Raw genomic sequence first — 72,089 nt, 5'->3', positions numbered from 1 at the left:
TCTGTTCCCCACTCTGTCTCTAGTGAATCCTCTCACCCCTCGCACCTCTGGCCTGTACCCCAGTTCTTGTATGCATAAATAAATAAATCTTTAAAAAAAAACAGAGAAAAATTCAAACTACTTGAAATCTCACTACACGGAGGGCATTAGTGTTAATATTTTGGTGGCTTCTCCTTCTAGCTTTTATGTTGAAATACAGGGTGTCCTAGTTGAACCCCAACTGAGTGCCTCTGAGTTTGACTGTTTGGAAATTGTTGGGCTGCTGACCCTTCCAGAAGTGAATGTGTGTCTGATAGGTTTTAGGGCACAGTTTTCTGCATGATGTGTTTGTAGAGAGAGGTGTTGGGTTTGATTGTTTCTGAGGACCTAGTGATAGTAGCAATGAGGACAAAGACAGTGGGGAGAACGGCATGAATCACTCTTCACCTGACCCTCGGGATGGGGAGAGAGGAATTGCAACAGCAGTCAAGTGACTTGCTTAATGGGTTTTTTGAGTTGAGAGACACAAAGAGAGTGAACCGGGCAGCAGCACGCAGGAGCTCAGGTCAGGCTCTCTTTTCTTGCCATGTTTCCTGGCACCACCATTGCTGTCTGAAGGTGGAGTCCAGCTTGGGTTTCTTGACATAGGGAAAAACTCACTTTAAGCACTCAGTAAAGTTCACGGAAATAAAATGGAATTGAACATGCTATGCACATCTTTGTATCTCATAGTACTTTATAATAATATGTGATCAATGAATGAGATGGAACAATGACTGGCACTGTGGAAAAGAGGGAAGAGCATGGACTCTCACGTTCAAAGTATGATCCAGCATGTAATGATTGCTTTTTTCTAGGGAAAATTAGTGAATGATTGTGTCTTTCTAGTAAGTGCATAAATCTACCATAAACCTTATATATGTATGGTAACCTTATTCCTATACCCATTTAGAAATACCATCTTTTCTTTTCTCCCTTGCTATAATTTTGTTATTAAATTATTAATTGAATTTATGTTATTAATAAAATCCCATAATACTCTGAAGATGCTTTGAGTTTGGGTGGCCAAGAGCATAGAGGTCATGAGACTGGAAATGGAGATGCCAAGAGTATAGGCTGGTTTTGGAGGAAGATGAAGACTTGTACCTGAATAAGGAACTAGGGTTGCCATAACAAAACTAGCTTCTTTCTTTTTTTTAATTAAAAAAAGCTTGATTTTTAAATTAAAATTATATTGCATTATACCATTATATAAGCTTAATATAACATCAATTAATATAAGATGTACATCATTAAAAATTGATTTGTGTCCATATTATACTATGTTCACCCCTAAAACTCCAATTTTATCCCTCACTACTAATTTACCAATCTTCTTCCACACTTTGTTTCTGCTAATCACATGTAGTTCAAAGTTTATTTTTGTTTTATTTAGCTCAACTCTGTTCATTTTCTGCATATACTACATAAAAGTGAAACCATATAGTATTTGTATTTTTCCCTCTGATTTAGTTCACTAAGCATAATAACCTCTAGGCCCATTCATGTAGTTGCAATGACAAGATTCATTTTTTTCTATTCCATTGTGGATACTTTATATTGCATCTTCTTTATCTAGTCATTAGTTGGCACTTAGGTTGCTTCCAGCTCCTGGCCATTGAAAATAATGTTGTGATACATCACCCAAAGCAGTGATAGTGAAGGCAAAGATATACAGCTGGGACTACATCAAATTAAAGAGCTTTTGCACAGCAAAAGAGACAATAACAAAAACAAAGAGAAACCCCACCAACTGGGAGAACATTTTTGCACCCAACACTAATGATAAAGGACTGATCACAAAAATCTGCAAAGAGCTGATGAGACTCAACAACAACAAAGAAAATAATCCAGTCAAAAAATGGGCAGAAGAGCTTAAAAGAAACTTCTCTGAAGAGGAAATGCAAATGGCCAACAGGCATATGAAAAAATGTTCAACATCACTTGTCATCAGGGAAATGCAAATCAAAACTACCATGAGATACCATCTTACACCAGTGAGAATGGCACATATTAAAAAAACTAGCAACAACAAATGTTGGCGAGGGGGTGGAGAAAAAGGAACTCTCCTGCACTGTTGGTGGGAGTGCAAACTGGTCCAACCACTGTGGAAAGCTGTATGGAGATTTCTGGACCTACTAAACATAGAGCTTCCATATGATCCAGCAATTCCACTCCTAGGTATTTACCCAAAGGACACAGAAACATCAATTCCAAAGAACACCTGCACCCCTATGTTTATAGCAGCACTGTTTACAATAGCTAAGCTTTGGAAACAGCCCAAATGCCCAAAAATAGATGACTGGATCAAGAAGATGTGGTACATATACACCATGGAATATTACTCAGCATTCAAAAAAGATAAACACATGCAATTTGCAGCAACATGGATGGCGCTGGAAGGGATCATGCTCAGCGAAATAAGCCAAAAAGAAAAAGAAAAATACCGGATGGTCTCACTCATAGCAGGAATCTAGAAAACTTAAATAAGGGACCAGGAAAATGAATAACTATAAGAAAGTGAAAATCAAAATCAACAAAAAACTATGAACCAGAGACACTTTTAGGGGGGCGGGGGTGGGAGGGGAGGGATTGGGGTCAGAATGGGGGGGCTGCAATTGTATGGGGAATATAACAATAAAATTTATTTAAAAAAAAAAATAATGTTGTGATAAATATGGGGTGCATGTGTCCCTTCAAATTAGTGTGTCTGTATTTACTTATCCTACCCAAAAAGTAGGACAAGTAGAGGCTATGGAATTTCTTTATTAATTTTTTTAAAATTCTTTTTAAAACTTTTTGAGAAATCCCCATATTGTTTGTCCATAATGGCTGCACCAATTTACATTCCTAACGACAGTGTACAAGGGTTCACTTCTGTTCACATCCTCCCTATCACTTGTTTTTTGGTCTTTTGGATAATAGCAGTTTTCACAGGTGTGAGGTGACATCTCTCGGTTATTTTGTAACAGGGTGGTCCCCAGGAAAGGGGGAAGTTCCAGATTCCCTGCCCCACCCAAAGGAGGGTGGAGCTAAAGAGAAGAAAAAATGCTGGAGAAGAGACTGAGGGAGGAAGGAAGAAGGATGGAGATACAGAAGGAGATCTGGAGGAGGCACGTGGAGCAGAGAGACACGTGAAGGAACTGCGCTTGCCTTTTGGTCGTGACACAGATGTGGGTGAGACCCGTGGGGAGGTATCAATGGCAGTTTTTGTCTTGATTTTGATTTTGCTCTTTTCCTTCCAGACTTGTCTGGTTGTTTCTGATCCTTTTCTGTGGGTCCCCACTGGAGGATGCTTTGGACCTGTGGCTGGCTTTGGGGCCTTGCTCTGGACCAATCCCATTTGGGTGGACTTTTACCCAAGAGGGGATGGGTAACTTTGGGTGCTTGATTTGGAAACTATATTCTTTGTCTTTCCTGTATTGTTTACTAATTGTATTAAAGTTCCTTTCCATTAAAGTCTTATATGTTTTGTGTTGATGTGGCAGATGGCAGAAACTATTTTTGAGCAGGCAGGTTTGGGGGCTCTGGGGTGCCCCTCTTCCTGCCCTGTAGCAATTTGATTTGCATTTCCCTAATAATCAGAGCTAATGAACAACTTTTCCTGTGCTTATTGGCTATCTGTATGTCTTCTTTGGAGAAGTGTATATTTAGACCATCTGCTCATTTTTTAATTGGGTTGTTTGTTTTGCTGTTGTTGAGTTTTATGTGTTTTTTGTATATTTTGGATATTAATCTGTCAGATATATGATGTGCAATTATCTTCTCCCATTCAGTAGGATGGCTTTTCATTTTGAAGCAAGTTTCTTTCACCATGCAGAAGTTTTTTACTTTGATGTAGTCCCATTTTTATTTTTGCTTTTGTTTTTCTTGCTGCTGATGTCGAGTTCCAAACATATCTCTAAAACTAGTGTAAAGGAGCATGTTGCTTGTGTTTCCTATGATTTTATGATGTCAGGTTTACATCCAAGTATTAAATCCATTTTGAGTTAATTTTTGTCTAGTTTCATTCTTTTGCTCTGGAGTACCTAGATTTCTCTATATCATTTGTTGAATAGTTTCCGGCTCCATTGTGTGCTCTTATCTCCACAAAGGACTGGCTTCCAACAAGAATAGTTTCCTGAACAATCCCATCCATGCTTTTATCTCCTCCACCCCAACCCGCACTTTTCATTAATCTCTTTTCTCTTTTGTGTTGCATGTTAGCTTAATTATTTGTTTGTGTTTTCTAAGTGTTCTATTAAGGGCATATATTCTTCAATCAGATAATAAGCTTTGTGCTTTTTCTTAATTTTTAACATCTTTTCTAGTCCCAAGTGGACATACTGGGCCCCTGTAAGGGACTCACTCATTGATTAAAAATGGGAAGTTGCCCCAATCACATTGGTTTATTGGCTAAACTTTCTTAGGGGATTATCGTAGTTAACATGAGCTATCAGCAGGTGGAAGAGACTCTATGCCCTCATGTTGGACAATATGCAGAAAGGTTGCAGCTGACAATAGTATCAAGAATAGTATAAACGAGTAACTATAGCCAAAGGAGCAAGGAGGGTTTGTTTAGTATAAAGAGGGGATGGGATAGAGAATTCTGCAACAAGAAGAGAGTTAAGATATGCTCCGGATAGGGACAGAGCATTTTTTCATTGTTACAAGTTGGAAGGTGAAATATATAGATACAGATGTATATAGGTTGGTGGATTTGTTGTGGGAGGCTGTGGAAGTTATTTTCCAATGACTTATCCAATCATTTATCACCCCCAATGAAATAAAAAAGAGGTTATGGATGAGGAAGTGTTGGAGTTTGAAGAAAAGATATGAATTAGATAATGGAAGGGAAGAGACATAGGAAATGTACGGGGTGGGAGGGTTGGACTAAAGGCTCACTTGTGGCTTGTGGTAATGAATTTAAGTGAGGTCATCTGCTTGGTAGTGTTTGTCCAGATCTGCCAGCTGTTCAGGAGTAGAAGAGCACAGGTGGAGAGTTGAATTTACCCAGCTTTGAGGTTTTGCCAGGCTACTACTTTGTAGGGTAAAGGGTGGGAAGACTGAAAATAAATACAAGAGAATAACTGCAATGGTAGGCAGAGGAATGTTTGTAAAGAGGAAAGAGAGCTTGTGGGTGGGGTTGGGATGATAGTGGCAACATAGTAGCGTCAAAGGTTTGTTCATCCCAGTGGAGTCAGAATTGTTGGAAAGTGCTAGTGGGTATAAAATGGAAAGGTGGCCAGTGGTGGCTAAGAAAGGAGGGTTTTTGAAACTGAGATTTTAGAGGTTACACAATAACTGATAATGACAAAATCTGGGATATGACATGGGAATCTGTGATGAAAGTCAGTTGGAGACAAGGATGATTAGATATGAGCTCAATGAATTTAGAGGTCAGAGAGTTGGAATGAGAGTGTCTACACAGATACTGAGATCATCATAAGGTAATGAAAACAGTGGCAGAGAGAAAGAGCATGAGTCAGGTGCTGACGTCTTCAGTGAATGAGGATTTTAGTCATTGTGAAGGGAAGCCACAGTCTGGTGGCATGCCTCTGATGCCCCTGTCTGGAGGAGGCAGTGAGGAGCAAGAAGCACCTGATGGCCTCTGCTCTCCCATAGTGCCCCTTGTCTCTTTTACCATCTCATTCTCTTCTCACATTTCTGCTTTCACATTTTGCTACTATGATTCAAGATATATGAATTCTTTGAAATTCAACTTCTGCTCTTTGGAGGAGTGAATGATTCATGTATACTCCTGGGGTGTCAGTCTGCTCACAACTTTCTGGTTGAGTGAGAAAGGTAGCTGGCTGAAAAGGTGCTTCTATATATTATCACACTTAGAGATGTAGAACAGATTAGATGGGACTGAGCCAACCCCAAGATGAAGAGGCTGGATTTTAACCCTATGTAAGGCGGGTCTTTAAAGAAAATCAAAAATGAGACTTGAGCAGAGATTGGAGCAGGAAGAGACTGAAGACAGGGAAGGCAGCAAAGAGACTTTGGCAATAGTTACAGAGCCTGAACTGGGGGAGTGGAGGTGTGGAAGAAAAAAAGGACAGAAGTTAGGAAAGAAGGAAGGAAGGGACAAATGCAAGGGGTATTTTTTTTTAAATAATAAATTTTATTTTTATATTCCCCATACAATTGCAACCCCCCCATTCTGACCCCAATCCCTCCCCTCCCATCCCCCATCCCCCAGAAAGTGTCTCTGGTTAATAGTTTTTTGTTGATTTTGATTTTCACTTTCTTATAGTTATTCATTTTCCTGGTCCCTTATTTAAGTTTTCTAGATTCCTGCTATGAGTGAGACCATCCGGTATTTTTCTTTTTCTTTCTGGCTTATTTCGCTGAGCATGATCCCTTCCAGCGCCATCCATGTTGCTGCAAATGGCATGTGTTTATCTTTTTTGAATGCTGAGTAATATTCCATGGTGTATATGTACCACATCTTCTTGATCCAGTCATCTATTTTTGGGCATTTGGGCTGTTTCCAAAGCTTAGCTATTGTAAATAGTGCTGCTATAAACATAGGGATGCAGGTGTTCTTTGGAATTGATGTTTCTGTGTCCTTTGGGTAAATACCTAGGAGTGGAATTGCTGGATCATATGGAAGCTCTATGTTTAGTAGGTCCAGAAATCTCCACACAGCTCTCCATAGTGGTTGGACCAGTTGCAAGGGGTATTTTGAAGAAAGAACCAATGTAATCTATGTGCTCATTGCATATAGGAGGCAAGGGAATGGAGAGGAATGAACTAGAACTACAAGGTTTTAAATCTGGAGATGAGAATACTGGCACATTGAGAGGGACAAAGAAATGAAATGAGCAGTAGGATTAGATTTGGAGGCAGGTAATTTTTAAAAAAAATTTTTTTTTTCATTCACAAAAGTGACATATAGTCATTATGGGCTTGTATTAGAAATTTTGAGGAAATAAAATGAAGAAAATAAAGATGATGAAAGGTAAAATTTTTGTATGTACTTTTCCAATTATGTGTGAATATATATATGTATTTAAAGCATAAATTGGATCATATTTTACCTAAAATTGCACAACCTGATTTTTTAGCACTTAATAATATGTTGTAAACCTCATTCTACCCATGGCATAGTCTACTCAATGCCTTTGTGAAAAGCCATACAGTAATCCACTGGGTGCATAGTTTATTATACCAGCCTTTTTTTTATTGCATCTTTTGCCATGTTGAGTTTTTTGGTAATAGCTATTCTTATAGCTAAGTAGTTGTTCACATTCGTGGTTCTTTTTCTGCTTTCATTTCATTTCATTCATTTATTCTCCAAACACATATTGAATGCTGAGCCTATGGTTTCAAAAGTGGATAAGATATAATGTTAGTCTTCATGGGCCATGCAATTTAGGGCAAGTAAACAGACAACTAAACTGGTTTAAATTTACAAGACAAATGTTAGCACTCAGTTCTCTGATTATCTAAAATATGACATTGTTTAAAGTTGAATTCAAATTTCAATACCTTCAAAAATTTATAAAATGTCATGAATAATTCTTTAGGTTAATTTTTTTTTTTTTAAAAGATTTATTTATTTATTTATTTATTTATTTATTTATTTATTTATACAAGCACTGGGTACAGTCAGAAGCGTGGGAGGGTGAGAGAATTCACCAGAGCCAGAGCGGGGAGCAGAGCAGGCAGAAGGACCGAAGTACACTGCTGAGGGGAGCAGGGGCGGCAGGAGAGGTCTGCGCGCCATGTGGGACCCTCCTCCGGTGGTCGGGGAGCAGCTGGGTATCGAACCGGCGCTGCAGAGGCTGCGGGCAGCTTCGCAACCCAGCGCTCAACCGCTGCGCCACCGGGGAGGCCCTCTTTAGGTTAATTTTTATGTGAATTGTGATTCAACATTTTAAAATTTTCAATCCCTATTGCCCAGTTGATCTTGACAAAGGCTAGTAATGGTTCAAGAGACACAGCCCCTCCCCGGGCCCTATTCTTCCCTCTTTCTCAGAGTAATAGATACCCTTAAGTTGTTTCTGGGCACCCTGTTTTCCAGTTGCACATTAATTTTCTAGCCTCCCTATGACTTTGTTCTGGCAAGTGGGTTGTGTGGGATAGAATTGAGCAACTTCTGGGTCCTTCCCTTAAAGACTAGTCCTCTGGATAGTCTCTTATTGACCCCCTTGGTGGTAGCTGAGAAATGGCTGTTACTGGAGTGACCTTGGAAGCACATACTGGGGGTGGCAGCACTGGCACAATAACTGCCTGAGTTGGGCTTCTTCTGGAATATCATGTGAGTTAGAAGTAAACTTCTGTATTATTTTAGCCCTAGTAATTTTGTCATAGCAGATTACCCTATACCCAGTTCTTAAAAGAGCGGTAATGACTCTCTCTTTTCCTAAACCTTTACCAGCGCTTTGCCAATGTAAGGCCAAATGTGTTCTTGCAATTGTGTTTCTGTAATGGCCAAAAATGTGTATGTTCTTTTATTTATATGTTTAATGCTTACGGAATTATTATTATTGTAATTATTATTTAGGATTATAACAAGTAGTTCCACATTTTGTGTCTGGTTTAACCTCATGCCCCTAATTTAACTCTGGAGTCAGCCTCACATTAATCTGTCAGGAAATCCATTGGCTCTGCTTTCCAGATAGATACAGAATCTGTCAACCTTTCACCACTTCCACTGCTGCCAGCAAGCAAAGTGATCCTTTAGAAACGACACGAGTTCCTGTCTCTTCTCTGCTCAAGCCCTCCAGCAGCTTCCCACAGCACTGAGACCCAGCATTCTTGGCACTCCCCATGGCCTGCTGGCTGGTCCTGAATGGTCCAGGCACCCTCCACACTGAGGCCTCTGTATCGGCGCTTCCCTTTGTGTCTTTTATTCTTTGTTCTTATACACTCGTGGCTCCCACCCTCTTTATTTTTATTTATTTATTTTATTTTATATAATTTTTTACATCATTTTTCATTTTTGCACAATGTATACATTTTCATCTTGGCTTTAGTATCCATACAATTCACACCCCCCTAATTTTGACCATAATACCTCCTACCCCCCCACCCCCCATAGCGAGTCTCTGGTTTATAGTTGCTTGTTGATTTTGATTTTTACTTTATTATAATTAGTCTTTTTCCTGGTCCCTTATTTAGGTTTTCAAAATTCCTGCTATGAGTGAGACCATCCAGTATTTTTCTTTTTCTTTCTGGCTTATTTCACTGAGCATGATCCCATCCAGCTCCATCCATGTTGCTGCAAATGGCATGTGTTTATCTTTTTTGATTGCTGAGTAATATTCCATTGTGTATATGCACCACATCTTCTTGATCCAGTCATCTATTTTTGGGCATTTGGGTTGTTTCCATAGCTTAGCTATTGTAAATAGTGCTGCTATAAACATAGGGGTGCAGGTGCCCTTTTGAATTAATGTTTCTGTGTCCTTAGGGTAAATACCTAGGAGTGGAATTGCTGGATCATATGGAAGCTCCATCTTTAGCAGGTTGAGGAATCTCCACACAGTTTCCATAGTGGTTGGACCATTTTGCACTCCCACCAGCAGTGCAGGAGAGTTCCTTTTTCTCTGCATCCTCACCAACATTTGTTGTTGCTAGTTTTTTTTATATGTGCAATTCTCACTGGTGTAAGTAGGTATCTCATTGTAGTTTTGATTTGCATTTTCCTGATTACAAGTGATGCTGAACATTTGTTCATATGCCTATTGGCCATTCGTATTTCCTCTTTGGAGAAATTTCTTTTTAGCTCTTCTGCCCATTTGTTGACTGGATTATTTACTTTGTTTTTGTTGAGACTGTTCAGCTCTTTGTAGATTTTTGTGAACACTGATGCAAAAATCCTCAATAAAATTTTGGCTATCAGAATCCAACAATGTATCCATAAGAAAATTCACCACAACCAAGTAGGACTTCTTCCAGGGAAACAAGGATGGTTCAACATCTCAAAATCAATCAATATAATCCAACACATCAATAAAAAGAAATAGAAAAACCATATGATAATTATCAATAGGTGCTGAGAAAGCTTTTGACAAAGTACAGCAACCATTTCCACAACTGCTTTTCAATATAATACTGGAATAATTAGGGAATAATTAGGTTTACATGAGGTCTTGAGGATCTTGTTCTCTCTCTCTCTCTCTCTCTCTCTCTCTCTCTCTCTCTCTCTCTCTATCTCTCTCTCTCTCCAGTGAGAAGTCAGTTATTGCAAGCCAGGAAGAGAGTCCTCACCTGCATCCACCCACACTAGTACACTGATCATGTACTTCCTCTGCAGAACTAAGAATATTCATCTCTGTGGTTTAAGCCACCAGTCTACAGTAGTTGGTTATTAGGCAGCCCAAGCTGACTAATGTACCAGATGGGGCCCAGTGTGGTCACAGAGTTCTTAAAAGGAAAATAGAGAGGCAAGTGAGTCAGTGTCAGAGAAGATGTGTTGGTTGAAGCAGGGGTTGGTGTGATGCGGGGCCATGAGCCACAGAAAAGGAGTAGCCTTTAAAAATGGAAAACAAGGGCCTCCCCGGTGGTGCAGCAGGTTGAGCGCAGTGCTGTGAAGCTGTCCACAGCCTCTGAAGCACGGGTTTGTTTCCCAGCCAGCCAGGGAGATACCCACATGGTGTGGCAGAACTCTCCTGACTCGCCTGCTGCTCCCCTTAGCAGTGTATTTTGTCAGTCTGCCTGTTCTGTTCCCCACTCTGTCTCTGGTGAACCCTCTCACCCTCCCATGCCTCTGGCCTGTACCCGGTTCTTGTATAATAATAAATAAATCTTTTTAAAAAATAATAAAAAAAAGTAAAAATAAAAATGGAAAACAAGAAAACAGATTTCCCCCTATAAGCCTCCAGAAAGAATACAACTCTGCCAACACTTTGATTTTTGAGCTACAAGAGAAACTTATGGTGTCATAAGCCACTAAATTTGGAGTAATTTGGAACAGCAGCAATAGGAAACACACACCTACTACCTGCCAGCTGGGCATGAACTTGTGCATTTGGCATAGAGCAGTGAGAGAAGTAGAGAATGACCCTACCCCGGTGTCATTTACATTTTATTGCAAAGAAGATCAAAAATAAGCAATAAGCATATAAAGTAAATTGTTTAGTACTTAGTGTGTTAGGAGGTGATATATGCTATAGGGAAATAGTCAGGAAAGAGGGAACAGGACAGCGGAGCATTGGGGACTGGTTGCAGCTGTAAACAGTGTTCAGGATGAGCTTCTTTGAGGAAGGGGCCTAAAGAGGGTGGGAGTGTAATGCTTCCATTCCCCCCCCCTTTTTTTTTCAGGAGAGCTTTGGCTATTCGGGTTTTGGTGGCTCCATATGAATTTCATCAATATTTGTTCTATTTCTTTGAAGAATGTCATTGAAATTTTGATTGGAATAGCATTGAATCTGTAAATTGCTTTTGGTGGGATGGCCATTTTGATAATGTTAATTCTTCCAATCCATGAGCAGGGGATGTCTTTCCATTTCTTTGTGTCTTCTTCTATTTCTTTTAACAGTGTTTTATAGTTTTCTTTGCATAGGTCCTTTATCTCTTTTGTTAGGTTTATTCCCAAGTATTTGATTTTTTTTGTTTCAATAATAAAAAAAGGATGGTTTTCTTGATTTTTTTTCTTCAGACTGATTGCGTATAGGAAGGCTACTGATTTTTGTGTGTTGATTTTGTATCCTGCTCTTTACTAAACTGCCAAAGGCCCCACCGCCAAAGGCGCCACTGCCAAATACTCTCACATTAGGAGTTAGGGCTTTAATGCATGAATGTTGAGGGGACATAATTCAGTTCCTAGGTCTGGACAATCCAAGATGATCCTCTGTTTTAAGAACCTTAATGACATCTGCCAAGCTCTTTTTGCCATTTAAGTTCCTTTGCCACATTCACAGATTTCAGGGATTAAACATGTGTAAAAAGTAGAAGGAACAGGCCCCAAAGGTAATCCTTCACACCAGTCCCCACCCAGACTTAATACCTAATCTCACTGTAGTTTCAACATATCCCAAAAGTGTAATCCTAAACCAATGAATATCAATTTCTTAATTAGCGCCAGGGAGCACTCTGCATCATAAGACACCTCCCCCCACCCCCACTTTTACTTGAGGGAAGATGGTTTACCTGAAAGAATCTTTTCTTTTGTTAATAAGACCCACCCTCTTTCTGTTTATAAATACCCTCCTTTTGTGTAACTACTTGCTGTATTTAGATAGGATGCTCCCTGAATCTTGAATCATTTAATTAAGCCTGTTAGGTCTCTACATTTGTGAATTTTGGTTTTTTAGTACTATAACAGTATATGATCAATCAACATTTATTAAATGAGTGAATAAATCCTTTGGCATATTAAACAAATCTCAAGTTTTTGCTCTGGTTGCTGTGCATTAATTCCTCTTCACAATTATCTCCTCTTCACACCTGGCATTCTAGTGGTAATTGTGCCCAGGATCTTAGTTGTGAAAGTCTCCTTCTCCCATGTCTTGTGATGCAGGTTGGTGCCCCAAACTATTGTCCTGTCTCCCTCCTTGGAGTTTCAGTTAGTTGGTTGTATGGTGTGAGCAGTAACAACTGCAATTTCATTCCCTATTTCTGCTTTTCTGGCCTCTCAAGGATCAAAATACCTGTAACCTGTACCATAATATTGACCTCACTGTATTTACAGATGGAGGACAAAAATAGAAAGACTGGAAAGGAGGTGCCCCAAGACTAGAACCTGACACACAAGGAGGTGGGCGTAGAGGGAAATAACATGACCATTAACAAAGCTGTAGAGGTGGTGACCCTTATCACAAGGCAAAAGACCCAAGCAGGATCAGATGCTGTAGGGAGTGGAGCACAGACCTGAGGGTAAAGATATAGAGATTGGGCCCACCCTGGAGTCTCTGGTCCCTTCCTGGTTCTGCATGGCTATTCGAAACCAGCAAGGAACAGAAGGCTCACAAGGAGTGGCCCCTCCCAAACAGAAGAGGACCGTATCAGTGCAGTCTCTGCACAGGCTAGGGCAGCACTCTGTCTGCCCACCTGTGCCTATGCAGGTGCTTTTTTTCACCAACTCTCTCCTGCAGGGCAGCAGCTCCCTTCCTGCCTGTGACCTGTACCTGCCGGGAATTCTCTTCACTGACCTCCCTCAGTGGAGGCTGTTCTGCTCAAGGCTGCCCGCCTGCAACCATTCAGGCCTCTTAGCAGCTCTTCCTGCCCGCTTGTGTCTACTCAAGTGTCCTTTATTCTTCTACCCTTTCCCTACAATAAACCTGTTCTTTAAATATAACTAACGTATCTGTCTCATGGAGAAACTCGCCTGGGAAACTTGTCGCACGTTGCTGAAAGGGAAGCTCTGGTGAAACCCGCACTCCAGACCCACAGACTCCAAAAACGACATCTACCATATAGTAACAGCATGACTAACTCATGCTGCCTGCAAGGATGCTGGGAAGATCCTTCCTTCCCAGTGAGGAGCAGGGCGGGGTGTCAGCATCCATGACCATAAATTGGCGGAAGGGAATTGGAGGAATTATTTCAGAATAATGACTGATCACATTAATGTTCAGTGGTAGTCACCACAACGTTAGGCAGTTTAAACTGCCATTCATTTACTGATACTTATTCCTTTCATAAATGTTTACTAAGCACTTTGCAAGGCATGAGGGGACCACCCTATGCCCTTGAGAAGTTTACCAAGTGTAAAATGTCACAGGAGCACATATGAGAGAGTGGCATGCGTTTCCTACAAAGCACAAGGAATGCTGCTTACAAGTAGAGGACAGAACTCACACCCTCAGGTAGAAGGTATAGCAAGGAAGGTTCTATGGAAGGAATAACATTTGATTTGTTCCAAGTGTCTAGCAGTTCTGCAGACTCTTTACTAGGCATTGATTCCTCATCACAGGAAATGTTTAGGTGGAAGACAGAGGGGAAATTAGAGAAGACTCCTATGTGGAAGGGGGGAATCTAGAAAATATGACCCCTAAGTTTATCTCCAAGTCTAATGTTTTTGATTAGGGTGGGACACCAGGCTGGATAAAGCCATGCAATTACTATATTGATCAGTGTCAACTACAAGTGACAGGACTCACTGATTGGCTTAAGCAGAAAAAGGGTTTGTTTACCAAAGGATATTAAGTCACACAGTGTTTGAGATACTATTCAAGCACAATGGAGGTGGAGCTTCCAAGAAGAGGAAACCATTCCCACTTTTGTTGCAGCCAAGTTCTGGGTGCCAGTGTAACAGTGTGATCTCCATAGAAAAGGGAGGTTCCAGGTTCCTGGCCCCACCCAGGGAAAGGTGGAGCTGAGCAGGGAGGGGAAGCCAGATAAGACTAGAAAAAGGAAGGAAGAAGCAAGAAACAGGAAGAAGACCTGGAGGACACACACAGAACAGAAGAGACATATAAAGAAGTCTTGGCCTTGGACTTGTAGCAGGGACTTGGGGAACAATGGAAGGAGGTACCTGAAAGAGACAGATGTGGCTGAGAAACCCATGGAGAGGTTGACAATGGCAGCTTTTACCTTGACTTGTATTTTGATTTTGCTTCTTTCATCCCAGACTTGCCCAGTCCTTTCTGTCCCTTTCCTGTGGTTCCCCATCAGAAGGTGCCTTAAATTGTGGAAAGCTTTTGGGCCTCAGTGGTTCTGCTTGGGCCAACTCTGTTTGTCTGGGCATTTACCCACAGGGGGATGGGTAATTCTGAGTGCTTCATGGGGAAACTATTTTAACTATATTCTTTCTCTTCTCTCCATTGCATACTACTTGTGCTAATGTTCCTTTCTATTGAAGGTCTTACATACTCAGTGTGTTTGTCTCTATGTGGCAGATGGCAGAACCTACTTAGAGCAGGCAGGTTTGGGGGGTTCTGGGATGCCTCTTACTCTGCCCTGTACCGCCAGCTTCCCAAGGAGGGACTAGATGCCTACTGGAAATGATTACTGAGACCTAGTTTTGCTCTCCCTTCCCAACTTCACTGCTCCTTCTCTGTGCCTTGCATCCACTTCATAGTCCTCTGTTCTCTCTTTTTTGATGATGCCATTCACAAGGATATGGGTTCCATGTTTGGAATTTCCCTTTATATTTTACTATATCTTTTCTCTGGAGGATAGAGTTGGAAAAGTAACGAGTGAGTTCAGCGGTTGTTTCCATTCCTACATCAATCTTTGTTGACTACTGCTCCCGTTGGCGCTACAAAACTGAGTTAATCCTAATGTGATTATTGGCCTATGTGTTTTCATTTTCTCTTCCTTTTCCTTCTTGTATTTTTCCTTCTCAGGGGGAGGAGATTACAAATAAAAAAAAAAAAAAAAGGAAGAAAACTTCCTCCTTCAATTCCATGCCTTAGAAGTAAGCATTTGGTGTATTTTCTACAAGTGATGTATTTTAAAAATCTAGATTCGTAACAGAATTTATGTAACTTTTCCCTGTTGGTCAAGGGCATTGGCAATTTCCCTGTTGTCTCCCACTACAACTGTGCTACACCGAGCATTTGTGCACGTCTCTATAATCTGTTGCTATTATTGCTGTAGGGTGGAGTCTTTGACATGGAATTTCTGGACTCTAATGCATGAGCATGTATATTTTTTGTAGATCATGACAAATTACCCTCCTCCAAAGTTGTAAGATTTACATTTTTGTCAGCAATATATAAATGTTAATTTCCCCCCATTTTTTGTTGAAAAATGCAATCTCTTTATCTTAAAATATGCTTTTGCTCTCTATTACTTTGGGCATTCTTATTTGCTTATATTCATTTTACATTTAAACTTTTTGCTTTTGTGATTTGCCTGTTCTTTTCCCTGGGTGATTTTCACATGGAATGAACTGTCATTTTTCAAAACATAGATTAACAGGAACTCTATAAATTATGCCTATTAACTCTTTGCAAATAATTTCTCTTAGATTTGACACTTGTTGCTATTAATAGTGGCATAATGACACAGCTACCTTGTTGGTTTTTCCCTCTGTAATACCTGGGTTTTGCTTTATGCTAGGGAAGACTTTTTGCACCACAGAATTATAAAAATATTTTTCTACATTTTTTAGTATTTTTCTTAAACTTTTCACTTGCTATTTAGTTCATTAGAGACATTTGGTTAGTTTGACGTGAATTTGTAATCTATTTTATTCAAAGTGAATGGTCTCTTTCCCCACATTTTACCTTGTTAAATTTACACACAGAGACATATACATGAGTCTGTGTATGTGTAGGTATGTTTCTCCACGTCTTGAACTGTTTTGTACATTCTCGTCTTGTACTTTTTTTGTAATATTCCTATTTCGGTGATACATTGCTTTGATTATATTAGTGTAAAATTTCCCCTTATTCTTCCTTCTGCAATTTTCTTCACTTTCTTTGCACATTTACATTTCTTTTATCCAAAATGTTGTTGATTATTTTTCATGCTCTTATTTGTTTTGTTCTCATGTTAATTCTTTGCATACTGTGTCAATTTAGGCATCTTGACTTTGAGATAGTATCTTGAAATTTCTGGATTGAAATGCTGGGCTGGCACTAAAAGTGTGAAGTAGAAGGGCAGGGATGAGGTCATGGCAGAGAGATTCAAAATTGTTCATCACTCTCACAATTCAAGCCAGGGAGTACATATGTCCACAGAATAAGGGTGTCAGGAGGACTAGAAAGCGGGGGATAGTTAACAAGAAGAGAGTCAAAAAAGAAAAAAATCCAAGAATTCACACGGTGGAAGGCAAGTCATTAAGATCAAACATCTGGAACCACATGAGAGGCTTTTGCTGAAAAATAAGATCTTCAGACATTTTGTTTAGAGAGATTAAAAAATGCAGTCAGTAGTACTGTGATGAAGAGTTATAGGCAATTCTGCTGTCATTTGACCAAGTGCTCAGACTGTACACCCAAATTTTGTTAGTCACACTAAGAGAGTGATCCATTTTATGTCATTTTTCTATGCTGGTGATACATTCCAACTAATTAATTCACTTTTTGCTTCCAACAATGCCCTTGATGACCCCGGAGACCAGTTTCAAACCCATGGACAGAGTGAGAGGGCAATCTGTGAGTGGGCCAACCTTTGCCAATTAGGCCATCCAAGCTCTGAACAGCTGACCTGTGTCCTAATCGGCCAAAGGCACGGTCTATATTCAAAGAAACAGCAAGTTCAGTTTCATATTATATGGAAAGTACGGTTGTTCTGTTATCTCAATGAGAAGTAGGTCACAAAATTGTGGATTTTAAACACAGACATATAGACAACCTGAAATACTGCATCAAGCATTAGAGTTAAATGTGCTTTATATAGATAGTTACTTAAAAACACAAGCTGTGTAGCTTCAATCCAGCTGTTTGACAATGTTTCAAGCTTTTGTTGACTATTCTGCAAGTTCACTGTAGTGCTTCTTGTCCCTTTTTTTTTCATACACACTCAGCTTGCTCATTCTCAGTAGTTGACTCTTTCTATTCTACTAAAAGATATAAATCATTAGTTTTAAATTTTATGTCATTTCCCTGACCACCCCCCCAATCAGTCTCTTATCTCAAAATATATTTGCCTGTACCTTCATCTCTGCTGCCCCTTCTCTCTGTAGCTCTACCTACCTTTTGTCTTTCTCATCTCAAGAAAATATAATCCTTCCTCACTTTGGGCCAAAATTTATTGATAATTGCTTTCTTTAATGTCCATACAAACTAAAATGTCAAGCAATGTTGAAAGGTTTTATTTAAAAATCTTCAGTAGATACCATCTTACACCAGCGAGAATGACACATATTAAAAATATTAGCTACAACAGGGCCTCCCTTGGTGGCGCAGTGGTTGAGCGCTGGGCTGCAAAGCTGCCTGCAGCTTCTGCAGCGCCGGTTTGATCCCCGGCCACCGGCAAGGGTCCCACATGGCACGCAGACCTCTCCTGCCATGCCCGCTGCTCCCCTCAGCAGTGTATTTCGTCAGTCTGCCAGTTCTGTTCTCTGCTCTGGCTCTGGTGAATTCCCTCCCCCGCTTCTGACTGTACCCAGTGCTTGTATAAATAAATAAATAAATCTTAAAAAAAAATACAAGCTACAACAAATGTTAGTGAGGATGTGGAGAAAAAGGAACTCTCCTGCACTGCTGGTGGGAGTTCAAAATGGTCCAACCATGGTCCACCTTGGAAAGCTGTGTGGAGATTCCTCAACCTGCTGAAGATGGAGCTTACATATGATCCAGCAATTCCACTCCTAGGTATTTATCCAAAGGACACAGAATCATTAGTTCAAAAGGGCACCTGCACCCCTATGTTTATAGCAGCACTATTTACAATAGCTAAGCTTTGGAAACAACCCAAATGCTCAGAAATAGTTGAGTGGATCAAGAAGATGTGGTACATATACACAGTGGGATATTACTCAGCAATCAAAAAGGTAAACTCATGCCATTTGCAGCAACATGGATGGAGCTAGAAGGGATCATGCTCAGCAAAATAAGCTAGAAAGAAAAGAAAAATACCAGATGATCTCACTCATAGCAGGAATTTAGAAAACCTAAATAAGGGACCAGGAAAAAGACTAATTATAGTAAAGTAAAAATGAAAATCAACAAGCAACTATAAATCAGAGATACACTATGGGGGGAGGCTAAATGAAAATGAAAAATGAATATGCAAAAATGAAAAATGATGTAAAAATATATATAAAATAAAAAAATAAGAGTCCTCACTAATCTTGTGTTTCCCCTTTCAACTCTCTATATAAGGTTTTGTTTTTCCATGGTATTTGACCTCCATTTTAAAAAATAATAGTCATATGCCACTTTCTCTTGAAATATTTATACCATTGCACAGTGGAGTTATAAGTCATTAAAATTCTCCCCTTGATGGCAGGTCTCGTTACGGAGATTAGAGAACTATGGTGTATTTTCACCTTTTCCTCCTAGATGTGTGAGGGGATTTTTCTCCCATCTCCACAGTGAAAATCTGGTAGGCCTCATGAAGGCAAAACTCACAAAAGTGTGGGGGTCTCCTGAATATGGGTATCCTCAGAAGTTTTTGTTTTTTACTTCTTTTATTGCACTGTGGGTCAAATTTTATTGAATACTTTTACCTGTAGGATAATTTCTTACTTTTAGGAGACGTTACCTATCAGACATCTGCCTAGAGGGACTGAGAGACAGGATCAGGCCACAGGTTCAAACTTGCATCAATAACTGCGTCTTTTGTAACAAATGGCTGAGTCAAAACTTCCCCTTACATCTTAAATTTCCAGGGAAGATCTGCCCTTTATCATTTGTACAGTGAAATCTAATGGAACAATCAACCAATTGGAAAGGGGAAGCCTGAGGAAGCATAAGAGTCAGTCCTGCCCACCATGTCATGCAAGGGGATAGTAGAGGGTGGGGTTGCCAGGTCATCCTCTTTCAGGAGTCCGGACAATCTGCAGCATCTGTCAATCTTGAGCCTGAAGATTGAAGTCCCTGCTCCCTATGCGAGTGATCAAGTCCAACAGTCCCTCTCACATTACAAGACCCAACTACTGTGATGTGGTCCTGCCTCCTGGTTGGGAACCACCCTCCAGCTGAATGCGGTTACGGCTGTGCACCTCCATACAGTAAAGGTCTATATCAGGGTGACTGAAGATAAGCTCTTCCTGGTCCTCATCCATGTAAAATATGAATGGAGAAAGCTACAGCTATGGTCCTCCATAGATTCTGACTGCAGGGAACTCCAAGTCCCACATCCTGAACAGTTACTTTCTGAGGAAGAGTAGGGACAAGTTGAAAGAACATGCAGAGGAAAGAGTTAAAGACTCTTCAGAGTTTTCATCTCTCAAACTTGTCCATGTTGAATGTCCAGTTGTCTAGTGCAGTTTATTTATTTTAAACATTTTATTTATGCACACAAGAGCAGGGGTACAGGCCAGAGGTGTGGGGTGGGGGGGGGGGTGAGAGGATTCACCAGAGACAGACCAGGGAGCAGAACAGGCAGACTGACTGAAATACACCGCTGAGGGAAGCAGCAGGTGAGTCAAGAGAGGGCTGCTGTGCCATGTGGGTAGCTCCCTGGCCGGCAATCAAACTTGTGCTGCAGAGGCTGCGGACAGCTTCATAGGTTGTGTCTTAACCCCTTGCGCCACCAGGGAGGCCCATCAACTGCAGTTTAAAGTTTTCCTATTGATATTGGTTCCAGCAGTAAACTTGGGCACAAGTTTTGCTCTTTACACTTTTGGGAGCCGCTGTTTGCCCTGTGACCTCATTTCTTTGAGGAATTTAAGAAGTGTTGATTTTCAGTTTGTTCCATTTTTTTTTTTTCTTGCTGTGAGGACAGAAGTGATGACTTCTCTGCTCTTTACATGTCAACCTGGAACCCAGAAATCCTTTCCTTCAAATATCTAAGTTTTCTTATTTACTACTAAAACTCTATAAACATATTTCAACAAAGTTCATCAGATATTTACCTGTTCCATTTGGCTTTTTCCTAGAGACACCCCCCTTGAATCTTTTAGTCTCTGGTCTCCATCAGGAGAGCTTGTGCTCTGAATTGGCTTCAGCCTGAGGCTTAGTTTTGCTATAATCCCATGAATTCCTTTTATATTTCTTCCCTGTCCCTGTTTCACATTTCCCAAGCTTTCTCCTTTTTTGATTTACTTCCTCATTTTAGTGGAGCACATATTTTCAATTTTTTGAAAAAAAGTGCATGGGAAATACTTGGTTTGTTTTTAAGATCTTTAATCTTAAGTCTAAAAATGTCAATTCTGCTGTCACACTTGATTGCTAGTTTGGTGGAGCACAAAATTCAATAGGTTGAAAATAATTTTCCCTCAGAATATTGAAGTATGGCTCCATTATTCTCTAATATTCAGTGTTACTTTTGAGATGTCCATGCTACTTTGGCTTGTACTTTGATCGTTTTTTTCCCTTCTGGAAGTTTTAGGATCTTTACCTTTGTCACTCTAAAATTTCAGAATAGTGTGCCTTAGCTTGAATCTTTTATCATGACTTTGTTACTTAGACCCATTTAACTGGAACCCTCACATCCTTCAATTCTGAGACATTTTCTGTTTTCTCCATTTTCTCTCTCTGGTGCTCCTATGGATTGGATGTTTGCCCCTCTGAATATCCCTTAACCCCTTTCTTCTATTTGTGAATGCTTTAATTTTTTAAATTTAAATTTTATTTTTATATTCCCCATACAATTACAACCCCCTTATTTTGACCTCAAACCCTCCTTTCCCCGCCCCCCACCCCCCATAGAATGTCTCTGGTTCATAGTTGTTTGTTGATTTTGATATTTTCTTTCTTATAATTATTCTTTTTCCTGGTCCCTTATTTAAGTTTTCTAGATTCCTGCTATGAGTGAGACCATCCAGTATTTTTCTTTCTCTTTCTGGCTTATTTCTCTGAGCATGATCCCTTCCAGCGCCATCCATGTTGCTGCAAATTGCATGTGTTTATCTTTTTTGAATGCTGAGTAATATTCCATGGTGTATATGTATCACATCTTCTTGATCCAGTCATCTATTTTTGGGTATTTGGGTTGTTTCCAAAGCTTAGCTATTGTAAACAGTGCTGCTATAAACATAGGGGTGCAGGTGTTCTTTGGAATTGATGTTTCTGTGTCCTTTGGGTAAATACCTAGGAGTGGAATTACTGGATCATACGGAAGCTCTATATGATTTAGTAGGTCCAGAAATCTCCACACAGCTCTCCATAGTGGTTGGACCAGTTTGCACTCCCACCAACAGTGCAGGAGAGTTCCTTTTTCTCCACAACCTCGCCAACATTTGTTGTTGCTAGTTTTTTTAATATGTGCCATTCTCACTGGTGTAAGATGGTATCTCATTGTAGTTTTGATTTGCATTTCCCTGATTACATGTGATGTTGAACATTTTTTCATATGCCTGTTGGCCATTTGCATTTCCTCTTCAGAGAAGTTTCTTTTTAGCTCTTCTGTCCATTTTTTGATGGGATTATTTTCTTTGTTGTTGCTGAGTCTCATCAGCTCTTTGCAGGTTTTTGTGATCAGTCCTTTATCATTAGTGTTGTGTGCAAAAATGTTCTCCCAGTTGGTGGGGTTTCTCTTTGTTTTTGTTATTGTCTCTTTTGCTGTGCAGAAGCTCTTTAATTTGATGTAGTCCCAGCTGTTTATCTTTGCCTTCACTATAACTGCTTTGGGTGATGTGTCTATAAAGATGTCTTTGATGTGCATATCATGTAGTGTTTCGCCTATATTTCCTTCTATGTATTTTATGGTTTCAGGTCTTATGTCTAGTTCTTTGGTTTCTGTGCATGGTGTGAGGTAGTAGTCAAGCTTCATTCTTTTGCATGTAGTGACCCAGTTTTCCCAGCACCATTTATTGAACAAACTTTCTTTGCTCCAATGCATATTCTTTGCTCCTTTGTCAAAGATTAGTTGACCATAAATCTGTGGGTTTATTTCTGGATTTTCTATTCAATTCCATTGGTCTGTGTGTCTATTCTTGTTCCAATACTATGCAGTTTTGATGATTATGGCTTTGTAGTAGGTTCTAGAATTTTTTCTTGCAAAATCAATTTTGTGTTACTACCAAATCTATTGATTGGTTAATTAATACCGCCCTTTTCTTAAAATCAGTTGGAGCATCCTGCTGTTGTTGTTTGAGTTACAGCTCCACTACTCAAAAACTTCCTGTGGCTTCTGACTTGGGCTGGATCACAAAGGCCACTAAAAGCTTGAAGCCCAATTCTTGGATTATAAATCGCTTTGTTACAGGGCAGCCCTGATATAAAATGGGTTGCCTGACTGTGGGTCCTCACTCGTGCACTTGAAAGGGACTTAATATTCTGCTGCAGCACACACAAAAGGTTAATAAAAGATTTATTCACAAGGGAAGGGGAAAAGAGGAAAATGTACAACTCAGGGAGAAAGTGGGAGATAAAGTCTTAAATGCGTCCTACTCAATCTGGGGATCTGGAATCCCAAATGGCACTCTGAGAGCTGGCCTCCAGCCACGAGCCGTGAAGCCAGGAGGCGAGAGAGAGACCCCCAAGGCCCACGTGGCTGGTTTTTATACCAAACCTGGCTGCTTAACTCTGCCCTCAGGTCTCAGCAACCTTCCCTTTGGTGGTGATGGGATTTGTCTTTCCCAATGTCTTGATGGCTTTGGTCTGGAGTAGGAGTGGGGTCCACAAAGCCTGTGTGGAATTAGCTCAGGACATCCTTTCCCCCTAACAGCTCCACATCTGTCTTGGCTGCAAATAAGCAGAACATGGACACTATTTGGGTGGGAATGGCTCCTTTTTGCCTTCCTGGTTCTTCATGATAGTGTGCCTATTTAGTGTCTCTGATAATTTGTGTGGAATGAGAAATATGCTGTGTCAGAGATGTTCAGGACCTTAGTGTCAATCTTTTTGGTGTAGCCAGAGGTGTATGAGGGGATGTGGGATATGTTGGCACTTAAAACTATTCCAAGTTATAATGTTCTGTGTTGTATTTCTTTTTTTTTCTTCTTCCTTAAAAAAAAAAAAAAAGATTTATTTACTTCTACAAGAACTGGGGTACAAACCAGAGGCATGGGAGGGTGAGAGGATTCACCAGCGACAGAGTGGGGAGCAGAACAGGCAGATGACCAAAGACACTGCTGAGGAGAGCAGCAGGTGAGACAGGAGAGGTCTGCCACGCCATGTGGGCATCTCCCTGGCTGGCCAGGAATGGAACCTGTGCTGCAAAGGCTGCAGACAGCTTCACAGCACTGTGCTCAACCTGTTACGCCACCGGTGAGGCCCTGTGTTGTATTTCTTATTGTATCATGAAAACTACTTGATTTTTTAGTTTAGTAAACTTGGGCATTGGCCCACAAGAGTATATATGCAGGGTACAGGATATTAAATGTGGTACTGCATGACCACTTCCTTCTTGTGCTCAGGGCAGACACTACTAATCAATCACAGTATTTTTTTATAAGACAGGATTTGATTTCAGAATTCTCAATAACGTGCTTCAGCCATTACTCATTCATTCAGTCATTTATTGCACAATGTGCAGGCACTATTCTAGGTACTGAAGATTCTGCAAAGAAAAATTCCAGTGCCTATTCTCATGGAGTTTATATTCTAGTTGAAGATAAAGGAAATAAGTAAACAAGATAATTTGAGATCGTCATGAGCTCTGTGAGGAAACTAAAACAGGGCACTGTATTGTCTAGAGAGGTCAAAAAGTAGACTGCTATCAAGATATGGCTGTTGATCTGAGACCTGACTGAGGTGAGGCAAGTGGTCTTGTGAAGAATATCCAGAGAGAGAAAATGGCAAGTCAAAGACCTTGATATTGCGAACTGTGGAGGCTTGTTCCAGGGACAAGCAGGAGGCCAGTGCAGCCGGACGGAGAGTAAAGCGTGGGAGTGTACCATAAGAGGAGGGCAAGAGTTATTGGTCTATTTTGTTAACAGCTGCCTTCCTAGTGACTAGAATAATGCTCAGCACACAAAACATATTTGTTTAATGAATAAATGAAGGCAGAGGCTCTGTACAATAAAATGATAAAATCCATTAAAGAACATACCTGCCTTTTCAGTCCACTATTTTTGTCATTTTCAATAGACATTTTTGAACAGCAAGTAGCTATGAACGCCCTTCCTCTACTCCCCTCACCCCTGTTTTGCTTTCCTAGTCTCCTTGCTTCCACATCTTCTTGCAAGTTTTACACTTTAAACCCCAGCTGCTGTCACATCCTCTCTGTGAAGCCTTTCCAATAAATCCAAAAGGGCATAACGTCTCCTTCCTCCACATTTCTCTGTCACAAGTGTCATTTGTTAACACTCAACACAATAAACTGGACAGCTTGTTTATTATCAGCTTTCTTTATCCCGCTTCTCTAGAACAGTACTGTTTTTGAAGGCAGCCACCATCTTCTATATTCTGAAGTCTTAAGCATCATGGTTGTTGCTGTTGGTATCAGTACTTCCCCACAGAGCCTGAATGTCTGTGACTGCTGAGCTGAGACCTCTTGAGGTTAGTGGCCTGTCTGGGGTCTGGTGAGTCAAGGGGTTTCCTTCTGCTCCCTGGGCTGGGGAGGACTCTGGGGTCTTGGGAGTTATAGGAGAAACACAGGTGAGAAGTGATTGGTTGAAGGAACATGGATGATGTTCACATTGCTGACACCTTTAGTTGAAAATCACCATGACAAAAGGACATGAAATCTTCCCTTTCTTTTCTATGCAGCAATAACTTCACCCTTACATCCAAGGCACAGCAAATGAGTTATCTCTTATTTATAGGAGAACAAAAGCATTGAAAGAAACCTAGGTTTTTAGATGTTTGAATAAAAGACCCAAAATAAAACTTAACAAATGAGAAATAGCAGTAGCAATTATTCATGCTTCAAGAATTCAGAACAGGGCCTCCCCGGTGGCGGCAGCCCAGTGGTTGAGCGCTGGGTTGCGAAGCTGCCCCAGGCCTCTGCGGCGCTGGTTCCATCCCCGGCTGCTCCCCGGCTACCGGAGGAGGGTCCCACATGGCGCGCACCTCTCCTGCAACCCGCTGCTCCCCTCAGCAGTGTACTTCGGTCCTTCTGCCTGTTTTGCTCCCCGCTCTGGCTCTGGTGAATTCTCTCACCCTCCCGCGCTTCTGACTGTACCCAGTGCATGTATAAACAAAGCAAGCAAACAAACAAATAAATAAATAAAACATGCCTCTATTAAAAAAAATTTAAAAAAAAAGAATTCAGAACAACCGCAAACAGAACTCTGATAAATAATAAGTTCTGAAAATAGTTTAATTATCATGTAATCTCTATTTTGGGGTCAAATTAACTATTACCTGGAAACATCTCTAGTAAATGCTGAAAGATTTGATGTCCAATTTGGGCTTTATGTTCCCCTTAGAAAAAGATGAACTTCAAATGTGGAGCCTTTAGTTAACCTGGTTCTTCTTCTCGATCACTACTATAATCCCACTCCACTCCTCACCCTTTTTTTTACTGTTGGTTAAATAAAAGTAGCAAGAGCTGTAACTTGGCCTGAGCAAACAGACCATACATCAATAAGTGAACAATTAGTCTAAACTATTTTCCATGAGACCCATGAAGCATTTCTAATTGAAACTTAACAAACTCAAACACAGCAAACGCTCTCATCTTCAGCTCTAGAAAGGGAATGTGATTCTGCATGCAGACATAGACCCTTTTAAATTTAGCTGGAATAGAGTGTGACTCTGCAGTTGTGGGTTTAATTTTTTTTTTAATTGCTGAAGTGTCACTGTTTGTTATTTCACATTTATTGAAAAATGTAAATGCCAGATGTAACAGAATAGCAATATGTTTTGTTTTAGTCTGATGGCTTCATCTTACTAATCATGGTAATATATGCTGGCTGGTGTTGGGAATACTTAATAAAATACTGGAATACATTTTTGGTGCTTATATTTTAAGGCAATTAATACAAACAGCTTGATCTGCATCATTTAAACAGATTGATTTTAACTTCATACAAAACGGGGCAAGGATGGATCACTGGGTGAGGATGGAGGTACTCGTGTGAGGATCTTAGTTACTGAGCACACATTCAGTATGGCAGGACTCAGGTACACTGTACTGGAAAGGGAGGCTAAAATATTAGCAAGAGCTTACAGTTGTCTGCGCTTTCCAGGTTTAAGCCATCTTTGTGCACAGTTCCTCCCTATCCTCCACTCTGAGCTACACAAGTCCTTAAGGCATCAGTCAGACACGGCCATTTTATAGATCAGGTTCCTGAGGCTTGGAGATACTGGCCTGAGATCACCAAGGTGGAGCCCAGGCTGTTCACTCCCGACCGACATACATCAGTTATGCACAAGTCATACACAGATGTAAACATTCTAATGGACACTATTCTCCAAATATGTGTCGAAGGGCTCTCTGGCAACTGGGCAGCTGTCAAAGCTCTATTTTGTTGTGGAGGGTGGGAGCAGCTGCTTGGCCCAAATCCCTCTTCCCTTTCCCTCCACAATTCAAGTGGCCTATGTGAGACCAAGGGATTTCCTGCTCCAGCGCGGTTGTGCTCAAGGTTGCACAGATAAGTTACTTGTCAGGCAAGAACCAAAAGCGAAAATGTGTGATGACCCATAAAACTTGCAAAAGGATCTAAAGTTAAATGTCAGTTACTTGTATTCGAAAACCTTGGTTTTTAAATTTCCTTCTTCCTTCGAAGAACAATTGTAATTTGAAGTTCACCGAGTAATCCTGCAAGATCTCATTAAAGAGCAACAGGTTTTAACTGGTTAAAATCTAACAGTAAGATGGAGAGTAAAAGTCCCCATGCAACCAATAGTTCTGCTTTGTCTTCCTCCAAAGCCTTCCTAGACCGGGGTCTGGAGGCAGGGCCACCCAGCCCTGCGAGCTTAGGGGTTGGTGTGTGCTGGAGCATGAGCATCTTACGTAGAGACCATGAGGAGTCCTCTCACAACAACTCAAAGCTCTTGACCTAGTTCTCCCCACTTTGCCCTCCCAATATGACTTCAGTTAATTCTAAATGAGCTCTAGCAAGGTCAATCTAAAGCTTTCCTTCGCCTCAGAGAGGGAGAAAAGAAAACGCGTGCTTCCAGGCACAGAGCCCTTGTCAAACTCCGTGAAAGTCACCTGACAGCCTTCTCTCCTGGACACGCAGCGGTTCCACGACTTCACTGAGGGGTGAGGCAGGGCGGATGGGCTAGAGAAGGCGGCTTGGAGAGAACTTGCGTAGCCAAAACATCCCCTACAACTCCTGCGAGCTGCGGGAACAGGTGCCTTTTCTCCGACGTCCAGGAGTGGCGCCTGCTGCACCTTGCCCGCTGTCTTGCCCACTCACTGGGCACCCGCTTGCCCTTTGTACCCCCGCCCCCTCCCGCTCATTCCAGGGCGGGGGCGGGGATGCTGTCTCGCAGGTAATTATTGCCAGCGGGGCCCGCAGGGGAAGCGGGGGTGGGCGCACCGGCTGGGGGCGGGCGACGCGGCGGGGCGCCGGCATAAAGGGGCGCAGGGCGGAGCGGTGCCCCATCGCCCGGCTCCCGCTCAGCATGCTGGCCCGCGCCCCTCCGCGCAGCCAGTGGCTGCCGCCGCTGTTGCCGCTACAGCTGCTGCTGGTCCTGGGAGGCCACCGCCTGCGCGCGGAGCCGGGCGACGGCGCGCAGACCTGGGTCCACTTTGCGCGCTCCCCGCCTCCTGAGGCCGCGGGTTTCCTCCACGGCACCTTCCCCGACGGGTTCTTCTGGGCCGTGGGCAGCGCAGCCTATCAGATAGAGGGCGGCTGGCGGCAGCATGGCAAGGGGGCGTCCATCTGGGATACATTCACCCGTCACCCCCTGGTGACCCCAGGCGACCCCTTAGTGGCCGGCGTGCCGTCGGGCGCCCCGTCCCCGTCCCCGCCCGCCACTGGGGAGGTAGCCAGCGACAGTTACAACAACGTCTTCCGAGACACAGAGGGGCTTCGCGAGCTCGGGGTCACCCACTACCGTTTCTCCATCTCTTGGGCGCGGGTGCTCCCCAATGGCAGCTCGGGCGCCCCCAACCGCGAGGGGCTGCGCTACTACCGGCGCCTGCTGGAGCGGCTGCGGGAGCTGGGCGTGCAGCCTGTGGTCACCCTGTACCACTGGGACCTACCCCAGCGCCTGCAGGACGCCTACGGCGGCTGGGCCAATCGCGCCCTGGCGGACCACTTCAGGGATTACGCCGAACTCTGCTTCCGCCACTTCGGGGGACAGGTCAAGTACTGGATCACCATCGACAACCCCTACGTGGTGGCCTGGCACGGCTATGCCACCGGGCGCCTGGCCCCCGGTGTCCGGGGCAGCCCGCGGCTCGGGTACCTGGTGGCGCACAACCTCCTCCTGGTGAGTTCGAGGGGCCAGGTGGAGGGACCCCGCTGGGGAGAGGGCCTCTGGGGACGCCGCCGGGGGCATGACGGGTGCCTGAGCCTCCAACTCAGAGGAGGCCCCGCTGGAGCGCGTTCCTGAGATCACCTGGGACCCACACCCGGCCCTCAGCTGCTTGGGCTCTCAGAGATAGGCATGGAGTTGGGAAAGGGAGGGAGGTCTCCGGAGGGAGCGCGCGGGTGAGTGCCCTTTGGAGCCCATTTGTCAAAAAGAAATAGGAAGCAGTTTTTCCAATGAGAAAAGGGAGTTCCTTTTCTCGAGTGTGGAGGAATTCCTAGAGGTAAGGGCAGGGAAGATTTGCTGGTAGTAGCTAGGAGGAGAGTGAGGAGGGTGGATGAAAGAAGTTTATTCCAAAGCTGCAGGTAGGCTTACTCTGCTGGAGTTTGTTGAAATGTCAAGAGTTGAACGTTAATCCAGAAGATCTGTCTTACTTGTGGCACATTCACATTGAAGCAAATGTGAAGGTGTCAGAATTGCATCACCTGGAAAGCCTGGTTTAAATTGCTTGTGGAAGTTATTTCTGTGGCAGGGTAGGGAACTACATCCATCAACCTTTCTTAATCATCAGTGCTCCAAGATTCCTTCTACAACCACAAACGAAGCTAGGCATAAAAACACAGAAACAACTACAGGATAGTGTAGACTGTGTCCTACCACATTTGCATTTCCATGATGCTCTTTCTCCTGTGACTAGGGCTCCTGGCTAATTAGGTTATTAGTCAGACACAGTGGATTTTAACACCCTGTGCTGAATGCTTAATCAATTTAATGGCAGGAAGTGTTGACTCCCATGATAAAGTTTTCTCCCAAATAATTCTTCCTCTTTTTTCTCCTTTACTTAGTATTCAAGATTAGATCTCATTGATTTGATGGTTCATTTATAATGATGGAAGTTGTTGCTATCTTTTGTAGAGTTTTATATCACAAAAATATTTTATGTACATGTGGAAACATTTTAATAGAAGTGTTTAAATTGATAACTCTTGATATGGTATTTTGATAACTTGTGAACCTACTGGAAGGCCTATTTTTAATTTTAGAATTAGACCACATATTTTGAACAAATTCAAAACTACCTCTTTAACACATTTGCAATTGAAGCCACAGGTAATTGAGAGAGGGACAGTACTGGATTATTGAGCTGACTCAGTGTTCTGAGCTGAGGGTAATGTTAATAATGGCTAAATTAGATTGTATGTCAAGTCCACAAGACCTGTTTGCCATCACTAATCATAAGAAGTGTTTTATTTGTTTGACAAAATTGTGACTTTAGCGATTTTATATTGATGTATCACTTCATTACGCTTTAGAGCAATCTGTCCGTCCTTTAAGGGAATCAAAAGAATCTAAAGACCATTTGTTTATGTTTAGTGATAGAAAACGATGGGGAGAACTGTCCTCTCTTTTGAAGAAAACTATCAGTTCATATCAGGAACAAATAAGAAGTCCATGCGGCAGCTGGAGGACCTACAAAATCACTAGTGTAGATTGAAATCATACAAGTTCTATTTTTAGAGGACATGTAATAAACTCAGTATGTTTACATACAAGTTACCAATCACTTAGGTGATTTTAAAAAAATAAATTAAGGATTTGGGACTCCAGGAGCCTTCTGGAACTCTTGTATCTCAAATAGTCAACTTGATTTTGATTTTTGTACTGATGAACTTTTCAGTTATAATTTTGTATTTCTGTCGAAGAAACTCACCAAACACTAACTATCCCTTCCTGAAATGGTGGACTTTGTATTCATAAGAAATTAGTGGCAGTGGACATTTGGTTTTGCTGATGATGCAAACAAAAAGCTAGTTGTAAAATATTAATTTTTGCTTTCAAATTTCTTTGGTATGGAGTTTAGTCATTCTTGTGTCTTATGAAGAAGTAAATTGCTTTTATCAGAGATGGTTTATTAAATTAATTTTTTCATGTGAGATATTTTCAATGTTCTTTTTTTGATACATGTGTTAGAAGAAGGGGATAGAGAAGATGCTCTTGCTGGAAAAGATAAGACATATCCTGCAGATTTTAGTAACAGAACATTTCAGCTGGGGTTTAGATATTGCTGTTAGGGACTATTGAGCCCTCTAGGATATTAATTTGTTTTTGGGACCTGATGCTGATGAAGGATTAAAACGGCCAACACCCCTCCTCCACCTCATTCTGCATTCTGCTAATTTAAAAATGGGCTGGAGAGCTCCCCTCAGGACATTTGACCCTCCCTTTCCTGGCCCAAGCCTGTTGAGAGATTCAAGAACTTAGCTCCGATGACCTGGGGGTGAGGATGCAGGTCAAAGGAACTACAGAATGGATAGAGAATAATGGGGATCATGTTCAGAATGGTGGTCCCAAGGCTCTTTTGTGGGCTTCTGATACTAGGATGAACCTTGACAAAATTAGCGTGCACGCACATGTGCATGTGTGTGTGTGTGTGTGTGTGTGTGTCAGAGAGAGAGAGGTAGAGAAGTTGAAAGCAGGACCTTCCCACAGAGCTCTGAGTACATAAGAACTTGGGATGCTTTGTTCATCTGAATATAACCCAGAAGGAAGTCATACCTTCTCTCTCCCATTTGAAGAGGGAATGCTGTGCCTTCGTAACTCTTGAAAGGAGATTCTTGATGTCTCTGGAAAAACAAATATTGAGGCCTGTAGCTGAGGGATCCAGTGGCAGTGGTGTTTTTCAGGCTTTGTTCCTCCCGTGGGTTTCTAGAGGACCAGAACCAAGTTCCAGATACATGTGGGTCTCTCTGGGAATTTTGCAATTATTTGTACAGGGAACCTGTAGGAAAAGATAACCTCTTTCACTTAATGAGGAGGGGTGAGAGATACTGTTTTGGGTATTGACGTGTAGTATAAACTTGACTGGTATTGAGTGGGCTACACAGTAACAGAGAATTGCAAAGTGGGGTATGTAGATTTAGAAAGAAATCAAAAACATGTTGCCAGTGGGGGCGATCCAGTTGGGAGCCTCACAGAGGGAAAGGAGAAGGATGAAGTAATGGTAGATGAAGGAGCCATAAGGTAAAATGGTCAGATGGAGCAGTTGCAAAGTAAAAGTTGTTAAAGTTGTCTTTGTCAATCCTTTCAAATGGGATATTCTCTTTTTGTTGGTTTATGGGAATGTTGGCAGTTTGACCCAGTCCCAGGGTCAGATCCAGTTTACAGGGGACAATAAAGTGAATTTTCCTGCAGTGGCTTTCTACTGCCCTATTTTAATATGGCTCTAGTGATATCAAATCTTTATAGCATCAGTGTTTATGTCTAAGGTGATCTGTCACAGCATTTGTTTAACCCCTATTCCTTCTGTATAGACTTTACCAACTTGGTTTTCAGAGCCCCACTCTCTCTTGCTACTCCTCTTAGCTCACTGGTAATTCCTTCTCAGTTTCTTTTATTTATTCCTCCTCACCTTGCCTGTAAAAAGAAAATGTCCCAGGACTCTTTCTATCAGCCACTTCTCTAAATCTGCTTCAAGTGATCTCTTTGAAAACTCCAAGTTTTGAGTTTTCAGCATCTGTCCTGAGCTCCAGACTTGCGTAGACAACTGCCTTCTCCACTAACAGGTCCAATAGGCAAACTGCCTTCTCCACTAACAGGTCCAGTATGCATGCCATACTTGACCCATCTAAAAACAAACTCTTTTCCCCATCACCATAATAGCAACTCCACCTACTTCACCTACTTCAAAATATATCCAGAATCCAGCCACTCCTTATATATAGCCTCAGCCAAGGGGCTCTGCCTGGGTGATTGCAATGGCCTCCTAGCTGCTGTTCTTCTGCTGTGCCTCCTGCAGCGTGACACAATGGATCCTCTCAAGGACTCTGTGTGTGTGAATAAGAGTCCTTACTTATTAAAACCCTACATTTTTTCAAGAACCAGCTCATGTGCTCCCTGTAGCCCCACATCTGAATGCCATCTCTTCCTTCTATGGAACCCACTTGCCTCATTTCTGATGCCTTCTACCACGCCCTTCCGTTCATTTAGCCCCAAGTCTCCTGTCGACACTCCATTAGTCTGGCAAGTCTGTAAATGAGAAGGCCACGTTCCTGTCTTCTATGTTTCCTAAAATGGCATTTTGCTCAACAAGTTGTTTCTGGTTTATTTATTTATTTATTTAATAGAGGCATGTTTTTATTTATTTATTTGTTTGTTTGTTCGTTCGTTTTGTTTATACATGCACTGGATACAGTCAGAAGCGCGGGAGGGTGAGAGAATTCACCAGAGCCAGAGCGGGGAGCAGAGCAGGCAGAAGGACCGAAGTACACTGCTGAGGGGAGCAGCGGGCGGCAGGAGAGGTCTGCGCGCCATGTGGGACCCTCCTCTGGTGGCCGGGGAGCAGCCGGGGATCGAACCGGCGCCGCAGAGGTCGCCGGCAGCTTTGCAACCCAGCGCTCAACCGCTGCGCCACCGGGGAGGCCCAGTTTCTGGTTTATTAATAGCCAGACTTTTCCTTTCTAAGCTGGTACTACTAGGTTTTGATCTGATTATCCATTTTTCTAGTTATTTTCTGTTGGAGTAGGGAGTACCAAACTCTAAGCACATAGAAAAATGGGTAAATATAACGGGGAAGAATTTGACATTTTCTGTGAAAACTTAGGGCTTGCCAAATTTATGTATGACTCCATTGTAAAAACCCCTAAACAGGAACTATGTAACATCACAAAGATGTTTCCAGAATGGGAGGTAGAGGAAGTCTTCTGCTTGGATTTAGGAGCATATATTGAAAGAAGTTTTGTTATCTGGGAACTTTCATTTCCCAAGTTTAATGGTGGAGTCAATTTCTAGATCCATGCTGAAAAATTGTGTGCAATGTATTTAGGGGAAGCCCTATACCAATTTTCTTCTCATTAAACTGGATTTTTATATGGGTATAATAACCAATTAGATTGAAAACTAAAGTATTTTATAGAATACTTCTTAATTCAATAGTGTACTAATTAGAAATAGTTAAACTATCTCCCAAAGAGTTTCACTCACTCATTTTTGACTATCTGATTGAATACAGTATATTTTGAAGGTTACTGTGAATGTCCAAGAAAAAAAAGTAAAGAATAGGAAAAGAACTAATAAAATAATTTCAGAATCATAGCAATGTTAACAGTGTGAATTGCTTTGAGTTGAAAAAAAGAAAATACAGACTACTAAACATTCAAATAATGTCATGCGTTTCTTAAGTGTAAAATGAGTGAATGTGTCACTGCTATTCGAATGTGTAGTTAGTCATGGCTTTTGTACATAAAAGTCTTCTGAGTTAGCTTAATCTTCCCAACAGTTTTATTGCTTTACGCCAGAATTTTATTATATTTAATTTGCACAAAAGGTACCTTTGCTTCAGCGAATGTTATTCTTTTAAGGCATAACGGAAATTTTAGGTGTAGGAGGATAGTAGAATACATGCCTTTTAGGAGGACAAGAGTGGGTGAGTAAAAATACATACTGTTACTGAATCCTCCAAGATTCACATCTTCTCAGGAGCTCCAAAGTTATACTTGTAATCTATACTTAAAAAGGTAAAGCAAAATCTATCTCCCATATGTTCTATTATGATATGTTTTTGGTGCAAAATTAATCTGAAGAATCACTATACTCTTCTTCCCTGTATCTTGTGATAAACTCCTATTTATCCTTCAAAGACTTCACAGAAATACTTTCATTTTGTGGTAATAGCAGACAGAGTGAATCATTTACTGGTGATTTCTTGGGGTCAGACACTATATATCATAGTTATTTTTAAATTTTAAGTATTCAGCACAGAGGAAATATTCAATACAATAGTTAATGAATGAGTAAATATAGATATAAAATAATATCTACTTGTTTCAATATCTTCTTCTTTCTTGTAAATAGAATAATTACAATCTGCTTTTTCATACAGTGTCTGGGAAGTTTTGAAAGGAAGGAAGAAAAGTGAAGAATTCCTCCCCAAATAGGTACATGATTTTTCACCATTTTCAGGGCAAATAATACCCCAGTTTCATCCAGTGGACAGTGAAAGAAGTGAAGGAGAATGTGGTTTTGTAAGAACCTGATCTGGAGGTTGCCCCCATGCCTCCCTCTTATATTTCATTGGCAGAACTCAGTCATGTGGTGTAAGGAGTCTGGGAATTATGGGCTGCTGCAGAGCTGTGTACTTGGTGAATAATTCCATTATGTTGAAATCAGAATTGAATTCTATTATTGAATTCTATTATGTTGAATCATTTAGGACAACCAGTGATCTCTGCCACTGCCTACCGCCCAGATACATTGTGAGAATTAAAACAAAAATCACATGTCAACATGTTTTAAAAAATATTGAGTGTTCTTCAAAGGTGAGGGGTAGATTTATTGTCAATAATAATTTAAAACAATAAAAGTACTTTGGGAATGGACCTCGTGAGCTTTTTAGAAGAAAGGAATTAGACAAATGCTTTAGAAATTGTTGTCTCACTTAACTTCATTTGCAATGTGTAGTATTCAATGGGGGTGAAGGCTCCTTTGCAATTTTTCAATAGCATTTGACCAAAGTTTGTCAAATTGTTTTTGAAATAACCTATTTTACATAACAGTGCCTTTCTTGTATCCAGTTTGGTGTTCAAAAGAAATATACTAAAGTTTATGAGTGATGTAATTTGATTATTGACTAAATTGAAGATAAATATTTAGTGAACTTTTGTGGCCCCAGTCTGAAAAGATTTTATATTCACAACATTATTGTTTGAAGTATGGATGTCCGAATACTATCCATGAACCAGTATTGTTATAGTTTGAGAAGACAAACTGAAAGCAGTGATAAACATTTAGTATAATGGTTAAGCAAATATAATTTTCATTTCTGTACATACACTTTTATTTGATGACTAGAATGTTCAAATTACAAGGAGCTGAGAAATCCCAGGTCAGATTTCTTCCCAGGACAAATACATGGTGTTCTTCTCCTGGGATCGCTTAATTCTGTTCCACTGTTTGCAGCTAGAGGAAGCAGTGCCTCTCAAATTGTCCACTCGATTTTATCTTTTATATTAAATGGAAACCTACCTCTGTACAGGGACTCACCCATAGTTGTCTCCTTGCTTTTCTAATCTCAAGGAATTAAGCTAATTGCTTTTTGATGAGGCAGCTTTTCAAATATTTGCAAAGGCTTCTATGTTCTTCCTAAGCATTTCTTTGAGCCGAAGTCTGCTCCTGGAAGGGTTAGCGGTGACTGAACATCTAGTACGGGCTGTGGTGTGGCAGGCAGACAGGTTGTGGATTTCTGAGAATGCAGCTGTGACCCTAGAGAGATGCCTTTGTCTTCTGATACTTGAAGATGAGTTGGGGAGGAAGAGGGGAACACTGACTTTATACCCTCAGGATCCTGGAGGAGGGTGCAGCCTAAGGCTCTAGATGGGACCACTGTCTTCCATTGTCCTTTCAAGGGGCTGTAGGTGTCCCTTGAGGAAGAAAATGAGGAAGAGGGGTGAGGGCTCTCAGCTCTGGACCCGAAGGAGACTAGGAACCCCTGTCTCCTGCAGAATGGAGATAGGTTTTCTTTGTAAAGGTCCAGGGGAGGACTCCAGAGTCACAGTGGAGATGGGGTGGAGGGAGAGATAAATGTGGCTCTTGCTCTCCTCCACCCTCCTCCATGACACCCCGTTCTCTTCTGGATTCCTTATCACATGGTCTTTTCCCATCGACTCCTCCCCCCATTCAGAGACCTGAGTTCTTCCATAGTGTCCCACATCTCTTTACTTGATTTCAGGCTTTTCTGCTGGTTCTGCAGAGGTGGGGGCAGTGGTGTTAGGGGTCTCCTACTCTGCGCTTTGGTGTGTTCTCCCTGAACTTTTCTGAAGTCAAACAACTCATAGCAAGAATATTTTCTTACCAAAACCCACAGTGGGTTGCGGAGAGAGAGCGCTTCCTCCTATACATACCTAATACTGGCTGTGTTCATTGTAAACCAATGTCTGGCTGGCTTTTTTTTTTTAACCATTTAGTGGCCACACTCACATTTCAAAGCCTCCATGAGAACTGACAGAGAACAAAAAACTTTTCTCTGAGCCTGCAGGTTTGCCCAAGCTGTAGATGGCGCTGGAGAGCTGCAGGGTCTGGGGGTTTAGGATGGTGGAGTTCACTAATGTTGTCTCCAAAAGTGGGATAAAGTAAGACCCTGGGCCTCATGTCACTTATAGATCAGGCAAGAGATAGGTGGCAATTACACTAAAGTGTCTAAGTGCCTTCATAGAAACAAGTACCAGGTACACTAAGAATGGGAAGATGGGTTAGGGTTTTGGGGGTAGCAAGGATGAGGGAGCAGTTAGGGGAAACTACTGATGAGGCCAAGGATTGACAATCTTTTCTGTTTAGGACTAGGTTTTAGGCTGTGTGGGTCGGTCATACTGTGTCTTTGGCAGCTACTTCCATATAGCCTGAGAGCAGCCACAGCGACATGAGAATGGATGGACGCAGCTGTGATCCAGTAAAACCTCATGTACGTGCTGCTCAGGTGGGTGTGCAGGCATGTGAAGTATGAAGGACCTATGGCGTCCTGGCCACAGCCCAGGTGATGTCATGGGCAGGCGGGGCAAGGTGGCAGTTCACAGTGTGGCATCAGTAATTCTTCAGATTGGATGAAGCATCAGGTGGGTAAGGAGGGAAGAGACAAGAAATAACCCTGGAACGTGTCAAAGTTTCTCTTAAAATGGGATGTGCAGAACAAATTTTAACTGCCCCAGATATTCAGAGCACATTTCTTGTTCTGGACACCGAATTGTGTTAATGCCGTCCAGGGCTGTATGCGTGGTTCTGGCTGTCATCTGACTGTAGACTCCGATTAGTCTGCAGTCAGCTAAAACCTGCTTGATTTTGTCCCAAGTGAGCGGCTGTTAAGCCAGACTTCCCTTGTCATCTCCTTTTGTTGTTTATTTTTGGACCTTGAATCCTATTAAATTTCATCTCAATGTGCAAAGATAAGAGGGTTACCACAGATGGTAGGTAATTCCTAGAACTTGGCAGTAACCTAAATATATTAAAGTGATCAGTTAAAGGAGTTACACTCCTACACTGGAAGAGTATCTGGCTATTAAGATGTTGATATATGGTGATGAAAAAGTCACACATGGTCTACTGTTGAGAGAAATTGCCAGTTATATTATGCATCTTATATCTCTGCTATAGGACCAATGGCGAATCTTTAGTAAATAAGCACGATTGCTTTTTATGCTGGACACTCAGTAGCTTCTGTTCTTTCCCTCAGTCTCCCTCTCTGTCATGCCCAAGCTTAGGACCAATATTCCTGGTTTCTGCTCACATAAAATCTTGTACTAATCTTTGCTAATATGTTACACTGTAGGGTAAGGAAAAAATGTCAGGCTTTTCTGCCCTCCCGCCATCAGGATAGATGATGGATCCTTGTGGTCCCGAATGCATGCCTGATGGGGGGCACCTGGAGTAGGGTGTGGGCCTAGGTGGATGAGATTCACCTGGGCTGAGACTGGGCTTTTAAGGGCGGCGTCACGGGGACGCCAGCAGAACCTGAGAGAAGCAGAAGCAGCAGAAGCCGAGAGAGAGAAGGCCAGAGAGCCCAGCTAGAGTGAAGACTTGCTGGGGGCTGGGAGACTGGCAGTACCCCTGCTTGCTGTGTTCCTGCTAAACCCCAATAAAAGACCTGCAAAAAGCCACTGAGGACTCTGACTCCTCCTTTACCCGGTCTGCTGGATCATAGAAAACCTGCTCAGTGGTTATTCCTGACCCTACATACACATTTTATGGAAATGGTTTGTCTTACTCCAACAGAACTGGAGCTTTGAGATGCCAGGAACCATGTTGATCTTGCTTTTAGTTTTATGTCCAGAGACTTACAGCACGCAGAGAGAGGGGGCACTCAGATACTTGTTACAGGAATGAAAGGGTGCGCCACTCCCCCTTCTACTCACCCCCCCCACTTGTAAATGTAAGAGGAAAATGTTAACAATCGGTGGTTTCCAGATGGTTGGATTATAAGTGATCTGTTTTCCTGTTTGATTATTTGGATTTTCTAAATCTTCTATACCCAAAATGTTTTATTTTATGATGGAGAACTAGTAAGTAGTGTTTCTGGAAAAGGACAGCAGAGGTATTTATGGTGGGTGGGATGAGGTGATGCACGTCTGAGGAGGTGGGAACCTAGTCCTCTGAATTATATACAGGGATGGCAATCAATTTTACCTCCAATTAAGGAAATAATTAAAAAAAGAAGAGATGGCAGATTCAATTTATCCATCTATTTTTTTTTTACTTTGGTTAGAACCCCATTAAACATTAGTAAAGAAAGTGTTAAAACAAGGAAAGAGAGGAAGGGGGGTGGAGGAGGAAGAGAGTGAAACACCCACATTGGTAGAGAGCCTAGCAGCAGCTGAAAACCAGGTGAACAAGTGTTACTCACTCAGCAGACCTGAGAAAACTGAGTGCTTACCTGGCAATGGGAGAAACTAAAAACCAATCCTGTGATTGCGGAATCTTCAAGAAGTTCATAGAGTATCAAGACCATCTCCTCTGGAACTGGAGGTAAAGGGAATGAGCATTCATATGAAAATGAATGGTGGAAAGCTATTTAGGAAACACTTGGTTTCTAGGTCCCTTCCCCCAATCATCTCTGCTGGGCACCTGCCTCCATTCAGGAGGAAAATGAGAAGTTAATTCGTTGAAGAGTATTAAGTGGAAAGTGTTTGGACTGGGGGACATTTAAGGGCATGTACCTTATACTGAAAATGAAGATTAAGTAAATATATGTGACGCTAAGACCACCATCCCCAGCCCCCATCACCACCACCCTCCAGCCCTTTAATCTCACCATGCTCGTAGCCTGCTGGAGGTGTGACGTCTACTCTCAGGGAATCTGATGAGCTCCCACAGAAAGATCTAAGACACTGGTCCTTGAGGTCCCACAGCAAATGGGGGAGACAGATCACTCGGCAGTGGGGCTCATGGTCAGTGACTCCACACTCAGACCTGGCAGTCAGGTTTTTTGTACCTTAGTCATCATGGATTGACAGACATCTGAGGGAAACCTCTAACATGAACGATTGAGATCCATAATAATAAACAAATGGGGGGAAAGCCATTTGGAGGGAACAGATTATGCAGTGAGGAAAAAAGGCTGAAAAAAAAAAAAAACCAACAAAAAACCCCAAATGGTAAATGCTTACACGTATAAGATATTCTCTGACAATACATGTATAGTCTGAAAATAAGAATAGGATAATATAACAAATTAAGGGGAAATGTGAACACTTGGAAATTAAATCCATTAAAATGGAAATGAAAAATTAACAGATGGATTGGGAAATAAAGTTGATGAAGTCTAAAAACAAAGCAAGAAGGCAAAGAGAAGGAAAATAATCGCAAAAAGTTAAGAAAATGAGTTAGCCAGTCAGAGGCTTAACATTCAAATAATGGACATTCCAGAAAGCAAGAATAAGGACTATAGTAGAGTGCTACACCATGCCCCCGACGGCACCATATCTTTCAGAATTCATGCTCATGTCCTGGCCTCCAGGCACACTGGGACTTGACCAAGAGACTTGTTTTGTTCTATGGGACGGTAGCAAGTGTGATGCAAGCAGAAGCTTGATAGGGACATTCACACTGAACTATCTTCTTGACTTGCTTCCTCTCAAAGGCCAGCTTCAGTGCTTGGGCTAGGTTACTGAGGTGAGAGACCACATGAAGAGAGACTTTGGGGCCTCAAAGACCACCCTAGACATATCCCCCACCCCTAGCTGAGATCCCAGCTGAAAGCAGCTATGTGAGTGCCCTCTGCTACCGTAAATGAATCAGAACTGCCTGGTTACCACAGGGGCAAGAGAAATAATAAATCCTCGTTATCTCAATCCCCAATTGTGATTTATTTCACAGCAATAGATAACTGAAATAAAGAGAAAGGAAATAATGAAGTACTTAAAAAATAATTCCTGGACATCAGTTTCCATATTAAAGGAAAAGTGCCAGGGGAACTGCTGCAAAACATACCTGCTGTGATGGTGTAGGGCCTTCCTCCTAGACTGTGGCCACTACTGTAGTTGGTGGGTCATGATCTTAAAATTGGTTGTCTGGAAACTGAGGAAGCGGCCGTGACTTTTATTTTGCCGTGTTCTAGTGACCATCGCCGCAACTTCCTGTGGAGCCTGGCAGCCCCTCTTGCCATGCCATTGCTACCAAAGTTGTGACTGCCTGGCTTTTTTGGCTGTGAGCATCACCTACCAACTCATCTTTATCACTCCAGGGACTCCTCCCTTGCAGGGGTGGGAGCCCAGCTCTGTGACTGCCTCTCCTACCATCAGCTCGTCCTGTGGAGCAACACTACCACAGAATAGCCTGTGCTGTTGGAAATAACCCCACCTGAAGAACACAGACCTTTGATTTTAAAAATCCTAATGTGCTCCTAGCACAGTGAACTCACAGTTGTGTAGGATTTAGAAAACTTATTTTCAATGTAATCTTTCCTAAGAAGCTCATGGAAGGTATGTAGCAGCAAAGTGACAGAATAAAGAAATAGAAAGAAATGAGACCTAAACAAGTATGGTTCCAGTCCATAAGAAATAAAGAAAAGTGTTAGGTTGAGAGCAATTCTAGAGAATAGTCTGGAGAGGGCAGGAGGATGGATGATTTCTAACAGAAACGGGGAGAGAGCTCTAAGTGAGAAAAATAGGCTCAATAGGTGGTATGGTAGTGAATATGATGGAGAATCATGAAAGCATAAAAAAATACATATGGAAATTATGTAGGTTAATAATGAAATGATTATTCATCTCATTATAAAAAGCTGTGTGTGTGTGTGTGTGTGTGTGTGTGTGTGTGAGAGAGAGAGAGAGAGAGAGAGAGAGAGAGAGAGAGAGAGAGATATTTTGGTGCTGTTTCTGCAGCAAACAATACATAAGAACCTTGATGTAAATACTAATTGGTGATTTAGAAGAGAATAGACACTTGAGAGTATAAGGGAAGAATGTAAAAGAACTAACTTTCATTTTCATTATGAATTAGTAACTTTTAGAATAAGTATATTCTGAAATGATAATGATATGTGGATAATTATTAGAAGAAATGGTTAAAAGTTAAATGTGGTTGTCTGTAAAGAGTGGAAGTGGGACCTTGAAAGGGAACAAGGAAGAATATTTTTCCTGATAAACCTTTGGCACTATTTGATTATAAACAACAAAAATGGATTTATTTAACTGAAAGTAATCTTAAAAGTCCTATACCAGCGAATGATGCTTTATAGTTTCTCAAGTGCTTTTGTGTATTTTGGAGGCAGGGAGTTGGGTGGCATGAGTGTGTAGCTGACTCTCCTTGGGCTGCCAAAGGATACAACTGAGATCACAACCCCGATTTTCTGAACCCCTACCCTCCATGCTCATTCTATACTCCATGCTGCCTTCAGCACAGCCCAGGTGTCATCTGGGGCGGGCTTGCTGGTGTCTGTCTAGACTAACAGTAAATTCCTCTCTTTTCTACATAATCACTCTTTGAAGTAGATGAGAATGTGAATCCAACTTGTTTCACACATTTGGCCCTTGATGCAGACTGTTGACCAGACTGTTTCTGAGCGTCACAGCAGCCAGCATGCTGGTCTCAGGCTAGATAGGAGGAAGCTGGTCCCCAGTCCCACTCCAGCAAGCACCCTAGAGGATTAACAGGAAGTGATGCAGACTTTCCTTTAGCCTTGCTGTCAAGTAGTTTCACTCTGCCGGGGCTATCACAAGCCTCCCGACTCAGAGAAGAGTAGCAAGGCCACATTGTAGAGACAAATGTGAAATCCATTTGGCAGCAGCATCTCAGGCTTTTATTCACTGTGACTTTTGCCCATCTTCACGGGACATATACTTCTTTCTATATACAGTAGAAATCATCTCCTACAGGAAGACTTTCTTGATTTCCCTCAGTAAGAAGGAAACTTTCCTTTCTCTGAATCCTCATTGTATTACAAAAATATCCTTCTTCTGGTACTTCCACTTTTATTACAATTATTTTCTTTGCTCACTATACCCTATATAATAACTTGCTCACTGTTATTTGGTGAAATAATAAGTAATAGTCACAAAAATGCATTTTATTTCTTTTTTTTCTTTGCAATTCTCATTTCTAAAAATATAAGGGGCCTCCCTGGTGGTTCAGGAGGTTAAGCAGAGCACTATGAAACTATCCACAGACTCTGCAGCATGAGTTCAGTCCCCAGCTGGCCAGGGAGCAACCCACATGGTGCAGCAGACCTCTCCTGTCTCATCTGCTGCTCCCCTCAGCAGTGTGTTTCAGTCAGTCTGCCTGTTCTGCTCCCTACTCTGTCTCTGGTGAATCCTCTCACCCTCCTACAGCTCTAGCCTATACCCCAGTTCTTGTATGTATAAATAAAATAAATCTTTTAAAAAATGAAAAAAAAAAGAAAAAATAAAAATATAAGAAACCCAAGAATTTCTTATGATGAATTTCAGCAGAAACTGTATGGCTCTTTCCTTGTGTTTATTGCAGGTCTGTGAGAAATAAAGGCAACAGGGGAGTGAAAAAGCATGTCATTTACAATTTGATTAAAATGCTTTTTTTCTATTCCCATGTTTATGGCCTACAGGTTTTTAAAAAAGATTATTCATTTTTATTAAAATCTATTTTTTTTAATTTTTGTGTAAAAGAACTGGGGTGCAGGCCAGAAGTGTGGGAGGTGAGAAGATTCACCAGAGACAGAGTGGGTGCAAACAGGCAGATCTACTGAAATACACTACTGAGGGGAGCAGCGGGGAGACAGGAGAGGTCTGCTGTCTCCATACATGGGTTAGCTCCCTGGCTGGGGCTCAAACCCAGGCCCTAGGGGTGACAGCACTGAGACTTAACCCCTAGGTCACCAGGGAGGTATGGCCTGTAGTTTTAATTCTTTCCTTTTGCCATAGAGGAAGGAGTTCTGGAAACACCTTCATGGGTATGGAACACATTTGGCTTCTACTCAGACTCCTGCCTCCTCTTTCACTGCCTCCCAGTGGGACTGAAGGCCTTACTGTTGTGCTTTGGGACCTTTTTCCCCCCCGACTCTTTTCTCTGCCTGGATTTTTCTTTCCACCCCTCCCCCATCTCCATAGCTACAGAACCTACTCCCTCATCTCCTTCAATCAAGTCTGTGCTCAGAACCACTTTCTCTAAGGAGGCACACACTGACGACTACATTTAGAACTGCTTCTCCCAGAAATCCATCCTTACAGAGAGCAGGGGAGACTACTTTCTGGGCCAAAAAATATTTCCTGGGGGCCTCCAGGAGAGAAGAGTGCACCAAACTGATAGGTACTTCCCATGAATTGTGTGAAGATGAAATTGTTGGGTTTGACTTTTAGCTTCAAACAGTAGAACCATTAGGAGCCATTCAAAACAAAACAAAACAAAACAAACAAACAAAGTGAGCTTCCTTATGCAATTCCTAGATAGAAGCTAATTCTTTGGATTCAGTAGTTGTTCAATTCTGGATTTAGTGGCTGGTCAGTATAAGCCAAGAGGCTTATACATGTTAATTAATACTCCTTGATGACATGGCCATTTGGAATCTGACCCAAGCCCAAGCCCAAGGAGACCAGCTTTTTTTTTTTTTTTTTTTTTTTGATAAAGAATAATCTTTGGGGCTTATTTATAATCACAAAAGAGACTCAGAAAAATTTTCCTAGATTTGGAAATGGGGCTGAAGGATTACTGGTGTCCTTCTGAGCTGAGGTCCAAAGCGGGTCTTCAAGGTTAATCTCATTCTCTGAATCTGATTCTAGGGGGTACTGAAGGGAATGAGTATTTGTTCAATTTGCTGTGCATGTAGGTTAAGGTGTTTTAAGTTCTGGAAAAGCAGGAGCTAATCTATAGAAGACTGATCACAATGGAATAATTCTTGCCCAACAGAAATATGGATGGATTGTTGTCAGGGTATGATTTTGTTTTGTTTTTATTTTAATTTTTTATATTAATTTTTTATTTTTTTTATATCAGTGTTCATTTTTAAACAATATTTTCTTCCCCCTACCCCCTTAGGTGTAGTCCCCATAGAGTTTCCCTCACGCCCAAAAATAGATGACTGCATCAAGAAGATGTGGTATATATACACAATGGAATATTATTCAACAATCAAAAGATAAACTCATGCCATTCACAGCAATGTGGATGGAGCTAGAAGGAATTATGCTCAGTGAAATAAGCCAGAAGGAAAAAGAAAAATATCAGATGGTTTCACTTATAGCAGGAATATAGGGGAATCAACTAAGACATCAGTGTAAAAAAATAATAATAGTACAAAACACAACAAAGCAAAACCGGACAATTATAAATCAGAGACATCCTGCAGGGGAGGAGGGAGAGGGATCAGAGGGAGGGAGAGAGGAGCACAGGGGACTGAGATGATGGTGCATGGGTGCATTGGTGAGGGAAACTCTTATGGTGTCAGGGTATGATTTAATAGAGTTAAAACTTGGTCTCTGCTCTTTGCTCAACTGAACAATATTGAAAGACACAAAATGGGTAAGGAAGGGAAAGTGATAGAGTTGCCATGGGAACCTGGCCATTGGCCCATATGACCAATAGGGAACCATGGAGAAGTCCCAGGAAGGTAGAAATAAGACAAAGATAACTAGGCAGGACACCGAATCCCAGTATCCCAGCAGATAGCAACTGGTAGAGAATGACTCCCCCGTCATGAAAATGCCTGAAATAACAGGAAATAAAAAGGAGCTCCAAACCCTTCCTGTGCAGACCTCTTCTATGTAGCCCTCCACTACCTTGCAGGGTATTTCAGTAAATGCGCCTTTTCTGTACTCCACGCTGTCTCTGATGCATTCATTCACCCACGTGGCTCTCGTCTCACCCTGATATTATACCACCACAGTTGAGTCTTACAGAGATGATAAAAAATTACAACATGCCTAATAAAAGGAAAATAAAGATTCTTGTGAATGCCACCCAAAAAACTTTGCATATCCTCTCCTTGGCACACAGGCCTCCCTCAATTTGTTCTAATTTTTCTATCCCACTATCAGTTTCTATTCTTCTTTATGCTTTACAGTTATAGTTATTATGTTTGTTGTTTATTAATTGTCTTCCTGCTAAAGTAGAAACTCTATAAGAGCAGAGATTTTCATCTGGTTTGTTCTGGATGTATCTCAAAGTGTTAGATCTATGCCAGATACATAGTATAGGTGTTCAGTAAATATTTGTGGAATGAAAATATCCCTTGACTAAGATCAGGACTTTCAGATTTTTTTGGCCTTGACCCCAAGAGAAAAGCATTTGACATGTTCATACATTTCCAACAGAAACAAAAGTTTCATGAAATAGTATTTATCCTTACTGTATGCATGCACTCTGACATTTGCTAATTAGTTCTATTCTAGTTCAGTTTTAAAAATTGCTGTCTGATATCTATTTGATGAGGTGTTGGGTTCAGTGAGTGGGATACTTTATTTCTGCTAAAAATGTCAGCAGAGTTCCCTTTTAGCAGCACACTGCAAGTTTACCCAGGAGATCGGACATTTGCACAGACACAGGTAGGCAAAGTTTACATGTTAAAAAGACAGATTTATTAGGAAAAGGAGAAGGGAAAAAAGAGAGGTACCTGTGTAGTCACAGGTGGGCAGCTTTGAGAGGAGAGATGCATTTTGCCAGGGCAGAAATTGTACTGATACAGCGTTCTTTTGGGGAGGGGGTCATTCCTTTGGAGAATTGTTGTCTATTGTTACATTAATCACTTTTAGCATGTGAGTGGGTTAATTTGTATAGATCATGATTCTCTAGTGGCCCTCAGTCTCCTTCTCCCCACCTCCGATACTGTGCCTCCGATACTTTCTATTGCAGTCAGCCTGTGCCTGTGGAGTCCTGCCGAAGGATTTTCTTTTTTATTGCTGGTTTGATAACTGTCTTAATCATTTCTACCCTCACCTCCAGTTTCTGGCCTTGCCATGCTTCCATCCCAAATTTTCTACTCGTGGCCTCCATCACTGTCTTCCCATAACTGATTTCATCCTAGAGTATGTAGTATGAAAAAACTTTTTCTTAAGACCATTCAGAAACTGCTACCACACAAAGGTAGTTGGGAAAAGGAGGGGAACAGGGCAGGCAGAGTACTTTCTACTATCTGCTCCTCCGTGGAACATACTTACATTCCTATAATCTTCTCCTGTCTGACAGTATAGAAACCCTCACACACTCACGTGTCACTTTCTATTTAGGCGAAAAGTGTTCTCTGCTGCAAGGGGAGTTGAATTATCACAAAAGGGAAGAGCTATAAGTGAGCCTGTGAACTGATGTATGATCTTAAATTTGCAGAGTTGGTTGACATCTGCTATTGAAAATTCAGGAGAACTAGGTGGGGAGGCAGAGGTAAAACATTTGGAAACTAACAGTATCTAATACAGAAGAAAAACATTTCTCCAATGTTGTTGGAGACGAGCTGTTTTATAAGGGTACTGTAGCGTCACTTTGGTAATTATAGTAAAAAATATTTACTGAAAAGATCCTGGCTGGCTGATGAACCACAGGATGCTCTTGCTGACCTTGTAAATTCATCTCTTATCTGAGTGCTTTATCATTTTGTCTCTTTTTTCCATCTAGGCTTATGTCTCCCTACAAGGTTCTCATTTTGTTGCTAATAGAAAAACAGAGATACAAAAACCAGGAATTGAAATGCCTCTTTGTCTCTGATAACATTGTGATTAATGGACTAGAGGGTTTCTAGTCACAAACTGGAGATTTTGTTAGCAATGTAGCATGGATGATTTGGAAGGAGTTTTTTTTAACAGTGATACTTAATATTACATAGAATGGTTTAACTGATGTTGATTACTTCTGTACAGATAAATTAATGAGGCAAGAAGCATAATCTTTGATTTATTGATATATTTACCCAAATGAGTTATGGACCATGTTTACTTCATTTGAATGAAGTTTGGTATGTTTTTTTTTTTTTAATCAGAGGAATAAGTCTTTTTATATAATCTACTTTGGAGAAATCCAAACAAATAATCATAATTCCAGAATTAAACCATGATTTAAAAATCTACTTGACCTTCATTTTGCCTAGCTGTGAAAACACGAGTTAATTCTTATAGAATCTCAGTGTTGATTATGTATGTATCAAGGAATTCTATATTTGCAAATGACCAGCACTAACTAAACAGGGTTTTAGGAAGTTAAACCATAACCTTCCTAGTTAAGGAAGAAAAGAGACTTTATTAGGAGGACATTAGAGTAACTAGCTCCAGGGACTTTATGAATTGGATGGGTAAGTAATTCTTACCCATCAAGAAGATAACCTTTCTCTCTCACTACACACACACACACACACACACACACATACACCTGTTTTCTTTACATCCCACTTCAGGGAGCCATAGAGGGTCTTTTCCCATGCCATCAACACTATACTCATTTCCTTTCACTCCAGAGAAAGGAGCGATCCAACTTTCAGCATCCAGCTATTCACATTTTAATCCATTTTGCAATGAATAATTTTGATCATGTGATTTTGGTCTTCACTATCTCAGAAATTTATGCTCAGCTATTATGCTTTATCAAATTCAAATAATATTACTAAAGATTTTCATATTCAGGTCTGATATTCTCTAAGGAAATAATATTTTCCAAAAGTCATAAACTATTAACCCTTTAATTAGACTGTATCACTATTTTTATATTGAGTAAATTATTATATTTATGCCTTTCATCAAAATTTCCATGCTTAGAAACAAGTATAAGTCAAATTCCATTATGGTCAATATTATAAAGGCTCTTAGCTTCCTGTCCCATCTATCTCAAACAATGCATGGTCTAGAAAAGAGATGTTAATTGTTTGACTTAATACATAGATCTGGTAGTTTTTGGCATATTTCCAAGTAGTCTGATGAAATGCAACTAGGTAAAAAATATTTCAAAGGAGAAAATTTAATCAATGAGGGGCCTCCCCTGGTGGCAGAGGCAGTTGAGTGCTGCACCGTGAAGCTGTCTGCAGCCTCTGCAGCACCAGTTTGATCCCCGCCTGCCAGTAAGGGTCCCACATAGCATGGCAGACCTCTCCTGTCACACCCGCTGCTCCCCTCAGCAGTGTATTTCATTAGTCTGCCTGTTCTGTTCCCTGCTCTGTCTCTGGTGAATCCTCTCACCCTCCCATGCATCTTGCCTGTACTCCAGTTCTTGTATAAATAAATAAATAAATCTTTTAAAAAAAAGAATTTAATCAATGAGACCATTCAGTCAAAAATAAATTCAAGTTACTAGATTTTCCAATATTAATAATTTTTGCTTTCCAGGAGTCTTTAAAGCATTTTAAATTATTCTTTTCAGAAATTATGAGGTTAAAATGTAAGAAACTGTTTGATGTTTGTGAAATTTGAAACAACTGAGATATGTAACAATAGATTAGTAAATCAATAAGTAATTTTTGAATGGTGAGGGATTAATTTAGTTGGAACAATCTGTGTTATCCATTCTTACACAGAAACTGTAAACATGACACGCAGAGCAAACATTATCAACTTAGATAATGCAGTAAATAATTTGCAGTAGAAAATTCTCCAAAGTTGAAAATCAATTTACATTTATAATGTTTAGGTTTTCTTCTTAGAAAAACAATGCATGTTCATTCCATAAGAGAAAATCAGAGAAGAAGAACATTAAAAATACCCATAGCCCTACTCAATAGGGACAAACAACTTTTATCTTCTTGGTACAGGTTCTTCAAAATCCTGTCCTATGTATGTTTATTTTACATATGTACATATGAGTCCATAAATTTGGTAATCATATACATGCTTATTTATAGTTAACTATAGTTATTAAAGTGGTTGACGATCATTTATAACTAATAGATGGTTTGCTCCATTTAACCATTCTGGGTTATTTCAACTAATTCTATTGTTGCCCCTTTATATTATTTCAACTAATCTAAAATTATAACTGACATGTAGTAGCTAGTCATTAAGTATTTAACTAAATGAATAAGTAAATGTACAGTAAAAAAATGAACAATCTTATCGTGTTGGATGTTTAGGCTCTTTTTATTCAACTCTTCTTGGTAATGTACTGTCTTGGTGAAGAGCTGCCAATTTTTAAAAATTATTTTAATCTTTTTTTTAAAGATTTATTTATTTATGCATACAAGAGCTGGGGTACAGGCCAGAGGTGTGTGTGGGGGGCGGTGAGAGGATTCACCAGAGACAGAGTGGGGAGCAGAGATTCACCATAGACAGAGAACAGGCAGACTGACTGAAATACACTGTTGGGAGCAGTGGGCAAGACAGGAGAGGTCTGCTGCGCCATGTGGGTAACTCCCTGGCCAGCCTGGGATTGAACTCGTGCTGCAGAGGCTGCAGGTAGCTTTACAGTGCTGTGCTTAACCCCTTGTGCCACCAGGGAGGCCCAGCTGCCAATTTTTGAAGAACTATGAAGAAGCAAAATATCTTCTCCAACTACAAATGCGGTGGGAGAGGAATGCCTAATTGCATCTAGAAAGTCAAACCAAGGGCAGAGGAGAATTAGGGTGACTTTGGAAGGATGAAGAATTTTTCAGTAACTGGGGAAATAGTACTAAGATTAATCAGGGCTTATTAGGGACAACTTCTAGAAATAAGCAAGTCTAAAACAGAAGGCATAGAGGGATAGAGATAATCGAAGAAAAGTAGAATAGTATTTCAGGATTGGCAGGTTGTCTTCTAGCTTGGATACAGTTATGGGTGAGGCGTCTTGAGAAATTGACCTGGTATAGAGAAAGAGCTGGATTGGGAATTGATAGATAATGCATTTAAGAAACTGTGTTACTGGTTCGTCCTGTTAATTTAAGATGCTGTAAGGATTAGTGCTTGAGCTAGAAATTCTACCTAATTGATTTGCCAAGAAGGTCATGTAAAAGCAAGTGAGCCCAGTCTCTGCCTATTTCCATATATTTGTCTGACTGGACTTGAGGAAGTGGATGTCAGGCCCTGGGCACAGCTTAGGACCTAGAGAACAGAGGCAGGTTCCAGGCAAATTTAAGGAACTGCACACAGAGACTAATGGTTATTTTTGTGGGTAAAAGTTGTAGGTGGCTATTTTGGAGCAATAATTTATGCATTTATCAGATGCTTGCTTTGTGTGAGTCTACATGAAATTCCTGTCTTAGCGAAATGCAGTTTATAATCTACAGACATGCTGATAGAAATAAGAGGATTAATTTGGTTTATAACAGGAACATTAAACTAGTCGGCATACTTGTGTAACAGTTTAAGGTATCAGTGACTTTTCAGAAGGAGCTTAGATATGTAATCATGATACTATTCTTGAAATATGGTAAAATTATGCCCCAAACAGCCCAACCATCCTGTGCTTTCTGAAATTTTTCTATTCTTTTAAGCTGGTGTAAAAGAGTGCACATTTATTTTAGAGCTAAGACATCTTGAGAGGTCTTCTTGGGTAAGGAGAAGACACAAATTTAAGCTATTTGAATCTTTTTTAAAGATTTATTTATTTATACAAGAACTGGGGTATAGGCCAGAGGCATGGGAGGGTGAGAGAATTCACCAGAGACAGAGTGGGGAACAGAACAGGCAGATTGACCAAAGTACACTGCTGAGGGGAGCAGCGGGCGAGACAGGAGAGGTCTGCCCCACCATGTGGGTATTTCTGTGACCAGCAGGGATCGAACTGGCACTGCAGAGGCTGTGGACAGCTTCACAGCACTGTGTTCAACCATGGATGGCTAGCTATTTGAATAATTTTTTGTTAAATGACTGAATTTCAGTTCCTTAATCATTTCAGTTCCTTAATCATTGGTCTCAGTAAATTTAATTCAGATTATTCATGGGATTAAATAAATCCTTTAGTAATAATTCCATTCCAATTTTAAAAAACAATCTAAGGAATGATAAGTGAAAAATGACCCACTCACTCAGTATTACTTCTGCAATATATTTTAATGATTGTTAATAGCATTCACCACTTCTCCAACTTTAGACTCCTACGCAATTGTTGACCAGGCATCTTCATTGAGATATCAAACCAATCATCTAAACAGAATCTGATTCCTTCTCTTCCCCAATCCATTACTTTTTTGCTTTCTCTGTTTTCTTGATTCTTTTATTTCCCTTGCAAGTCATTATGTAACATCTAGTTCGTCAGCCAGTTCTATTGATTCTGCATTCAGCCGTAGCCTAAACCTGCTTGGTCTCCCTGTCGCCTTTGGTCCAAACCAGCATCGTCTTTTACCTGACTATTGCAATAGTTCCTAATTGGTCTCCTCGTGCCCCTTTGCCCTCCTAGAATCTATTATCCATATGGCATTTGGTCATCTTTTAAAAATCACTATCAATTTATGTTACTACCACTTGAATCATAAATGTACATGGACAGTCACAACTCAAAGCGCTTTCAAGTCTGACTTAATTCATCCTAAAAAGGATGTGAACATAGGAGCTATTGATATCCCTGTTTTACAGATGAAGAAGCAAGAGACACAAAGATTTAAATTGTGTGTCCAAGGTCACACAACTAATAAGAAGGTATGTTAGAACAACCTGACCAAGTCCATGTTCTTAATTGTTATTTTCATCCATCTAGTAACCTTCTGTTACATTTACAATTGAATCCTCAATAAGTTTTATCAATGTGGGCCAGTGTGGTCCCAGCCTGTCATAGGTCAGACTTCTCCAGAAGCCAGTCTTGAATCAGGCAATGCAGTACTCCTAAGGAAAATCAATAAGGGTTTGGGAGCATAACTAGGGAAGGGAATCTGGTAAGCAAGCTGCCATCTCAACCTCACCCCCTCGGGGAGCTCTGGAGAATGAGTTATCTCTGAGTTCTCATCCTCAAGCTGACTTCTTAAGTCCCACCTCAGTCATCAGTGGCAACTGCCCACTAGGTTTGGGGTGGGGTGGGGGTTAAATACCTGTGTCTGATCTTCTGTCCTAGGAGGTGCCCTCTTTGCTTTCTTTATGGCTTTCTCTCCAACCTGTCACCTTCCTTCCTGGCCCACAGATCTTCCTTTATTCTTGCCCACTCTTCTGTGCCTAAATGCTTTCCCCTCTCCAGCTCTTACTTACCATCCTTCATTTTTCCTCTCCTCAAACAATATCTCGTCAAAGAAGCCTTTGTGTCCAAACTGTACTCCTCCTTGCTAATCAGTCATCTTCTCCCATCTTACTCTGATTTCATTCATTTGTTATCTCTTTCTTCGAAGATATGGATAAAATTAATAATGATTGAAATATGGCCCAGAAATAACACCAAGTGGGTCATTTTTTGCTGACATTCTTTAGATTTTTTAAAAATTGAAAAGGAATTATTATTAGAGGATTAATTTAATCTTACAAATAATTATGTAAGCTCAATGAGAACAGAATCTTATTTTGAATCCTATTGATTACTAAGAACTTAGAAAAGCACCTATGACAGCATTTATTTAATGAATGAATGAGTGAATGGATGAATGAATGCATGGATCAATGAATAAGTTAGTATTGATTCTTTTAGTTAAAAGCTAAAAGACTGCTTTTTTAAAAGGTAACAAATTACTATTGTAGTTTCAGAAATGAATTCGTGTTTTAGAGAAAACCAATTTTCTCTTGCTACATCAATCCTAGGTTATTATATTTCTGTCTATGAAATAGCATTGCCTGTGACTAAGGCATTAACACTCTGTCATCAGTCTTCATTCACTCCTTATCTATCTATCTATCTATCTATCTATCTATCTATCTATCTATCTATCTATCTATCTGCCTGCCTGCCTGCCTATCTATCTATATTATCTATCTAGTGGTGAGAATGGTTACATTTATTTTGAAGTATTTCATTCTTTTTGAATCATAAATAGGGTTGTTTTCTCCATTTCCTTTCTGGACAGTTCACAGCTATTGTATATCTGCAGTATAGGATGTAAGAGAAACAGAAACAATAAACTATATGTAAATATGTAGAAAGAGACTTATCATGAGGGTTTGACTCATGTGGCTATGGAGTCTTTCCATAGAGAAAGTTCCCCAATCTACCATCTCTAAGCTGGAGGTCCAGGAAAGCTAATGGTGTAATTTCAGTCAGGTTGACACTTAAAATTAACCACCGTACTTTTCAATGCCGCAACTTATACTTCTCTAAAATAATCAACTACTTGATAGACACTTTCATTTGCATCATAGAATTTATTTTTTAATTTTTATTATTTTTTAAAGATTTATTTATTTATGTGTACAAGAACTGGAGTATAGGCCAGAGGTGTGGGGGTGAGAGGATTCACCAGAGACAGAGTGGGGAGCAGAACAGGCAGATCTACTGAAATACACTGCTGAGGGGAGCAGCAGGAGAGACAGGAGAGGTCTGCTGTGCTATGTGGGTAGCGCTCTGGCCAGCCGGGGGATCAAACTTATGCTGCAGTGCCTGTGGATAGCTTTACAATGCTGCGACTTAACCCCTTGTGCCACCAGGGAGGCCCTGCATCATAGAATTTAATCCTCACAATGTCCCTGTAAGAGTATAAACACTATTCTCATTAGCACAGAGGAGAAACTGAAACTAATACCTGTAATACTTAGAGGATCCAACCCTAATTCTCTTCTAATCCAAACTCCAGGTTGAATCACTACATCCCATTGTTACTCTGGAATGAAATCCTCAGTGGGTAGTGTTTTCCTTGTTGGTAATGTTTCCCTTACTTGTGAAGTTCTTCCTTTTTGGACTCTTCATCCTTTAGGAACAGAAAGAGTAAGCATGCATGGAGATCCTGCTGTATGCAAACATAGGTGTTTTACGTAAATTATCTCATTTAGTCCTTGCAACAGCCCTGTGAGAGATACAGGCGAGTTAGTGTACCTACCCAGGTTAAGTCATGTGAGCAAAGGCATACAATCAAGAGTGAGCAGGGAGACCTCTCTGGTGGTGTCAGGGTTAAGTCTCAGCCCTATCACCGCTATGGCCTGAGTTCCATCCCAGGCCAGGCCTGCACAAGGTGAAGCAGACCTCCCCTGTCTTGCCTGCTGCTCCCCTTACCAGTGTATTTTGGTAAATCCACCTGTTCTGCTCCCCACTGTTTCTGGTAAATCCTCTCGCAACCTGAACTTCTTACACGCAAAGTTAAAAAAAATAAAAGTGAGCAGGGATTTTGTCTGGCATCAAAGGCCTTGTGCACACTTCAGTAAGACCCACGTCATTCTTTTCCTCACCAAACCTCCTCTGAGCCTTGCTGAAGGACTCAAGGTTAGAAGCATGGTCTGTAATTTCAGACAATTTTATTGTCTGAGTTTCAGCAAATACACACAGAATTAGGAAGCTCTTAGACTGCCTTCATTCCTGACTGACCCCTTCCCTGCTCCCCACATCATCACACTTGTTCTAAACCTCAGTTGGGGCAAATTAGGAAAGTCTCCTGGTCCAAGGTCCCAACAACCTAGACTATAGTCTAGGTTGACTGTACCCTTTCTTTTTTCTTTAACTGTTAAATGAGAGACTTTTTGTCATGGGGGAAGGAAGGGTGAGTGGTGGAGGTGAGAAAGAAAGAAAAGGGTGGAGAATGCTGGCAGCAACATAACATAGGTTCCAGCTTCTTGGATTGCATGGGCAAATGCCACTGTCCTTTTAATCAGCATTTTATTCTCCATTTCCTTCTTGGCATATAAAGAGCTGCTTCAGGTCATCACAAAACACATTTAGTGAAATGGTGTTTCTGAAGTAGATAAAATCTGAAATAGATATTTACTAAGAAGTTAAAAATGAAAGTTAGACATAAACTATTTTATTTTATTGAAATGTTTGGCTGAACTTACAAGAATGGTGATGAGGCCATTCTTGGATGCCTGCACTGAAATAAACCACAAGAATATTTAAGAAAAATGGAGAGGATATTTGGCATATGAGGGAAAAAGCCAAGGGAATGGAATGAAAATTGGCATCATCATGTTGGATACTATGAGTCAAACAGAATTAGAAATTTTTCAATAAGGACGTGTTAGGGTGTAAAAGATTGATAAAATCTTGAATTGGTACAAAAATAGGAAGAGTAAATCTAGGAATTCAAAGGTAAAGAGAAACTTAATCAAATAGGAGAGAATAATACCATAATCCTCAGTATTCTTTGTAAATAAAAAGGAAATTAATGAAAGTAAGAAAAGTCAAGAAAATTTTATGGGAGGATAGAGTTAGTTTTATGGAAACATCACATTGCCATAGGAAACTTTCAGCTCAGTACTAACTGTGGACATCTGATCTCATCAAAGTTCTATTTAGGTGGTTTTTATTATTATTATTATGTTTTGCTTTTGGCTGCACCATGGGGCCTGTGGGAAGCCAGCACTATCCAACAGTTCTGGAGGGTGGGTCAAGGTTAGATATTGCAGTTGGTCTCTTAATTTATTGTGCTCATTCTTAGGGAGGAAAAAGATAAAAGATTGTAAGAAGAACATGTGTTAGAATTTTAGCTATGAAAGATGAATACAAAATATTAAATTGATTCCAACAATTTGAGTCAATTTGAAAACTCCCAGTCTCTTAGGATAAAAGAAATATATGATAATCCTATTTAGAAATTCCTGGTGTGATCACAGATGCAGGACTGGTTCTTTATACAAAGCCCATTAATTAAAAAGCACATAATCCAAAGTCAATTAAGGAGTAAGATATTATAAGCAAATTCTTATTTCATTAATTTTCAAAGTGTGAATAATAATTACACATTCAGCACAAGTAATTCATATTTTTCCACTGGCTCCTGAAAAACTATGGAAATAATTCCAGTCATAGTAGCAGTTCACTGGGGGCTGAGCTACCTCTGAAACAATTCATAGGTTCCAGGTGATTTTCACATTGTAGGGTTAGTTATTAGATGAGATTTTGATGAGAAACAGATACAACTAGAGCTGGAGATTCATTCAATTTCTCTTTGTAATAAGAAATAAGCTCACCATGGTTTTTCTTTTTATAGGCTCATGCCAAAATCTGGCATCTCTACAATACTTCCTTCCGTCCAACTCAAGGAGGCCAAGTGTCCATTGCCCTAAGTTCTCACTGGATCACTCCTCGGAGAATGACAGACCATAGCATCAAAGAATGCCAAAAATCTCTTGATTTCGTATTAGGATGGTTTGCCAAACCCATATTTATTGATGGTGACTATCCTGAGAGCATGAAGAACAATCTTTCATCTCTTCTGCCTGATTTCACAGAATCTGAGAAAAAGTTCATCAAAGGAACAGCTGACTTTTTTGCTCTTTCCTTTGGACCAACCTTGAGCTTTCAACTATTGGACCCTCACATGAAGTTCCGCCAATTAGAATCCCCCAGTCTGAGACAACTCCTTTCCTGGATTGACCTTGAATATAATCACCCTCAAATATTTATTGTAGAAAATGGCTGGTTTGTTTCAGGGACCACCAAGAGAGATGATGCCAAATATATGTATTACCTCAAAAAGTTCATAATGGAAACCTTAAAAGGTAGGGTTGTGGATAAAATTCTAATTTCCTGCCAAAATGTACTGGAAAAACAATCTTTAAGATGATCTGCAATAAACTATAAGAACTTATATTTTTAAATCATAATAGAGAAATCAATTTTTGGCATAGTAGGAATGCATTTGCATAACACTTGGAGCCTTGAGGAATTCAAATCATTTTTCAAAACTCATTTTATAAATGAGAAACAAGATTATATTGTACAAAATTACTTGACTTTCAGAGTTATTACTCTAGATTTTTAGATTATATGAACTATTAAATAAATCCCTGGATACCTCTCTCTTCCTACATTTTTTTTAATTATATAACATAACTTTTAAAGAAATACCAATTTTCTGGAGAAAATGGTAGGCAGTTCCTGCTTTTAAAGACTTAATTCATTCATTGCATTAGGGACAATGACAATGCTAGGTATTTAGGATAGAAAGTAGAACTGGGCATCTTCCCAGATCTGAAGACCCCGCACTGGAAGGAAATCCAAATAAAAGCATTTTAGATAAGTCTATTTGTGAAGACATTTATTTGTAGAGTTATCAGTTAAAAAGTTTGCGGTTTTCCCAAACAATAAGCATTATACTGAACTTATTTTGTTAAGTTGAAAACCCTTCCAATGCCCTTGAATTATAAGGTGAGTGTGTGGCAAATGGTCACACTACTCTTGTTTTATTTTCCCTTTGCAGCCATCAAGTTAGATGGTGTGGATGTCATTGGGTACACTGCATGGTCCCTCATGGATGGCTTCGAGTGGCACAGAGGCTATAGCATCAGACGTGGACTCTTCTATGTTGACTTTCTAAGCCAAGATAAGAAGCTGTTGCCGAAGTCTTCAGCCTTGTTCTACCAAAAGCTGATAGAGAAAAACGGCTTCCCTCCTTTACCTGAAAATCAACCCCTAAATGGGACATTTCCCTGTGACTTTGCTTGGGGAATTGTTGACAACTACATTCAAGTAAGTCAGCTGACAAATCCAATCAGCAGTCTCACCAAGTCCTATCACTAGTAAGTAGTGCTTCCTTATTAGGCTGGTTGTCATGACATACTGTCAGTTCTTCAGGCCAGACATGGCTCCCTAATGAGCACATCAAGGCCAGAATTTTGAACACTCCTCCCTTTTCTCCATTTTAGCTTTATCTTGCGCTTGTTCTTAAAGGGGAACAAATTTAAAACATATAAATATTTAAGATCTGGCAAGATAATAAAGTGATAAAATACTCTCTTTTAATGCAGTGGTTTTCATACTTTTTAAAAACAGTTGAGTTCCTCCTTAAACAAAATATATCAGAATAGTCCACATTACCTGACACGTCAGTGGAGCTGCTGAGATTGAGGCAGGAACATTAGGCAGTGTCCTCCTGAGGCACAATTGGATTCTCCAAACTTGCAGAAAACCCTGGAAAATGAAAATTCTTGTTCTAATGATTCACTGATCGAAATGCCATTTCTAGCAATAGTCATCAAAATGATATGGAAGGTCTTCAAAATGATCAATTACAATTTACTGAGGATGTACTATGTAGTTAGCCTTCAATATTATATTTAATTTTCCTAATTTTAAAGGATTTTTTTCTAGATAGAGTTTGACGGAACACAGTGATGAGCACTTATTGGATATCCAGTATGTACAAACCCTTGTGTTAATTGCTGGGGTTGCTAGATCAAGGGGGACACATGCTGAGAAGAGTGTGACCCCGGCTTTCAAAGGACTCTACTGAGGGAAAATGATGGATACACAAGTAAAATAACTGAGTGAACACAACATGGTGGGAAGCGAACTGATCAGCCACAAGGGGTTGCTAAACAGTCTGAACAAAACTAGCGACCAAGATCAGTGTCCACAGACAAGCAGTGGGATTTAATATGTTGGGTGGTGCTTCTAGTGAATTCTTTGTCTTTGCAGGGGAGGAAAATTTTCTCTTCTGTGCCCTTCTGAGTCCTTATCTGAGATCCTTAAGATGGAAGATAGTAAAAAGAGAAAACAAACTAAAGATTAACATGCATACTTTATGTACACATGAAACATACTCAGGGAAAAATGAGTAACTCCCTGAGGTGACTTAGAATTGAGGTTTAAGTACCATCTTAATAGGGAACAAAGAGGAGACTTATGGACCTTGAGGAGGGAGAGTAAATTATTTTTAGCAAAGATGAAGGAATCTGAAGAGATGGAAGGTGTGATAGTTTGTGACAAACTTTGTGCATGATGCTGACTTTTAGTCTTGCCTCCTGTGACAAAGGTCAATCTTCCAGAGTTGATGAAGCTCCCTGAGAGAGGGTTACTAATGAGTTCCTTTTGGATGACCTGTCTTTAGGCAGATGAAATCTTTATCTAAACTGTCTTTAGTTTAGATAAAATCTTTCCCGGTATTTTCGGTATTTTAAAATGCCTGCAATTCAAAATAACCAGTACACTGACGGACACAGAGTGTTTTGGGGTGGCATGTCTTGAGCAAGTCATATTCTGGGGTCCCATCTTCTGTTACCCTTCAGTTCAAAAGAAATATTTGGAAGAATGCTAATATCTGAGGAAAGTTTCTTGTAAAAAATAAATTGAAATCTTTTATTATAAGAAAACTGATCAATACTATGCTTAATAATTATTTTGCTGGGTTGTATTCTTGTCTTTTTGAGAACATTGGTTAGTTTTAGGGCAGCCTCAGACTTCAACCCCTTCCTTAACATTTAAAAAGCAACTGAGAAACATTTGTCAGCAATGCTAACTGAGCACAGTAGCGAGTACTTAGTTCCCCCTGCTCGGTTTGGGATGTTCCTCCTTCCTCTGTCTCTCCTCTCTCAGCCCCTGTGATCTGGAACCTTCCTATCCTAACTTTTCTCCTGCAAGTGAGATACACAGTGGGGTTCAAGTAGGATCCAAAGGGGCAGAAGCAGTGTTGATGGGGGAGAAAGAGAAGGAAAAGCGCCAAGGAGGAGGATGGCTTCTGTGGTCTCTCCACTGTCCACTGAGTATCATTGGGGATGGGACAGTGGTCTCTGGTCCTTGTTCTATTGCTTGACTTTTTGTGATGCCTGCTCCCTGCTGGCCTGGGCTCCCTCATCATTGAGGCTCCACACTCTGCCCTGATAGTTGATAGCAGCCGAGCCTGGAGGGTAGCTCCAGTTCAATCCTTTGTGAAGAGACGTCTCCTCTGGCATCTCTGTGCACAGTGTGAACTCAGCGATGAACAGGGATGTTGGAGGGGTCCTCTCACTCTTGCTCTGGCCCCCCCATCCAAGATGGTGTTTGCCTTAAGAATGGGAAGTAGTGAGAAAATTTTAAGAGTATATCCTATTCCTAGAGAGAGAAAAGAAACTCTACTCAAATACAACAAGTATGACAGTGAAGAGGAAGGGAGGGGAGAGAGAATTCTACTTTCTACTCCTTAGAAGCAATCTGTTCAGAATTTGAACCAATATCAGCCAGCCACTCATGAGCCCTGGATATTTTCTTTAAGGTCTTGCCATCCTTTTGCCTCATCAGCTTTGGGGTGCTTATTCTACTACTTCTCCAGTCCCTGCCTATGCAGAATCAGCCAAACACAAAATTCAGTCACTCCCAAACCCATGGTGAACTTCTCTGCAAACTCTCTACTGTGAAATGCCTGCAATAATTATTTTATTCCTTCTGCTGTTCACCTTGAACTCTGTATTATTTTGGCATTGCCCTTCCCAAACAAACCTCTTATTAATAAAAAAATAAAGCAAACTTTTCATTAGCTCAGTTTTGGGCAAAGTGCGTGTGTGCTTTAATTTAGGAACTGTAGTCTATATTTTAAAGATATTATGTTAAAATGCTGACAAGTGATTTTTTAAAGCATTTAACTTTGTCTTTCCCCTCCTGGCTAGTGTTTCAAACTCCTTGTGTTAATGAGGCATGCATGTCAACTCAAAAACTTGAAAAATGATATCCCATTAAGCATACCAGCTGTCTGGCGTATGATGTTAGGCTTATTCACATGAGTTATCACTGAATTTGGACACTGGATCCCAGGTAACCCATTGTTCTCTCATAACCACTAATGCAGATACTGACTATGGTGGAGAAACTACCTGTACTGAGGCCATACAGCTTCTTTAGTGCTAGTTTCTGTAATATACCAAATACATACTTTATACCATTCCTTCTGAGAGGTGCAACTTTATAATTTCATTTTTTTTTAATAGAGGCATGCTTTTATTTATTTGTTTGCTGGTTTGTTTGTTTTGTTTATACATGCACTGGGTACAGTCAGAAGCGCGGGAGGGTGAGAGAATTCACCAGAGCCAGAGAGAGGAGCAGAGCAGGCAGAAGGACCGAAGTACACTGCTGAGGGGAGCAGCGGGCGGCAGGAGAGGTCTGCGTGCCATGTGGGACCCTCCTCCAGTGGCCGGGGAGCAGCCGGGGATCGAACCGGCGCCGCAGAGGCTGCGGGCAGCTTCGCAACCCAGCGCTCAACCGCTGCGCCACCGGGGAGGCCCTATAATTTCATTTTTTTTTTTTTAAGATTTATTTATTTATTTATACAAGCACTGGGTATAGTCAGAAGCACAGGAGGGTGAGAGAATTCACCAGAGCCAGAGCGGGGAGCAGAACAGGCAGAAGGACCGAAGTACACTGCTGAGGGGAGCAGCGGGCGCCAGGAGAGGTCTGCGCGCCATGTGGGACCCTCCTCCGGTGGCCGGGGAGCAGCCGGGGATCGAACCGGCGCTGCGGAGGCTGCGGGCAGCTTCGCAACCCAGCTCTCAACCGCTGCGCCACCAGGGGAGGCCCCTATAATTTCATTTTTAATTGAGAAAAGGTCAGCAAATTAATGGAAGTTACATAGAAACTTGCCAAGCATTCATTCCTAACTATTCTATATTTAGAAACAGATGTCTTTTCAAAAAATTATTTCATCTCTCATTTATTTTCAGATGCACAGAATAAAAGCTGATGTTTTGAAAGAATTATGGGAGAAAAGTTATGAATTTAGTCCTCCCAACACTCCATAAAAGTAATCCAGACAAATCTTTCGTGTTATGAACACGTTCACTTCAAAAGAGCATGCAAACATTTTTTTTCTTGCAGAACTGAGGAAACTTGATTTGTGGTGCATCACAGTGGAAAAATACTTCTGACCGCATTCCCACAGTATTAAGGGAAATGCATGTGTGGGTGATCTACCAGGGACACTTCTCCAGAAAAAGCAATTTTTCTCTGACAGGCTGGCTTTTATTGCTTTCCTTTATAAACATAGCACTGACCCCTCCAGAGAAACAGACGTTCATTTGCAACAGGCCCATAAAATACAACAAAACCTCTGCTAGAAAGTAAAAACTAGACTTCGTTTTACTCCTGCTCTTATCGAGGGGGTCACACCAAGGAACCTGTTCTAATGGGTTATATTTGAGGAGAAAACTGGAGGCTGGGGGGAAGGGAGATTTTTAATTTTCATTCCCTCAAGGGTTACATATGGTAGGAGGAATTTGTGATTTTGATTTTAGAATTTGTCTATTCTTCCTAAACACCTATTTTCATTTTGGAAGCTTATATATCGGATGATTGAGAACCATTATCATTATAATCACCACAGAAAAATAATTAGGAAAAATTTTAAGTATGTTTAAAAAATCCAATTATTAGTGAATGAAAATATGTTTTTTATTTCCATATTCTCTAACACTTTCTACCATCAAATTGAGGTTTTTAAATTCTGTCACTGGCTCTAAAGCCAAAACATGGTAACAGTTTTATGTGCATAATATTTAGTACCTTCTCTTCCTAGAAAAAAAAAACCTCAATTTGGAGTGTGCTTTTAAGAAGCACACTTGGATTTTAAACATCACTTCATTTTTTTATTCTATTTCACTCAGTTTTTAAGCTTTATCTTTTGTGTCTCGCTTTTTTTTTTAACCAGAAAGTTTTATACTATTAGTGATTTCTTACATTTGAAGAAAATTACGCCCCTAAGTACTCTGCTTGCACAAAAGAGAAACGTGTGTGAGAAGCAATAAAGTCTGTCATCTGAAGTGACCAAAAGAATTCAGAATTTTTTTTTTTTTAAACATTAAAGGGGCAGTCCAAGGGTTAGAGAAACTATGGGTAAAACATATGTGCATAAACCAAAATAGAATGTTTCCTTCTTCAGGGACCTAGTATTTGTGAAAAGTAGTTTAAGATTTCAGTGAGAAAGCATTCTCTGATTGCTCATCTGGCTCCCCAGTATTTTTGAACAAACTGCACTGGATAGCTTTCCCCGGGCAATCAGGTGAAATTCTGGCTTGCTCTCTCCTCCCCAGGTCGACACCACCCTGTCTCAGTTTACCGATCCGAACATTTACCTGTGGGATGTCCACCACAGCAAGCGGCTCATTAAAGTAGATGGGGTCGTGACCAAAAAGAGGAAATCCTACTGCGTGGACTTCGCCGCCATCCGGCCCCAGATCGCCCTACTCCAGGACATGCACGTGACGCATCTTCACTTCTCGCTGGACTGGGCGTTGATCCTCCCGCGGGGCAACCAGTCCCACGTGAACCGCACGGTCCTGTACTACTACCGCTGCGTGGTCAGTGAGCTCGTGCGCGCCAACATCACCCCGGTGGTGGCCCTGTGGCGCCCCGCGGGCCTGCATCAAGGGCTGCCGCGGCCGCTGGCCAAGCACGGCGCCTGGGAGAACCCGCACACCGCGCTGGCCTTTGCGGAGTACGCCAGGCTGTGCTTCAACGACCTCGGCCACCACGTCAAGTTTTGGATCACGATGAGCGAGCCCTACACAAGGAACATGACATACACGGCGGGGCACAATCTCCTGAAGGCGCATGCTTTGGCTTGGCGTGTGTATGACGAGGAATTTAGACCTTTTCAGAAAGGTAAAATTTCCATAGCCTTGCAGGCTGACTGGATAGAACCCGCCTGCCCTTTCTCCCCAAAAGACAAAGAAGTGGCAGAGAGAGTTTTGGAATTTGACATTGGCTGGCTGGCTGAGCCCATTTTTGGCTCTGGAGATTATCCACCAGTGATGAGGGAGTGGCTGAACCAAAGAAACAATTTCCTTCTACCTTATTTCACTGAAGATGATAAGAAGCTAATCCAGGGTTCCTTTGACTTTTTGGCTTTCAGCCATTACACCACCATCTTGGTAGACTGGGAGAAAGAGGATCCAGTAAAATACAATGACTACCTGGAGGTGCAAGAAATGACGGACATCACCTGGCTCAACTCTCCCAGTCAAGTGGCTGTAGTGCCCTGGGGGTTACGCAAAGTCCTGAACTGGCTCAAATTCAAGTATGGAGACCTCCCCATGTATATCATATCCAATGGCATTGATGATGACCTGCATGCTGCTCAAGATAAGCTGAGGGTGTATTATATGCAGAATTATGTAAATGAAGCTTTAAAAGGTAAGGAGCCCCTGGAAGAGCAGTCTCTTGAAAGTTCGTATTGCTCGAAAGCATGATACCTGACAGAAATCCTCAAACATAAACACACACTGTCATCCTAACAGCTAAGTGCTGTGCATTCCTTGTCACACTGAAAAAGTCCAGGAGAGAGCACATATCTTCCCAAAGATAAAGGACTTTAGCTATCAGTGGGAGAGGGGAAATTCTTAGCACCTACTCAGTCAGGATCTATAAGCACCTACTCAGGATCTATAAGCACGGACTCAGTCTTTCTTCCAGATAGCTTCACAACACTTAACCTCTTCATATACTTGAAGATTTAATCCAAGAACATCACAGTAGTTTTAATTATAGGAAAGTGATTGTTACAGGTATATCAAGACAGGCGATTGATTGCTACAGGATATCAATACAATTTTTGTCTTGATATTTGCCTCTTTATCTTTGCATAAAGGAAGCCGTTTTTGATTAATTAAGTTGAAGTTTTATTAAATGGTATTGAAATTTCTTTCCAATGCAGCAAAGCTATGTAAAAGTAAAGGGTTATTTGCAAAATGTTTCAACAACTATTCTCTTGTTCTTTTATTTTATAGCCTACATATTGGATGGTATCAATCTTTGTGGATACTTTGCTTATTCATTTAGTGATCGCACAGCTCCGAAGTTTGGCCTCTATCGTTATGCTGCAAATCAGTTTGAGCCCAAACCTTCCATGAAATACTACAGGAAAATGATTGATAACAACGGCTTCCCAGGCCCTGGAACTCTGGGAAGATTTTGTCCAGAAGAATTCACCCTGTGCACAGAGTGCAGTTTTTTCCACACCAGAAAGTCTTTGTTGGTTTTCATTGCTTTTCTAATTTTCGCTTTTATTATTTCTCTTTCCCTTATTTTTTACTACTCTAAGAAAGGTAGAAGAAGTTACAAATAGTCTTTAATATTTTCCTATTCTTCTATTTTGAAATAGTTACCTGCATATATCTGATGAACCATTGCACTTCTTGGTGTTGTGAAAACTATAGATTTCATTTATCTGACTTTTGTGGTACATGACAGTGATTTTGAAATGAGCACAGGTAGTTGTAAAATACTGAAAAATATGCTTAGCACCTGGATTTGTCCTTTTTGGCAATTAAAGTGACTATCATTTCTGCACATTCTGTAACAAAAACATGAGAAATTAGAAACCATACTAATGCAACACTTTTACCGAAATTGAATGACAAGGTCAGGAATATTTTTCTTTGTGCTTACTACTAAAAGCAAAGTTTATTTTGAAAGGAATAATTGTAAATATTAGAATAAAAAGTTAAGTCCCAAACAATCATCTCTCAATAGCCATGATAAGACCAAATGACCATGCTCTGTCAAACCAAATTTCTCTTGAGAAGGAAAATGGCAAAATATAGAAGAGATGACAAAGGCCCCATGCTGGAATGTTCTTTTGATTGTATAAGCAATGTTTCTGCCCTATGCTGCTAATAATAATTTTATTATCTGGTTAATGATATACTTAGCTGAGTAAATGACAGAACTTTATATATTTATTTCAAGTTTAGTAATGTTTATTTATTTTTTGGACAATATATGATTTCTCCACTCTGGTGTGGTCACTGCAGTTCTCCTACCATCCAAGCACCCAGAGTCCATCACCATATTCCTTTGTCCTCTTCCCCCCACCCCTTGCCCCCACCATTGTCCCTTCTCTGCCACCTCACCCCATCCCCCATATCTCACGGGCATCTCATATCTATGGTTAGATTTCAAGGTTTGTTTTGCCTGATCCTTTGTTGTTGTTTTTTTTTTTTTCCTGTGTTCCACATATAAGTGAAACCATCTGATATTTATCTTTTTTCATTCTGACTTATTTCACTCAGCATAACCCCTTTTTGGACTCTTTGTAGCTTTACTATTATGTGTGTTAAAGATTTCCTTTTACTTAGGTAGCTTTCTGTATTTCTGTGTTCATTTCCTTCTTCAAGCTTGAGAACTTTTTCCTTCTTCAAGCTTGAGAACTTCACAAGGGGTGAAGACGCAACCTATGAAGCTATCCGCAGCCACTGCAGCACAAGTTTGATCCCCTGCCAGGAAGTTACCCATATGGCGCAACAAGATCTCTCCACTTGCTTGCTGCTCCCCTCAGCAGTGTATTTCAGTCAATCTGCCTGTTTTGTTCCCCACTCTGTCTCTGGTGAATCCTCTCACCCCCTGCATCTCTTGCCTATACCCCAGTTCTTGTATGCATGAATAAATAAATCTTTAAAAAATATAATTTCCTTAAATAGTTTTCAACTCTTTCTCTCTTTTTTGGGGTTCCTTGTATTTCCACATAGTGTCAGATAATTCTCCAAGTGTTTCTTTATTCTTTTTTTCTCTATAGCTCTGTTTCTCTTTCCATCTTGGTTCTTTTCATATCTGCATCTTTAAGGTTACGGATTTGTTGCTCCATTTGGTCTATTCTACTTTCATGACTTTTTCCAGAATTCTTTACCTCCTCTATTGATTTTTTTATATTCTGCAGTTCCATCATTTTTTAAAAGATGTATTTATTTATGCATACGAGAACTAGGATACAGGCCAGAGGTGTTGGGGGGATGTGGGTGAGAGGATTCACCAGAGACAGAGTGGGAAACAGAACAGGCAGATCTACTGAAATACACTGCTGAGAGGAGCAGCAGGTGAGACAGGAGAGTTCTGCTGCACCATGTGGGTAGCTCTCTGGCCAGCCGGGGGATCAAACTTACACTGCAAAGGCCACGGATTGCTTCACAGTGCTGTGATTAACCCCTTATGCCACCGGGGAGGCCCCCATCATTTTATTATTTAGAGATTCAATCTCAATGTTCTGTTCTTTATGTTTCTATAGCTTCCTTTTCCTTTTTGAGTTTTCTCAAATCGCTGATCTGGTTTTTTTTTTTTTTTTTTTTTGGAGGTGGGTTCTTATTCTAATTCTTCCTGTATTTCTTTGATTTTCTTTATTATGACAGTTTTGAATTCTTTATCTTATAGAAAGCAAAGCTCTTCCATGTCTGTATTGTTGGGTTCTGGAAATGGTTTTCTTTCTGTGGTGTATTTTTCTTTCTCCCCTGTGTTTGCTTTTGGGCTTGCTCTGTTGCTGATAGGGCTTTTTTGGATGTGGATCTTCCTCTCCCACTATCCTGGGTGTTTACCAGGTGGTAGGTACAGTAGCGGGGGCGTTACTGAGAGCACATCTGGTCATGCAGTACATTGGTAGTCCTGGTTGGGGTGGCTGGGGTCAGTGGGCAGGACCTCTGAGACATCCCCTCCTCTCCCAAGTCTGTGTGTGACACATGGTGGCAGTTCTGGTTATCTGGGTGAGCAGCTGCTGGGGTCTCATGGGAGATTGTGAGGCCACTGGTCACTCCAACTTACTCCTTAACATGGGCCTAGGGTCTCACCAGTCAGTGTAAGTGCTAGAGAGGTAGGGATCTTGTCGGAGATACGAGGCCTCTGAGGGTCCAGGCAAGTGCTTGGAGAAGACCCACAGGAGGCTGTGAGATCTCCACAGGTCTAGACTGGAACTGGAAAGTCGAGAGGTCTCTGCTGATCTGGATGCCAATGTGACTTTCAAGACCCTATCTAAATCCTTGGTGTCATTGCACCCTTTTGAGGTCTGCTCATGGGGACTTTCACTAAGCGTTCACAGAAAGATGAGTGTAAATTATGGGGTGCTCGGCTCTTCAGAAATCATAAACTGATTGTGAAATGCAATATACTACTGTGACTCTAGAAGGGCGAAAGGAGGGAAAAGTGCTTATTATAAGCAATGTCATGATTAATTTGGTTATAAGCCCTTTCATTTTGGAACAGACCTTGGAATGAATGAGGTGACCTTTCTTAGAGAGAAAGAATGAAGTAATAATTCATCCTATGAGAAAGACTCCACTTTCTGTTTTTCAGAATGTGCTATAATTTCTTTGACTCGATAGTTTAAAATAGGTCTTAATAGGTTCAAAAGCACTTGGTCTAACACTGGAAGATTTGTTCTTTTGATTTCGGAGGTCAGCTTTATATTTTTTGCTGCTACTTCTGTGGAACTAGCTTTAAAATAGTTTTGCTTTGAACTTTTACACTGAAACATGCTACTGATTTCAGAAAGGGCTTATTAGGTCTTACCCTTTCATGCCCCTTAAATAAGTCCTGCCAATCAATTTTCAATCAAGGACATCATTCTATTATACCAGAGTTTCAGGTGAACCTAATGTTTGTTTTATAGATAAGTCAATATCATCAGTCATAACTAATCTCACAGATGCGAGATTATAGTGTATAATAAAATACTGTACTGTATTATGTATCATCTTTAAAGGTGGTATGATTTTTTTTTCAGGAAAGATAACTTTTGGTGGTATCTTAAAATTGGCCTTATTATTAAAACTGGAAACTAATGAATGATAGTTTATTTTATGAATATATTTTTATGATTATAAGAGTATTATATGTTCTCTGTAAAAAAATTAAAACACAAAAACTCTATGTAAAGAAGAAAAAGTACCTGTAATCTGATAACCCTAAGGTAGTCACTATTAACCTAGCCTATGTATTTTATTTAACACAGAATCAGATCATATTGTAAATAGTTGTTCATCTTTATCAACTTTCATTGTGTGCCTTTTCTTTGTCATTAATCTTCAAAAGCAAGAATTTTAATAGTTGTGTAGTGATTCCTCTTTATGAATTTATCACAACATGCTGAATTATTCCTGTTGGTTGGACAAACTTCTTATTGTTAATTACTGTTAAATAATGAATGTTACTGAAAAAATGATTTCTTGCTACAATATTCAATTTTCTTTGGTGTGAAGAGAAGTAATTCTGCCTCTTGATTAAGTATTATAATAAATCTGTCTACAATTTTGCCTTCTTTCATAATCATATGACTGGCTGCGAGATAAAATTCTTAAAGTTTTTATTTTTTTTAGTTGACTAAACCACATAGAATATGAACTGAGTGGTGAAGAAATGTGTCTGACAGTAGGAGTTGTGAACTGTGAGACTGGAAGATGCTTGGGTAGTGAGGTTATGGCTGAGCTGAAAGATAATTTTCCACACCGGGAGAGCAAAATAGAGGAAGAATTAAAAGAGTCAAACAGACACCATTATAATGAAAAGAAATGATGTCTCAAAACCATTCAAGTAAGTTAAGATTATCATGCTAATTTTGAGTGCCCAGAGTCCTCAGGTGGCCTTGTTGGGTCACCCACCTTCAAAATGAAAGGAGAGGGCACCTCTCAGATCAGTCCTGGGACTTGGAATCATAGAGGTTATTGGAACGGGTCTAGAAATGAGGCACGTCTGGTTCAGTGGGGTCAAAGCCCACTCACTTCTTCACTGGCTCATCAGAACACTATGTCCCTTCTATTGATGCTTTCCTCTCATGAATTCTAGGTTGAGAAGCTATTTTACATATTTTATTTAAATTTAGATATCATTCTCCTAGAACTACTATTATGTTGTGGTGCTGACTCTACAGTGCTGAACTGTGGTTACCTGAGGCCCTGGGCTACTTGAGTTTATCCTAGATTCGCAGTTCCTTCCTTTGTACCTGGGTGGGCCCCTTTCCTAGTTCATTTTGCCTTGATTTGGAAGGTTGACTTTTTAGAATCATAAAGGACATTTTTCATTTTATTTTTGTCTTTCACAGGCAGTAATTAGAATCTACGAATATCTTAGCAGATTTATTTATAGCAGTGCTGTCCAACTGAGATATAATGCAAATCACCTTTTAAAAATTTTCTAGTCGCCACATTTAAAAAATTAAAAGGCACAGGAAAAAAAAGTTTAATAATATGTTATTTCCCACAATATTTCCAAAATGGGCTAATTTCACCATGCAATGAGTAGTTAAATGAATGAACCACTTTTACACAGTTTTCTTATTAAGTCTTAGAATCTGGTGTGAGTTTTGTATATCAGCACCTCTTGTGCTCAGTTTGGACCAGTCAGATGTGACTACTGGCTACTGAACTATAGATCTAGATCTAGAAAGAGAGGAGAAGTAAAATTTACAGCATGATGAATATGTCCCAAATATTTCACAAATTTAAAGAATAAACTTTTTAAAAGTATCTTCCAGACTCTATAATCCAAATAAATAGCTAACATGTCAATTTATAATTAAACTAAACCATGATTAAAACATATTTTAAAAACATATACAGGGAGGGAAGAATTCTGCAACCTAGTTCTGAATATTGTAGTTGTTCATGGGTAAACTGCTTTTCCTTTTACATGGTCTACAATGCAATCTTTTCTCTAATTCAGATTGCCCTTTTCCAAATTAACAGAGAAGTATATTGTTCTATAGCATCTCTATTTAATATTTAATATTGAGGGCCTCCCCTGGTGGCGCAGTGGTTGAGCACTGGGCTGCGAGGCTGCCCGCAGCCTCTGCGGCACGGGTTTGTTCCCAGGCCACCGGCGAGGGTATCACAAAAAAAAAAAAAAATTAATATTGAGTAATGCTGCTCAAAGTTTCTGCCTAGGAAGGAAAATGCCTATTTGGATGACATGGACCAAACTTGACAGGAGGGCCTTGGTTCCAGTGGGGAAAACAGACACTTGTTTTGTTTTCAGTATTTAGCCCAGTGTCATACAAAATATTGTTATAAATGTTGGTTCATTGAATAAATGTAAGAGTAAGTGAATAAATAGAATTGCTTCACTGATATCACCTATGTCCAGAGACTGATTTAATAGGAATCAACCATCAAGAATCTGTTATGAGCCACACAGCTCAATCCTATGTATTCAGAACGATAATCTTACATGTGATAACCTTTGATAACCTGAGTTTTTAGGTTGTAAAGAAGTAAAACTTACTGCTCTCCTGTCATCATCTGTAGATTAATCACTAAATGAGAAAATTTAAATTTTTCCTTCCTTATTCATACTGCCTCTTGACTAGTCAATAATCTTTGTTTGCAAGGATTAATATCAGGTTAAGTTCTCTATCCACAAATAAAAATAGGAAACTCAACTTCTGAAGGAATTCCTTTCATCATCTCCAAATAGATTTAATTCCCTAGAACATGTATCTTTTTCCTGGACCCAGTTTCCTTTTTACAACCACTTGCTCTAGTACGTTCCCTGGAATATCTTGATTACATACATTTGTGGTATTACATGTTTGATATTAAGGAGAAACAAGAAAGAAAAACCACAGGAAACCTTGAGGAGAGGTTGAAAATATCACTAATGACTGTGATGACACCTAAAATATGGTGAAATTCCATCTCACAACATGTTTGCTACATGCTAGACAAAGGCTTGGTGACTATTTCCAATCCCTAACCCTTTTTTTAAAAAACTCAATACCTTAGGGAAGAAAAAAGTTTAACCTACATATTAATTGAGTCAAAGTCAAAGGGAAAAGAGTTTGCAAGATCCAGATTCAAAATGTTGCTGATCCTCAATGTCCATATCTTATGAACAGTGGACATAGTATTCAATAAATAAAGCACCTACACTAGACATATTTTTTCCTAGTCTCATTCCACTTGCTCTTAATGTGCATGGATTTCTTGTTAATCA

At 40.5% G+C, this 72,089-nt stretch overlaps 1 protein-coding gene across 1 annotated transcript; it reads left to right on the top strand.

Annotated features, from left to right (window-relative positions):
* Positions 1-27,854: 27,854 nt before the first annotated feature.
* Positions 27,855-65,466, top strand: KL (klotho; the record flags this gene model as incomplete). The annotated part of the gene is made up of 5 exons (XM_084235690.1): positions 27,855-28,730; positions 56,650-57,160; positions 57,862-58,130; positions 63,434-64,535; positions 65,129-65,466. The coding sequence occupies exons 1-5, from the start codon at positions 27,918-27,920 to the stop codon at positions 65,464-65,466; spliced, it is 3,033 nt and encodes a 1,010-aa protein (XP_084091816.1). The 5' UTR covers positions 27,855-27,917.
* Positions 65,467-72,089: the final 6,623 nt, after the last annotated feature.

This window comes from Talpa europaea (assembly GCF_964194135.1).
Source record: "Talpa europaea genome assembly, chromosome: 6".
Lineage (NCBI taxonomy): Eukaryota > Metazoa > Chordata > Mammalia > Eulipotyphla > Talpidae > Talpa > Talpa europaea.
The sequence above is the reverse complement of the archived record's forward strand: the minus strand, read 5'-3'. Positions and strand labels throughout refer to the sequence as shown.